Here is a 72089-nt window from a genome sequence, read left to right on the forward strand (position 1 = left end):
GAAGGGATGGAGGGAGCCAGAGGGAGATGGAGAGATAGTTGGAGAGAGAGTGAGCCAAGGGGAGTATCCAAAGGGAAACCCAGAACAATAGAGGTTTGTTATAGCTGAGTGGGTATTGACTATAGTCAGCATACCTGAGCCACCATGGTGATATACAGTGGGGAGAACAAGTATTTGATACACTGCCGATTTTGCAGGTTTTCCTACTTACAAAGCATGTAGAGGTCTGTAATTTTTATCATAGGTACACTTCAACTGTGAGAAAAATCCAGAAAATCACATTGTATGATTTTTAAGTAATTAATTTGCATTTTATTGCATGACATAAGTATTTGATACATCAGAAAAGCAGAACTTAATATTTGGTACAGAAACCTTTGTTTGCAATTACAGAGATCATACGTTTCCTGTAGGTCTTGACCAGGTTTGCACACACTGCAGCAGGGATTTTGGCCCACTCCTCCATACAGACCTTCTCCAGATCCTTCAGGTTTCGGGGCTGTCGCTGGGCAATACGGACTTTCAGCTCCCTCCAAAGATGTTCTATTGGGTTCCAGTCTGGAGACTGGCTAGGCCACTCCAGGACCTTGAGATGCTTCTTACGGAGCCACTCCTTAGTTGCCCTGGCTGTGTGATTCGGGTCGTTGTCATGCTGGAAGACCCAGCCACGACCCATCTTCAATGCTCTTACTGAGGGAAGGAGGTTGTTGGCCAAGATCTCGCGATACATGGCCCCATCCATCCTCCCCTCAATACGGTGCAGTCGTCCTGTCCCCTTTGCAGAAAAGCATCCCCAAAGAATGATGTTTCCACCTCCATGCTTCACGGTTGGGATGGTGTTCTTGGGGTTGTACTCATCCTTCTTCTTCCTCCAAACACGGCGAGTGGATTTAGACCAAAAAGCTGTATTTTTGTCTCATCAGACCACATGACCTTCTCCCATTCCTCCTCTGGATTATCCAGATGGTTATTGGCAAACTTCAGACGGGCCTGGACATGCGCTGGCTTGAGCAGGGGGACCTTGCGTGTGCTGCAGGATTTTAATCCATGACGGCGTAGTGTGTTACTAATGGTTTTCTTTGAGACTGTGGTCCCAGCTCTCTTCAGGTCATTGACCAGGTCCTGCCATGTAGTTATGGGCTGATCCCTCACCTTCCTCATGATCATTGATGCCCCACGAGGTGAGATCTTGCATGGAGCCCCAGACCGAGGGTGATTGACCGTCATCTTGAACTTCTTCCATTTTCTAATAATTGCGCCAACAGTTGTTGCCTTCTCACCAAGCTGCTTGCCTATTGTCCTGTAGCCCATCCCAGCCTTGTGCAGGTCTACAATTTTATCCCTGATGTCCTTACACAGCTCTCTGGTCTTGGCCATTGTGGAGAGGTTGGAGTCTGTTTGATTGAGTGTGTGGACAGGTGTCTTTTATACAGGTAACGAGTTCAAGATGAGTGGAGAACAGGAGGGCTTCTTAAAAAAAAAACTAACAGGTCTGTGAGAGCCGGAATTCTTACTGGTTGGTAGGTGATCAAATACTTATGTCATGCAATAAAATGCAAATTAATTACTTAAAAATCATACAATGTGATTTTCTGGATTTTTGTTTTAGATTCCGTCTCTCACAGTTGAAGTGTACCTATGATATAAATTACAGACCTCTACATGCTTTGTAAGTAGGAAAACCTGCAAAATCGGCAGTGTATCAAATACTTGTTCTCCCCACTGTACATGGGACCTCACAGTCTCTGACTTAGAGAAAAAGAGAGAGGTACACTACATGACCAAAAGTATGTAGACACTTGCTCATCGAACATCTCATTCCAAAATCATGGCCATTAATATGGAGTTGGTCCCCACATTGCTGCTATAACAGTCTCCCCTCTTCTGGGAAGTCTTTCCACTAGATGTTGGAACATTGCTGCGGGGACTTGCTTCCATTCAGCCACAACAGCATTGGTGAGGTCGGGCACTGATGTTGGGCGATTAGTCCTGGCTCGCAGTTTGCGTTCCAATTCATCCCAAAGGAGTTCAATGGGGTTGAGGTCAGGGCTTTGTGCAGGCCAGTCAAGTTCTTCCACACCAATCTTGACAAACCATTTCTGTATGGACCTCGCTTTGTGCACGGGGGCATTGTCATGCTGAAACAAGAAAGGGCCTTCCCCAAAATGTTGCCACAAAGTTGGAAGCACAGAATCGTCTAGAATGTCATTGTATGCTGTAGCGTTGATTTCACTTCACTGAAACTAAGGGGCCTAGCCCGAACCATGAAAAATAGCCCCAGAACATTATTCCTCCTCCACCAAACGTTACAGTTGGCACTATGCATTGGGGCAGGTAGCGTTCTCCTGGCATCCGCCAAACCCAGATTCGTCCATTGGATTGCCAAATGGTGAAGTGTGATTAATCACTCCAGAGAACGCGTTTCCACTGCTCCAGTCCAATGGCGGCGAGCTTTACACCACTCCAGCCGATGCTTGGCATTGTGCATGGTGGTCTTAGGCTTGTGTGAGGCTGCTCGGCCATGGAAACCCATTTCATGAAGCTCCTGACAAACAGTTATTGTGCTGACGTTGCTTCCAGAAGCAGTTTGGAACTCGTAGTAAGTGTTGTAACCGAGGACAGACAGGGCAGAAATTTGACAAACTGACTTGTTGGAAAGGTGGCATCCTATGACGGTGCCACGTTGAGGTCTTCAGTAAAGCCATTCTACTGCAAATGTTTGTCTATGGCGATTGCATGGCGTTGTGCTCGATTTTATACATCTGTCAGCAGCGGGTGTGGCTGAAGTAGCCGAATCCACTAATTTGAAGGGGTGTCCACATATTTTGTTGAGAACACAAGTGTCCAATGTGAGATTCACCACTTAACACAGTGGTGAATCTACACCACATTCTATTTAACACTCAGGACCCAAAGCGAACCAGGGGTCTAATCAAGTCCTCCACTTTTGATTGGGTTCCCTGCTAGTAATGAATGGGCAATCATCCAATCATCTGTACCTGGCCTGATTGTCATCGACAACCTTCTTGTCACCATGGTGATCTAATGACCCAGACATACTAGCCCTTTCTGTAATCCATCTATCTGACACCAGAGTGCTACAGTGGGTCTACTGTAACTCAGCCTGAGGGTGGAAGGAGATAGGAGAATGTTATTGGAATATGATATGGACATGTTACGTGTAGAATGACTATCAGGCATAGTTAAAGTTTTATAAGGGTGTGTGTGAGTGCGGCGTTGTGTTCCAAATCTGTATTGAAACCAACGGAGAGGATAGTACCCAAACTAAGCTTCTCCCCACGTCCTGTTCCCATTCTCAAACACACTCAGAATCCATATCTACATGGGAAACCAGACCAGCCCTGACCAAATGATAGTAATGCAGATATACATCAAATTCCTCAGGACAGTGGAGAGATCAAATCTCTGTACAGCTATTGGCCGATTGCAGTAACATAACCCAGCTTGCGCCTTTGCCATTTCTCTGTGACATTTTGCAGTGTGCTACATACTAGCATGCTGCTGGCCTCCATTGCATGGCAGGGCTTTGACCCGTGGCGGGAGGGAGGCGAGCTTACCGCCACGGCCCAGTCCATGGAGGTTTGGAAATTAGATGGTGTTGACGTTTTAGTGGCTGATGGTGGATGGCAGCTCTCGTCACAAACAGTAGGTTTCTCTATCATTGCATTACCACCACTCTGTTGGTTTGTGTGTTGTATTTGCATGGCTTAAAAATACAACAGACTTTATTGGCCTTTGGGGAGTGTCAGAGGTTTTCTTCAGAGATAGGCCTGACTGTTTATCTTTGGAGTGGGGACAACCACATTCAACATCCCATCACCTGGACGGTGCCCAGCTGGGTCGCTAATCCCCAGGGCCTAGACACACGCAGATATATACACATGCACACAAACAAACACACACATGCACGCGTGCGCGCACACACACACACACACACAGTCCCCAGCTCTAACAGGGCCTAGACACACGCATGCACGCACACACACACACTTCCCCAATTTGGTTAACATCCTCACCTGCTTTCCACTTGGATGAGCAGGAAGGAGACATCATGTTCATGGGCTATTTTTGCAATGCAAAGTCCTTAACTCTGTCCATGCAGACAGAAACAGTTATTTATATGGGCTCACGTGGTCATTGCTTTTCATCTCTACATGCTGTAAAAGCAAGGGCTAGCAGCCACCCCCGAGATTTACATTTACATTTTAGTCATTTAGCAGACGCTCTTATCCAGAGCGACTTACAGTTAGTGAGTGCATACATTCATTTTTTATTTATTCATACTGGCCCCCGTGGGAATCGAACCCACAACCAGATGATCAAGTTTCTCATTTTCCCATGCAATCAGGAATGTTAAACTGTCAAGAATGTTTTCGGGACAATGTAGATTCATTTATTGTGGTGTGTGGTAAACGTTAACAATCAAGCATCTAGCATGTGTGAGACTGAACAGGATTCGATTGTCTAACATGGGGGCTGTGAATCACAGTGTGAGTGGTGGCATGACTGACCACACGCTGTGGGCATCTGTCAATCGAAATACCATATCAGAGCAATGTGCATGCATGTCACATGTCCACCATGTGGATAGGAAGCATTGTTGAGATCACACTGGTTGGAATTCTGTGTTGAGCGCATGGCCACCCACTCTAGTCTTTGGACAAGTGCACTCAGTGCACTCAGAGGGGAGACTGCTCATTCGTAGAAGTTGTTGTAGGAGGCCCCTTGTTTCTCACTCCTCCATCGGGCTGTCTCCCTTCCAGTGCATCCTGGGGTACCAGCCGGCCCTGGCCCCATGGACCCCGAGTTAGACCAAAGCCCCTGCGGTGGACGAGTGGTTCCGTCCGCCGACAGAAGGAGCAGGCGAACTGCCACCGCAGTGAGGCTCCCATGTTCCATCCTGGTGATCATGTCTGGCTCTCCACCAGGAACCTCCCGCTCCGCCTGCCCTGCCGGAAGCTGAGCCCCCGGTTTGTGGGGCCTTTCAAAGTCCTCCAGAGGGTCAATGAGGTAATATACCATTTACAGCTCCCCACTGACTACCAGATCTCACCCTCTTTTCCCTCCTCAGGCCTTCATCACTTCCCTGATTACTTCCTCTTTATTTAGCCCTCTGTGTTCATCAGTCCTTCAGTGTTATTGATTTTCTCTCACGTTCAGTGTGCTTCCCATGTTTGTTATTTTGTATCTGTTCCGTATTACACTCACCTTCTGCCACTGCTTTCTGACTCCCGGCGTATACGTAACCATTCCTGATTAATTTAGGATTTTAGTCAAATCTGACAGACCAAATCTACAGACACATAGACACATCTTTCAGGAATCACAGTTTTGAGATACAGTGGGGGAAAAAAGTATTTAGTCAGCCACCAATTGTGCAAGTTCTCCCACTTAAAAAGATGAGAGAGGCCTGTAATTTTCATCATAGGTACACGTCAACTATGACAGACAAATTGAGAAAAGAAATCCAGAAAATCACATTGTAGGATTTTTTATGAATTTATTTGCAAATTATGGTGGAAAATAAGTATTTGGTCACCTACAAACAAGCAAGATTTCTGGCTCTCACAGACCTGTAACTTCTTCTTTAAGAGGCTCCTCTGTCCTCCACTCGTTACCTGTATTAATGGCACCTGTTTGAACTTGTTATCAGTATAAAAGACACCTGTCCACAACCTCAAACAGTCACACTCCAAACTCCACTATGGCCAAGACCAAAGAGCTGTCAAAGGACACCAGAAACAAAATTATAGACCTGCACCAGGCTGGGAAGACTGAATCTGCAATAGGTAAGCAGCTTGGTTTGAAGAAATCAACTGTGGGAGCAATTATTAGGAAATGGAAGACATACAAGACCACTGATAATCTCCCTCGATCTGGGGCTCCACGCAAGATCTCACCCCGTGGGGTCAAAATGATCACAAGAACGGTGAGCAAAAATCCCAGAACCACACAGGGGGACCTAGTGAATGACCTGCAGAGAGCTGGGACCAAAGTAACAAAGCCTACCATCATTAACACACTACGCCACCAGGGACTCAAATCCTGCAGTGCAGACGTGTCCCCCTGCTTAAGCCAGTACATGTCCAGGCCCGTCTGAAGTTTGCTAGAGTGCATTTGGATGATCCAGAAGAGGATTGGGAGAATGTCATATGGTCAGATGAAACCAAAATAGAACTTTTTGGTAAAAACTCAACTCGTCGTGTTTGGAGGACAAAGAATGCTCAGTTGCATCCAAAGAACACTATACCTACTGTGAAGCATGGGGGTGGAAACACAATGCTTTGGGGCTGTTTTTCTGCAAAGGGACCAGGACGACTCATCTGTGTAAAGGAAAGAATGAATGGGGCCATGTATCGTGAGATTTTGAGTGAAAACCTACTTCCATCAGCAAGGGCATTGAAGATGAAACGTGGCTTGGTCTTTCAGCATGACAATGATCCCAAACACACCGCCCGGGCAACGAAGGAGTGGCTTCGTAAGAAGCATTTCAAGGTCCTGGAGTGGCCTAGCCAGTCTCCAGATCTCAACCCCATAGAAAATCTTTGGAGGGAGTTGAAAGTCCGTGTTGCCCAGCGACAGCCCCAAAACATCACTGCTCTAGAGGTGATCTGCATGGAGGAATGGGCCAAAATACCAGCAACAGTGTGTGAAAACCTTGTGAAGACTTACAGAAAACGTTTGACCTGTGTCATTGCCAACAAAGGGTATATAACAAAGTATTGAGAAACTTTTGTTATTGACCAAATACTTATTTTCCACCATAATTTACAAATAAATTCATAAAAAATCCTACAATGTGATTTACTGGATTTTGTTTTCTCATTTTGTCTGTCATAGTTGACGTGTACCTATGATGAAAATTACAGGCCTCTCTCATCTTTTTAAGTGGGAGAACTTGCACAATTGGTGGCTGACTAAATACTTTTTTCCCCACTGTAAATATTCTTTAAAGTCAGAGGGCTATTGCAAGAAACTACATCATTTCATTTTTCAGTTAATAACCATTATTGCCAGTTTTTTTTAAATTTTAAAACACTTTTTTGGAGAGTTTGAAATTGGGATCCAGGCATAGAGCCGACATGGAAATGAATAGGTATTTATAAAAATTCAAAAAACAAATATTTTCACTTAAAATTCCCCTAAATGTAAATTTTTTCAACTATAAAAATAAAGTTTCCCTGCCGGAAAAGGATTGTCCCGACTTTCAAGAATCTGAGCTAATTTCCTGTAATTCTAAACATTTATTTCATGGCTTATGATGTGTTCATATGCTATCTAATATAAATAAGAATACACATTTTCGGGGGGTTGAGGGCCCCTAAGCTCATGGGCTCCCCCTGCCTTGCGGGGGCTGCGGGGTGTGTGCTACGCCAGTGCTTACCACTGATGTTTAATGCCCAGGTCCACAATACGTGTCTTCTGGATACAACATGATCTAATCTTTTTAAGTCATTCATTCAAACTCATATATTTGGAACCACCAGACAAACAGCATGTCATAAAGTGTCTTCAATGTTCAATGGATGTCAGTAACCCCCCCCCCCCCCCCCCCCAGCTTAGATTGTAATGGGATTATACAAGACTGAAGAACAAGTGTGTTGACAATTGATAGCTAGCTAGCTGATGAACATAATCATGCATCTTTTGAGACAGTTGTCATGCAGTCAGTGGTCTTGTCTCCTAATCGATTACAGCATTAACCCGATGTGTCTCTCCTCAGGCCAGTGGTGCCTGGTCCCCTCGCTGAGGCTGGACCCAGTGACGCCCCGCCTCCTCCTCTGGACATCGAGGGAGGTCCGGCATACTAGGTTCGTGAAGTCCTGGATTCGAGGCGTCGGGCGGGGTGTCTCCAGTACCTTATCGACTGGGAGGGGTACAGCCCAGAGGAGCGGTGCTGGGTTCCTGCGGTGGACATCCTGGACGCTTCGCGGACTCTTCACCGTCGGCGCCCTTACCAACCCGCACTGCGTCCTTGTGGTCGTCCCCGAGGCCGGTGTCATCCCGCTGCTGGTGCAGTGCGTCGGGGGGTACTGTCACGGATCCCCCCGGTACTGCTGCTCATTCTGTTCACCAGTTCCGGAGGTCTACATCACCGGCTTTCTAGGTGTCACTGACATGGATCATTACCACATCATTATCACTTTGCTTGAAAAAAGGAAAATAAATCAACAAATACCTACCATCTATCCCTACATTCATTAAAAACCCACCACTATTTAAAACTATCTAGTCCTACCTCAGGCCTACAGCCTGAAAGGACGGGACACACCACTCAACACAACCTGCAACACAACCTGACGTCAAATCTCTTACACCCAAATACTTCTCTGCAGCTGCCACCACAACCTCTATTTTCTGCAACTTACACTCCATCCCTGCAGTACAGTTGATAACCATTGCTATGAACGCTAAAAAGCCAATCTTACTGAAGCATATACAGTGCCTTCGGAAAGTATTCAGACCCCTTGACTTTTTCCACATTTTGTTACATTACAGCCTTCTAAAATGAATTAAATTAATGTTTTTCCTCATAAATCTACACACAATACACGAGAATGACCAAGCGAAAACAGGTTTTTAGATTTTTTTTGCAAATTTATAAAATATAAAAAACTAAAATACCTTATTTACATAGGTATTCAGACACTTTGCTATGAGAATCGAAATTGAGATCAGGTGCATCCTGTTTCCATTGATCATCCTTGAGATGTTTCTACAACTTGATTGGAGTCCACCTGTGGTAAATTCAATTGATTGGACATGATTTGGAAAAGCACACACCTGTCTATATAAGGTCCCACAGTTGACAGTGCATGTCAGAGCAAAAACCAAGCCATGAGGTCGAAGGATTGTCTGTAGAGCTCTGAGACAGGATTGTGTCGAGGCACAGATCTGGGGAAGGGTACAAAAAAATGTCTGCAGCATTAAAGGTCCCCAAGAACACAGTGGCCTCCATCATTCTTAAATGGAAGAAGTTCGGAACCACCAAGACTCTTCCTAGAGCTGGCCTGGCCAAACTGAGCAATCGGGGGAGAAGGGCCTTGGTCAGGGAGGTGACCAAGAACCCGATGGTCACTCTGACAGAGCTCCAGAGTTCCTCTGTGGAGATGGGAGAACCTTCCAGAAGGACAACCATCTCTGCAGCACTCCACCAATAAGGCCTTTATGGTAGAGTGGCCAGACGGATACCAGTCCTCAGTAAAAGGCACATGACAGCCAGCTTGGAGTTTGCCAAAAGGGACCTAAAGACTCTGAGACCATGAAAAACAAGATTCTCTGCTCTGATGAAACCAAGATTGAACTCTTTGGCCTGGATGCCAAGTGTCACGTCTGGAGGAAACCTGGCACCATCCCTACTGTGAAGCATGGTGGTGGCAGCATCATGCTGTTTGGATGTTTTTCAGCGGCATGGACTGTGAGACTAGTCAGGATCGATGGAAAGATGAATGGAGCAAAGTACAGAGAGATCCTTGATGAAAACCTGCTCCAGAACGCTTAGGACCTCAGACTGGGGCGAAGGTTCACCTTCCAACAGGACAATGACCCTAAGCACACAGCCAAGACAATGCAGGAGTGGCTTTGGGACAAGTCTCTGAATGTCCTTGAGTGGCCCAGCCAGAGCCTGGACTTGAACCCGATCAAACATCTCTGGAGAGACCTGAAAATAGCTGTGCAGCGACGCTCCCCATCCAACTTGATAGAGCTTGAGAGGATCTGCAGAGAAGAATGGGAGAAGCTCCCCAAATATAGGTGTGCCAAGCTTGTAGCGTCCTACCCAAGAAGACTCGAGGCTGCCAAAGGTGCATCAACAAAGTACTGAGTAAAGGGTCTGAATACTTATGTAAATGTGATATACATTTGCAAGAAATTCTAAAAACCTGTTTTTGCTAGTTCATTAGGGGGTATTGTGTGTAGATTGATGAGGAAAAAAAACAATTTAATCAATTTTAGAATAAGGCTTTAACGTAACAAAATGTGGAGAAAGTCATGGGGTCTGATTACTTTCCGGATGCACTGTTTTGTGATAGTGCGTTGTTTACTTAATCCAAGCGCAGCTGAAATGTGTTGCACCTCATTGTATCATTGTTCATGTCACTGGTTTTCCAATGACCTTTCTCATAGCTCTCAGAGAACATAGACTATAAGAGGTCAGATGCAAGACATGTTCTCAATAGCATGTTCTTAATAGCATGTTCTCAATAGGCTGAATTTCTCTTTCACGTAATGAAAAGGCAATTCAGCAACGCTTGGAGGACAGTGATAAAAGAGCTTCTTTATTGTCAAAAGTAAAACCAACGCGTTTCTTACCTTGGCCTTCGGGTATTACAGATGGTGATGAGCGTTTTATAAATGTATGTATAATGTTACATCATCACACCACCTTGGGGCCACCTGGTTGATGCATCGTCAGTGTGTCAGTGAAACTCTATACAATCATATGGATGGAAACATATATATAAACAGAGCATTAAAAATGTCACAATCTTGGTATCTGTGCCATCCGTGCAGGGTGATACCAGTGCTTGGTTGGTTAAGCCAGTATTTTTCTCCTTCTCCCCCATGGAAACATGGCAGCCTGGTTGAGTTTGTGGTGTTAAGTGCAAATGTGGTACTGTTTTGTTTATGATCCCTTTATGTTTGGTGTTGTAGTTTGTTTTCCAAACCATTGTTTGCTTATGGTTATTTCTACAATAAACATGCACAAATGTGTAGTTGAACATTACTACTGCCAGGGATACTCTGCTTTCTTTAGCATGTTCAAGAGAGAATACATTTGGATACATTAGTTTAGGCAATACTAGGTATCTCTTGTGGGCTAAATGCTATTGCCAGGCTGGAATGGACTTTTGTGATGGTCTCAGATTTGAGAATAAAAGCTGCCGGCAGAGTTAGACTCCATGCTGCTGCCCAGTGAGGCCTGGTCATTAATGACAGACTCATTAAATAGGCTTTCTATGTGATGAGGAGCAATTAGGACTGCAGACAGACTAGCCAGCTCTGAGTTGGCATTGTTACGCAGGGCTTTTTAATGAATGGTGATGACTCAACAGTTTCAGATAGTGACAGGTTTGGACGAAGGTTTGTGAGGCTCAAGGTAGAAGTTGATCTAGGATCAGATTTCCCTTCTCCCTTATCCTACCTAACCTTTTGGAGGATGAACAGATATCTTTGACCTACTCCTGAGTCCTGAGTGTGACGAGGTCCGTTTTGTGTCTGAGCCAGGTGTCCAAAAAGCCCAAATGTCTGAGTCACACGGAGGCGGCGGCCGTTCCTTATGTGGCTGCCACAGCCTGGTCTGCCCTGGTCAACACAGGAGGCCTTAACAAGGACAACTGTGCCAAGAAACAGCAAACATACAAACACATAAACACACAGACACACATCTCCTGCCACTTTGAGGTCAACTTGTCTCTTTCCCCCTCTAACCCCTGCAGTAGTCCCTATTCATCCCATATAATCCTCATGTCTTTGATCTTGTTGATTATTCCACTTGGTTATTTCATAAAAAGCCTGTCTGTATGAGACCAGTGGGTTATGAGCATGGGGAGGGAATTGTATTGTGGGCATAGTGGGCCTGTTGGAAATGGACTTCAGCAGTGGCTGGCATGGCATTGGACTTGGCACTCTGAAGCCACTGGTTCACAGACAATAGATAGAAGATTTTAACACGTTTTTGTGTTTGATTTGCTATAAAGTACTAAAGGGAATGTTTTTTTCTTTCTTATTTTTCACTCTGTCTACTTATCTGTGTTTTTAATCTGGTGTTTATCCGTCCTCACACAGCATTCTGATCCTAGGAGGTTCAGGAGGAGTCAGAACATTTTCCATACAGATGAACATACTGATGATGACGATCATGATATTCTCATACTGTAAATTCATGACTTCAATCTTAGGTATTCAAACCACATCGCCATGACATTTACATTACATTACATTTTAGTCATTTAGCAGACGCTCTTATCCAGAGCGACTTACAGTTAGTGAACACATATATACAGTATATATATTTTTTTTTTATACTGGCCCCCCGTGGGAATCGAACCCACAAACCTGGCGTTGCAAACGCCATGCTCTATCAACTGAGCTACATCCCTGCTGGCCATTCCCTCCCCTACCCTGGACGACGCTGGGCCAATTGTGCGCCGCCCATGAGTCTCCCGGTCGCGGCCGGCTGCGACAGAGCCTGGATTTGAACCAGGATCTCTAGTGGCACAGTTAGCACTGCAATGCAGTGCCTTAGACCACTGCGCTACATGGACATAATACAAACAATGGTGCAAAAGAAAGAGCCTTAATAACAAATAAACAATGACATATCAATTCTGTTCCATAAAAAACTGTTTATATTTGTGTCAGTAACATTATACGTGTTTCTGGGCTCGGGTGTCCTAGTGTGTCACCCCAACCCATCACTGTGACCTCAATCTGCACATCTATCTCACATTAGAGTGATTCAGAGCTGGTACATCTGCTCTCTCCTCTTATAAGAGATGATATGTGTACCGGCTGCACCCTCGCAAAGAGTGACTGTGGTGGTGTGTTTCAGAAGCTGAAGGCCTGGGGAGCCCATGTGACAGTAACCTGCTCCCAGAATGCCGAGCGGCTGGTGAGGGGGCTGGGGGCGGTGCACGTGGTGGACAACACAGCTGGGCCTGTTGAGGTGCCCCTGAGGGTGCGGGAAAAGTGAGCCCACACAAACACGCACACACACACGCAGACACACTTTAAAGGGATACTGCGAGATTCAGGCATTTAAGCCCTTGTTCTACTTACCCAGAGCAATGCTACTTGTAGACTTCCAGTCACTGCGCTAATGATAGTTAGCATTAGCTCGCGAAACGATCACTAACTTCCTTCATACTGCACGCAGAGACATACAAATGGTATCCACAAGTTCATCTGACTCTGGGTAAGTAGAACAAAGAATCTCGCAGCATCCCTTTAAAACCTCCGTGGTGGCATTTATCTGAATAGGATGAGGAGTGTTCCCCATGGGTCAGTTAACTGTAATCAAGGATTGGGCACCTCTCTCTCACAGCCACAGTAAACTCTCATTAGTGTGTGGGAAAATACGTCCCTCCAATTAATGAAATTATCTCTCTCTCCCGCTCTCTCTCTCTCTCCCTCTCTTTCTCTCTCTCCCCCCGTCCTAGGTTTGATCTAGTTCTGGATAATGTGGGTTGGGACACAAAGAGCTGGGCTCTGGGCCTGCTGAAGCAGTGGTGTGGCACCAAGTACGTAACCCTTGTAACGCCCTTCCTTCGGAACACCGACCTGCTGGGCATCGCTGATGGAATGCTCCAGACCGGGGTCTCCGTGGCATCCAAAGGACTCATGGTAACCATTGCAGCGTTTCTGTATTTCATTGAATGTATCCTTTGTTAATACAGGTTGACTACAGAACCATATAAAACCTCTACCATGAACATGTATAGTAAGCACTTACAAGACGTCTGAAATGTCCCCTTATAAGGCAAGACCTAATCTCACTCCCCTTGCTTGTCATCCCGCCCTGACAAAGTAACACCGACATCCTGTTGGCATTTGTGGTGTACAGACTGCAAAATGTGCAGTGCATTTGAGGTTTTGTGCGTGCCTATTTTCTCTCTTTTTCATACTCCCACCCACCACATCACCACACGATCCACAAGATGTACTCATAGCTGTATGTTTAAGTGAGTCTCATCGGGGAGAACCAGAGCTGTGCTGATTAAATTTATTACTGCTGAAATACTGTAGCAAGGATAGGTAGGACTTGAACACAAAATGTGTTCCTCAACTGCAGTGTATGATATACCATACTTTTTTATCCAATGTACAAAATACAATTTCAATTTTTTTCTACATAGGATCGAATCCAGGTGGTGGGTCATTAATGGTAGTCCAGTGCCATAAGGTAATCACTTTATCAGTACTGTAGTAGTTTCTAGTAATGGAAATGGAAAACCATTTACTCTGGGAAATAGCAACTTAAGATGAGGTGGATGTGTGTGAAGACATGGTTTGTCTGGGGGGAGCCCCATGGAAACATGCACTGTTCCTGTCCCCCACTATAGGTATAATGGCACTGTGGATCTGATCCATGGGGTTTGTCCCGTAGCAATGTTGACAGTAGAAAGAGACAGACCTTGGCTAGAATATAGAAGAGGTGGGGGGAGTAAAGTGTAAACACACCTTATCTATCTCACCCCCATACCGTCTATCACTTTTTGAACACGGACTTGTCTCCCCCTATTTCTCCCCTCTATTCCTCACCCTGTCTCTCTCCACTCACTCATATGATCTCTCATTTCCAAGACAAAGTGCAACCAGATCTGTAAACCATGTGTCTTTAGTGGCATCTCCTCTCCTCTCCCTGGCTTCTCCTCACCAGTAATGGAGCCCCCTGGGCCCTCTGTGCTGGGCCAACACTGCCATAAAATGATAAAAGGTTCTGGATAGGCTCTTCACCACTCAATAGCCTACATCCTGCTGTTGGTGAAAACATGCCCCCCAGGCTTTAGGGAAACAAAGCTGGCTCCATTGTTGTGGGAGCGTCGAGCTGATCTCGCAGCCAGCCCAGTATTAGTGGGCCTTGGGTAGTTTGGGTAGAGAGAAGGCCTCTGTCCCCAGAGAGAGCATGTTACAACGGGGTACAGTTAGCTTCTCAACCCCAACCCCTGGCCTAGCATATCCATGGAAACAGCCCTCAGGCAGGACTGACAGAGGCAGACGTAACAGATTTGGTTAATGTTTACATTTTTACCTTTGGTTTGGTGATTGGACACTTTGGAGGCATCTTTTGTTTTAATATTACTAATACAGCTACGGAATGTTGACCTTGTGTGACAGGTGTCAAAATGAGTTTCGAAGGAATAGAGGCTATCCTATTCACATACAGTGGCTCTCAACAAGATGTCTTTCTCCTTCCAACCATTGAAACTCTGTTAACTGTGTGCGTCATAGGTTTGTATGTGGCCACAGAGCAGAGATTTGGGCACTGGTAGAATAAATAATTGAGCAGCAGTGAAAGCAGAAGCTCAAAGTGGAAAATAATGGATGGCGGATGTAGTCTGTGAGTACAGACAGGAAATGACACACCTTATCAGTTCCAACATTTCTTTCTTCGCAAACTCTTAGTGTTCATAGTGCACACACAGTGTACGCAGAGGTCTGAAAGTTAGGGGAAAAAACTAGAGCGCCGACAACTGGTCTTCCAGTTGAAATGTCCTCATTACAATCTTATTATCTTCCCCAAGGCTTTATGTTGAGTAACGTTCCCCTGGATCACGCCCTCCAGAGACACGACCCACAAACCTTAGCACTCAGCCGTCTCCTTTTTGCTTTTGGAATGGAGCTGGGAATCCCATCTCGATGCTGGGAAACACAATGAATAATGAAAGAGGGGTGTTTCACTTTGGCCCTTAGACTTAGGCAGTCCTCTTTTGGTTAGAATGTCACCTCATTAAAAACCAAAACTGTGTGCGTTTGCGGATGTGTGCATGCGTGTTTGTGTGTATGGTGTCTGTGACAGAAGGTAGGAGGTACAGCCAGGGAGGCCATTGTGTCTGTGTGGGTCGGTGTCTTGCCTTGTGTGTGCCTACACTGCCTCACAATGGTATAGTGAGTGATCGACTGCAAAAATAAAACCAATGCATTTGTAATGACTATAGAATTATAAACCACGTATACCACATGCAACGAAGGAAAATGTAATCAGAGATTCAGACCGAGATGGCCATCTACATATGAATGTTTCTATTTTACAGACCCATAGTTAGGAGTGAGTTATAAACTGGTAATAAACTCTGACCTAATTATGGACAGTTTGAATGAGATATGGTATACAGTACATCTTAGACACCAATCTTTACTTAAGCATCTGCACTTTAGTCTGTGTAAGGGTGGACAACAACACCAACATAAATGTCTTTGTTTTATTTGAGCATACAAAACACCAACATCAATGTCTTTATTTTATTTGAGCGTAACAAAGCACCAATGAATCATGAGTCTGGCACGTATACTGCATGTGGTTTCCTGTTTAACCTTGTTCATCTCTCTTCTTCTCCTTGTGATTATATCGCTGGGGGAAGTTTGCGCCCAATGGACCCGCCCTTGATGACATCTGCGAGATGGTGGTTAACGTGCACTTTCTCTGTTGAGCCACCAGCTATTTTCCCTTTTATAACTGTAGTCAAGCTGAATAACAGGAGCTGAAAGCATCCTGACTGAATGGTTAGTGGTACAATACTAAACTATACAACCATCCAAGAAATGTTGAATACAGATTAATACTTACTAGCAATGGCTAACTTTTTAAAATCTGAATCGAACAAAGATACAATTTAGTGTTTCTCTCCTGTCTAATTTTTTGTGTATTTTATAGACTTGTTTTAGTACTGATGAATCATGATTGAATCATGATAAAGACAATCACAATATGCCTCTTCCTGGCACCAGCAAATGAACAGAATTTAACCATGTTCCTTACATGGCAGTTTTGTCCTTGCCAAAACACTTTCTGCCAAATAAGGTATTTTACAGCAACAAGGAAGTTGATTTGTAAAAATGCTAATGAGTAAACACTGAAATGAAACTAAATGCTGAAACTTTATTCACAGAATTAATTTCAAATTACTGTACAAATTATGTGAATTATTTATAGTCCATTAAATTAGGGGTTCCCAAACTTTTTCACTCAGGCCCCCCTTCCAGCATTCGGGAACATCCCGCGTAATCTTGCAGGTTTAAATCTTATTTCCTGCAATTCTATACATTTTGCCATGGGACGGAGACCTGTTTTGCTTGTTGCCACTTTAAAGCAAATTTCCTGCAATTCTACACATTTTGCCATGTCTTATGTGTTCATGTGATATTTAAGTGACTCAAACATTACAACAAAATCAATGGGCAAAAAAACCTAGCAAAAATGTTTTGTTGACATGGGCTAGTTGTTCTGGACATTTCTGACATGTTATAAATAGCTCTCTAAGGTATGCAATGACTAACAGGACAAGAGGAAAACTGATGCTGCACTACCCAATTTCGAAATTGCACCTTGTGCATTCTACTGTTACAACTTTCACGTTTTTAAGTTGAAGCCGCACTGGGTTCCTTAAAAATGCCTTCCGTGCTACTCCTGCCGACCCGTCGGGGGCTCCACTGCATTAAATCATATCCCTGTTTGATGACGACGGCCTCCTGTGGCTGAAGCTTCAGTGTTTCCAGGGAGATTGAGCCCAGGTGGTCCAGCCCCGAGCTGGTCACAAACCGTCCAACAGGTGCAGGCTGGAAGTCCAGGCTTGTTTCAGGCTCTGGGCCACAGGCCACAGGTTCAACACAACCAGGAAGTGAACACAGCCCCAGGAGCGTAGAAAGGCCAGCACCGGGGGCGAGGATTGGGATGGGTAGGAGGTGGAGAAGGAGAGGGGGACGGAGGAAGTATTGAAAGGGAGGAAGGTGAAGATGCTGAAAAGGAGGACTTCCTCTCTGGATCGGGAGTGACTGAGGGAGTGGAAGAAATCCAAGATGGAGGATTGTGACTGAGGGAGTGGAAGAAATCCAAGATGGAGGATTTGAGTTTTCCCTTTTCCCCCTGGGGATCCCCCTGTCCATTGGTCTGGTCTGCATCATGTGCCCTGCTCTCTACAGACATCCTCTGTAAATTGATGATTTCTTTGCCGTATTTGACAACAGGGGTTCCAGGTAATGTCATCACCAGAACCATGGGTACCCTCTGCAGCCCCCATGATGCTTCACCACTGCCCACCATCAGACTCGTCCAAATGTCTCCCTGGAGTGTTTGCAGGGGTCTCTCCACGGCAACGACCACTTCCTATCCGGACATGACATGATTCGCGTGCAGCAGCAGTGACCTCTAACTACCAATGAGCTGTTGAGTGAGGTGCTGGAGCCATTCAAGGCAGGTAGAGACTCTCCTATCTGTCTCATCATCACAATACTCTCATCATCCTCTGAGCTGAACTCCTGGACCACAACTCTCCACTCTTTCAGATTCTGCTCTGAATACACAGGGTCAATGTCACAGATTCCAAACCCTGCCACCTCCTGCTCCAACCAGTATCGGAGGGCATACTGTATTGACCCAGAGAGGCCAGAGGGAACCTCTGTGTCGTTGCGTTCAGGGTCCTGTGGTTTGAGCAGGTCTAGGTTACAAAGGTCCAACACAACTCTGAGGCCTGCTGCCTGGTTCTCCATGAGAAGCCATTGGATCTGAGCCACTGTCACCACTCCCTCGTCCATCTCTATGTACCGACGCCCCTCCAGAATCAGAGCCCACACCCGAGGGACTTCAGGCAGGGCATGCTGATACCCCCTGGTCCCTCGTTCTCTGTGTCCAGGAATGAGGCTAGCTGCAGGCGGTAGAATAGTGTCCTCTGCCACCAGAGAAGAAGTGGTGGAACTGGCCGAGGGATCCATGCCTGTCCTATGATGACGATAGTGGCACCCAGCATGGCCAGCCAACCCAGTCAGAAGAGCAGCACCAGGCTGGAACACACCCTCCTCCACCCTGGTCCCCCAGTTACAAGCCTCAGTTCCTCCTTGGACATGGGCTGCAATTTGGACGGCACTGGTTCAGTCTTCAGCATCAACAGAGGGAGGGACTCAGAACCACCCAATGGCCTGGCTCCTGCACTGAGCGCTATGCTGCCATAACCAGGGAGGGATGAAGGATGTTGGTTTGGTGAGGAGAGCAATTTAGTGCAACTAATTTGACATGTTACAGTTTAGTCATTTAGCAGACGCTCTTATCCAGAGCGACTTACAGTTAGTGAGTGCATACATTTTCATACTGGCCCTCCGTGGGAATCAAACCCACAACCCTGCGGTTGCAAGCGCCATGCTCTACCAGCTGAGCTACACGGGGCTACAACTCCCAATATAGAAGTTCTCTCAAAGGGGGAAGTAAATTAATCAGCTAAATTTGACCCGTTTCTCAATCCCTATGGGTGTTCTGGCTTGGAAAAGGCTTACTTACTACTTCTCCTACTTCACAATCTCTTAAACCCAATTTATTCGCTTTTTGGCTTTGATTTTAAAGTTATAAAACTGAACAAATAATGTTTTCTCACTGCCATTTTATTCTGCAGCATAAAAGCACACATCAAGACGAGAAGTTCAAACAGAGATAGTAGAATCAAATGAGGTGGACTAGTTGGCCATGATAGTATGAATTGCCAAGTACGGAATCTAGCCAAGACACAGGGATTAACATCCCTACTCTAGGAGAATGTGCCATGGGATCCTCAGTGACCAGCGTCAAGACCATGTTGTCTATCATCTGAAAGAGAAAACCAATAAATGTGATTTGGACAAATGTGTAACATTCATAACTGTCTAGAAAACTCAACATTGAATAATAATACCCCTAAAGGCCTACAGTAATGTTTAAAATTCATAAAGGGGTTCACATTTTTTTATATCAAGTCAGTTTCGGTCATTGATAAAGATACTTTTTCTCGCATCCACATCCCTCTTTGCCAATGTCATCAAGGTATTTTCTGGCCTTCTGCACAGCAATGCAAAGTAGAGATGATTTTCTGCCAAATACAGTTATCAAGGTTCTGACTGATTGTCCATGTTTTTACAGTATAACAAGATGGCTGCTCACCTGTATAATTTAAATAAGTAAGAGGAGCTTCTACACATATACTGCTTTTTAAAAATGAATTTGCTATAAAACAAAATGATGTAGTGATTAAAGCTACAATAAACAGAATTTAAGTCAATTCCTTGTAAGGCAGGCATTTAATGCTAATGCTTGTTATCAGTCCTAATCTGAATTTAACCACATTCCTAATATGGCCGTTTTGGCATTGCCTAGACACTCTATGCAAAACGACAAGGCATGGGCCTAGGCTGGCCTACTTCATGTGCCACAAGAAAACGTGTTTGAATAGTTTTCAATGTTGCTGTAGTGTTGTATAATAAAAAAACAGAAATACAGTGTTTTTAACCATTTTATTCTGCTCAGATAAACCATGGATAGATACAAATCATGAAGAGAAGTTAAACAGCGATAGTCAATTCACACCAAAAGAGATGGATTATAGATGGCTATGACAGTAAGGCTGCGTTTAGACAGGCAGCCCAATTCTGAAAAATATCTGATGTGAAAAGATCTGATGTGATTGGTCAATTAGTGGAAAAAATATCAGAATTGGGCTGTATGTCTAATCACAGCCTAAGAGATGCCGGTTGGGCATTTGGCCAAGACACAGGGGTTAACACCCCTTACTAGCCCCTAGTCCCTAATTTTTTAAAACATTTTTAGTCATTTAGCAGACGCTCTTATCCAGAGCGACTTACAGGAGCAATTAGGGTTAAGTGCCTTGCTCAAGGGCACAGACTTTTCACCTAGTCGGCTCAGGGATTAGAACCAGCAACCTTTCGGTTACTGGCACAACGCTCTTACCCACTAAGATACCTGCCGCCCTACTAATCTTGTTGAATGTTCCATGGGATCCTCAGTGGCCATTGTCAATACTCTGGCCAGTATCATTTACCATTTACAGCATCTGAAAGAGAAAGCAACCAGTAGATTTGGTTTGGAAAAATACTCAACACCAACATTTATAGCTGTATGTAAAACATTGAAAATTACTGCCCCTACTGTATTTTACAGGAATACAGTAATTGGAATGTGTTTGAAATTCATAATGGGACACCATTTTTGCATTGTAAGTACCACCAGAACCAAGGAACAAAATCAGTATCACCAGAACCAAGGAAGGTTTCTGCACCCTCTCCCCACTAATGACAAATAAATATAGAGATGCAGATCTCTCTTGTATTCCATCTGGAATTACCAGAAAAATAAAATAAGCTGAACCTCGACAAGACGGAGCTGCTCTTCCTCCCGGGGAAGGACTGCCCGTTCCATGATCTCGCCATCACGGTTGACAACTCCGTTGTGTCCTCCTCCCAGAGTGCAAAGAGCCTTGGCGTGACTCTGGACAACATCCTGTCGTTCTCCGCTAACATCAAGGCGGTGACCCGATCCTGTAGGTTCATGCTCTACAACATTCGGAGAGTACGACCCTGCCTTACACAGGAAGCGGCACAGGTCCTAATCCAGGCACTTGTCATCTCCCGTCTGGATTACTGCAACTCGCTGTTGGCTGGGCTCCCTGCCTGTGCCATTAAACCCCTACAACTCATCCAGAATGCCGCAGCCCGTCTGGTGTTCAACCTTCCCAAGTTCTCTCACGTCACCCCGCTCCTCCGCACACTCCACTGGCTTCCAGTTGAAGCTCGCATCTGCTACAAGACCATGGTGCTTGCCTACGGAGCTGTGAGGGGAACGGCACCTCCGTACCTTCAGGCTCTGATCAGTCCCTACATCCAAACGAGGGCATTGCGTTCATCCACCTCTGGCCTGCTGGCCCCCCTACCTCTGCGGAAGCACAGTTCCTGCTCAGCCCAGTCAAAACTGTTCGCTGCTCTGGCACCCCAATGGTGGAACAAGCTCCCTCACGACGCCAGGACAGCGGAGTCACTCACCACCTTCCGGAGACACTTGAAACCCCACCTCTTTAAGGAATACCTGGGATAGGATAAAGTAATCCTTCTACCCCCCCCCCCCCCCCCCAAAAAAAAAAAAAACATATTGTAAAGCGGTTATCCCACTGGCTATAAGGTGAATGCACCAATTTTTAAGTCGCTCTGGATAAGAGCGTCTGCTAAATGACGTAAATGTAATGTAATTTCCTTCAATATAGCACAGTTCTCAAGTTTTTACAGTTTACAAAAACAGTTTAATTTACGCATATACTGCCTTTTAGGAATTAATTTTATTCAGAAGACTTACAAGCAATGCCTAAAACAGCCACTAGCAAGAAGATCATCAGGATGTTCATAGTCTTTTACTCTCATTCTCTGTTTAGAAGAATGAAACAAAGCTGAATTGCAAATGTATTTTCCTATCTTTATGTGTTGTCCTTTATAACCTTATTTTTGTACCATCCCTATTCAGCGGTGGAGATGATTACGGTCCAATTGAATGAAAGAGGCTGAACTGAACAGTCAATGAACAATATTGAACCACATTCCTAAAATGGCAGTTTGGGCATTCCCCACCAACTTCTGCCAAAAGCCTCTCACACTGGCATATTAGTGTGAGTCAATTAATATGATTACGTCAATTAGTCAGTCGGACACACACATGCGCGTACAGTCACACACAGACACACACACACACAGACAGAGACACACAGACACACACTGACAGTAGGTAAGTAGGCCATATTCTTATCTAACACCTCCTACAGTGAAGCAGCTTGGTGATACTTGATCATCTCTGGGAGTGTTGACACAAAAGGGTGAGTGAGACGTCCAAAAGACCTGGATGGGTTTTTGCCTAAGGGGGATGTGACACACCGTGCCAGCAGGTCAGTGGGCACCCACTGTATTTGTAAAGCTGAAGACAACAATGATATTATTACAGTTCATATGGTTGGCAAAAGGTGTCATATTGCGGCATATTGCGGCTAGGGTGGAATGACATTGGTCAATAGTGGCACATTATATTGGTCAATAGTGGGCTTTTTATGACCCCCTTGTCCAAGTGGAGGAAGTTCATCAGTAAGCTTCAGCCATTTCAATTGTCTGAAGCCACACACACACACCTCTTCTACTCTCTCAGTCAGACAGGCAGTGAGGCAGGCTAGGTTTGATTTGGTATGGTCAGTCAGTGACGGACAGACCAGATGATGAACCGCTGTCTCGGGCTGTGCTGACCAGCCAGGCTGGAATGCCAGTGTAATCCTGGTGCTAGGACCCTAATCCAGTCCCTTTATTCAGGCCCTTTGTCTGTGGCCCTGTCGGGGCCCCCGGGTCCGCTCCCCAGCCTGGAAGCAGAACAGATTCCTGTCTGCCTGGGCATTATGGAAGCGTTCCACCATGACATCATGGCTCCATTTTGTTCTGATGAAACAGCAACAGCTAGCCTGGTCACCAGATTCTCTGTTGGTTGCTATACCATACTGTTTGTACGTTTTGCATGACAACAAACACAACAGGATGCAAATGTGTATGTTGAGTGGGAGGACATAGGCCTTACTTCATTACAATGTTAGGTTAGAGAAAGACTATGCAGTATACTGTATCAATGACGTAATCTTCTCTTTAGTGATCTGTTTCCTTTCCACGTTTTCAAATACACGATACTACGTACGATGAGAGCAGCTTTGACAGTTCAGGTGAGGCTGACCAGGGTGTTGTTGTGTACGGTGTTGGTGTGCATCATAGGTTGCGGTCTGCGAAGGATGTCAGAACATCCAGTTTCTCCAATCCACAACGAGGTACACATCAGGTCATTCTGTGTAGAAGAGGAACTAGAAACCGGTGTGCTGGTCTAATCATCACCACAGCCATTTATCAATGTATGCTACTGTGTTGACAGATAAACACCATATCTCACCTCATCTTTTTCTATTATCTATTATTCATTAATTTTTTGGAAGATGGCCTGGATTCATTCAACGGTGTGTTGCAGCCCTGCGCACTACACTACAGACAATTTTGCCTTTAAAAGACAATCTCCCCAACATTTGCATGTTGCGGATGTCGGCTCAAGCATAAATTATCTTTAAAAGTCAAGTGCAATGCGCTTATTGACAACAAGCCTTTGATTAATCCCGACCGTTGACCCTTCACAGAGCTCTAAAGTCAGGTTCTGGTTTTTTTTACTCCCTGTGACTTCCTGTTCCTGGTGGAGGAGGAGTTTACCTTCTCCCAGGTGCCTCAGGCCATGCTGAAGAAAGAGAAGGATCACGCTCAGAGGAAAACTGTGGTCAAAATCAGCAGCGGAGAGGACTCATCCGACGAACCACTGGACGACTCCACTGCCGCTAAGTGTTTCCTAAAAACGCAGGGGAAAAACACCTACCAATGCCACTCCTACAAATGCGAAGGTTTTCCTTAGGCCTCCATCTTGAGGCATTTCTGAGAGACAACCAGACTTGTGGGCATAGAGCGTGGCCTGATATGGAAATGCTGGGTGTGTTTCAGTCAGATAATTTTGATGACTGCATTTAGGATTGTCTGTGCTAAGGTTATGAGTGTGTATCTGTCTGAGTATAGAGCTGTTGTATTTGATGTGTTAAGGAAGTTGAAGATAATTCAAGTCCTCGACTTTGGAAGTGTCATTGAGATGCCTCAACAACATACCACAAATCAAGAAAAGAAAAAACATTTATTTTTTATAGATCGTAACAGCATTTTGTTGACATTACATTTAAGACAGTGGTTAGCACGATATTGCAGCACAGTGTTGAAATGGATCTTTAATCATTTGACATATGACATATATATACCTGCTGCAGCTAATGTTCTGTGCAGTGATGTGTGTAGTAAAGTATAAATACATACAGACAAGAAAAGTACTTATGAAACATTAAAAAACATATTGGTAACACTTTACTTGACTTTACTTGACACCTAGCGTCATAACACGTTATGCCACTGTCATAACCATGTCATAATATATATATCATAACTGACATAACATAATATGGTCATAACATATTGCATTATTTTTTGGCTGGTTATGACACCTACATAAGAGTGTCAAAACCCACAGTTTCCTTTCGTTTGAAAGTTTGTTTCTTAAGTCCTTTGTTGTTGTAATGAATACTTTGCAGTCATTTAAAAAAAATCTTATTTGAAATAACTTGTAGAAAATAAACTTCATGACACTGTTATAAAGCATTTTGACCATCCTGTGTCACTTTACTTGGACTAAGAAAATGCACTTTATGAAACAGTCAAGAAGCATTATGACCATCCTGTGTCACTTTACTTGGACTAAGAAAATACACTTTATGACACTGTTAAGAAGCATTATTACCATCATAATCATATAAGCCAGATAGGCCTATCACGTACATGCCCTTATGTCAGTCATCAGTCACAAAGAGGGTGTCTTGTCCTGCTCCTGAAATCTGCTCCTGCATTCATCCCAGTCATCAGAAACAGAGCATTGGGGTAGCTGCATGTCTGACATAAATGTGTGTGCAATTACAATGATAATTTAATATGGTCAATTAAACTGTTGACAAGTAGGCTATGGTGTAATGGAATGTTTTGTCTTGTGTGGTAGGTTTTGTGGTATTTCACACTCTTATATAGGTGTCATAACCAGCCATAAAATAACTACCATGGTAGGTTTTATGGGTTTTGACACTCTTATGTAGGTGTTATAACATATTATGACATGGTTATGACCGTGTCATAACGTGTTATGATGCTGGGTGTAAAGTGTTAACAACATATCTACACAAAACGTATAATTTCGAGAATTCAAGGAGTGTTCATCTATGACATTAAGAATGTGTGACTTCATAGAATAACCCTTGTGTGAAAAAATATACATTTCAGTAATTGACTGGTGAAGCACACTTAACTAATTGTAAAGGCTATGAATATAGTAGAGACACAAACGTATTCCATTTTAGTCATTTATCAGATGCTCTTATCTGGAGCAACTTACAGGTGCAATTAGGTTTAAGTGCCTTGCTCAAGGGCACATCGACATTTTTCACCTAGTCGGCTCGGGTATTCGAACCAGCAACCTTTCAGTTAATGGCCCAATGCTCTTAGCTGCTAGGCTACCTGCCGCCCTTGCTCTATAGATAGTTCTGTAGCCGCATGTTGTTTGGTTTCTTTCTCTTTGCAGTGACTTGGAAATGTGTAGGTTACTAGTTTATAGATGTGTTTCACAAAGACAGTCTAATATGGATGCGCACAAGCTCAACACATTTTGCAGAATATCTCGAGGCCCACTGCAGACTAGAATCACAGAGCATTAAGGCCCATTGAGGAACTTCATAAAGAAATAAGAGTATGGGTCCCACGGTGGAGCTGCATCACAGAGCTCTGAGTCCCATGGCTTTATGATGCAAGAAAGGTCTAACACCCTTGGCTTAGCTGCACCAGAGGAATCTGAGGCCCACAGCAGAACTGCACCAGAAGTTCTGAAGCCCAAGTCAGAGTTGCTGTTGAAGGGCCTATTGACACTATATTACAGGATCTCCAAAGACCATCTTTGGTTGTGTTTTCTCTCATCAAATGTGTTGAGAATCACTTGAGTTTTGTCATAACTTTGTCCACCTGTGAGTAGAAGACATTATACAGTTTAGTGTAGGCTATCTATTCAATGGCACGGCAACAGATGGGTAATGCAAATAACTAACTAAACACTTCCTAAACCTACCACCAGATGGAGCCAGATAACAGGGACTGAGCTGAACGTCAGAGCTCCTATACTCTTTTTTATTTTATTTTACCTTTATTTAACTAGGCAAATCAGTTAAGAATAAATTCTTATTTACAATGACGGCCTACACCGGCCAAACCCGGACGACGCTGGGCCAATTGTGCGCCGCCCTATGGGACTCCCAATCACGGCCGGTTATGATACAACCTGGAATCGAACCAGGGGGTCTGTAGTGACGCCTCAAGCACTGAGATGCAGTGCCTTAGACCACTGCGCCACTCGGGAGCTGGTATGCTGGTATGCTGATCAAAAATATAAACGCAACATGTAAAGTGTTGGTCCCACTAAAAGATCCCAGACATTTTCCATACGCAAAAAAACGTATTTCTCTCAAATGTTGTGCACAAATTTGTTTACATCCCTGTTAGTGAGAATTTCTCCTTTGCCAAGATAATCCATCCACCTGACAGTTGTGGCATATCAAGAAGCTGATTAAATGGCATGATCATTACACAGGTGCACCTTGTGCTGGGGACAATAAAAGGCCACTCTAAAATGAGCAGTTTTTTCACTCAAGACAATGCCACAGATGTCTCAAGTTTTGAGGGAGCATGCAATTGGCATGCTGACTGCAGGAATGTCCACCAGAGCTGTTGCCATATAATTGAATGTTAATTTCTCTACCATAACCCGCCTCCAATGTCGTTTTAGAGAATTTGGCAGTACATCCAACCGGCCTCACAACCGCAGACCACGTGTAACCACCCCAGCCCAGGACCTCCACATCCAGCTTCTTTACCTGTGGGATCGTGAAAGACCAGCCACCCGGACAGCTGACGAAACTGAGGAGTATTTCTGTCTGTAATAAAGCCCTTTTGTGGGGACTCATTCTGATTGGCTGGGCCTGGCTCCCAAGTGGGTAGACCTATGCCCTCCCAGGCCCACCCATGGCTGCGCCCCTGCCCAGTCATGTGGATTCCATACATTTGGGCCTAATGAATTTATTTCTATTGACTGATTGCCTTATATGATCTGTAGCTCAGTAAAATCATTGAAATTGTTGCATGTTGCATTCATATTTTTGTTCAGTATAGATGCTAGCTGAGAGAGCGAGAGCAGGAGAGCTGATCTGACCTTTAACCTCCAGCACCAGATCAGGTTTGAGGTGGCATCGGACCAGGCCATCTGGGGTAATGTTCCACAGCTGGTTGTCTTTCCCTGGCTCTGGAGGAGACACACACAGCCTGCTGCCCGCCATGACAACGCTCCCCGTGATCTGCAGGCAACAGTCCTCCACCAGCTGTAGAGACAGGGAATAGGTGTTCAGATGTTGGTGGATTCTGTATTGAATACAAACCTATAAGCATGGTACAGATAATTGAAATGTTATATGTGAGACAAACGACAATTGTACTGGGATATGCTCAACACGTGACATGAAACTATGTTGAAATAATGAGGAAGCCAGTTCTGGAACGCTTGAAGGTGGTGATGATGGAATGAATAAGGATGTCTGTGGAGTTAATGAGTGGAAATGATGATCTAGTGCAAAATCTTGAGCCCATGCAGTACCTTGCAGTGTAGGACTCCATCATGGTAGATCCAGACCTGGTCCACTCCCCCAGTCTCCTCCAGGGCCTGGACCCGCAGCAGTTTGATGTCATCCAGAGGCCCTGACAGGGACATCACGTAGCCTGTCTCTCTGCTCCGCAGACGGAAGTACACCTGCTTCTGTAGAGGGCAACAACACGGATAATATGATCTTGTCTAGACTAGGCTAGATAAGTTATTCTCACCCAAAAGTGGTCATTATGAGTCATAAGGCCAAATAGTAACTTGCTGTGCCTGCATATCATTTCCCCCCCCAAGAAAATAACTTGCATTGATGACTGAATGAGATTTGTGCAGAAGTTGAGTTGTACACACAGATGTTAGGATGCAGTCCACTGATGTCTAAATTTGAACATTAGTCATGAAGATTAGGCTATTTTGTATGTGTCCGATATGGGGGCTTTTTCTGACCTGAGTAAAGTGAGCGTAAATGGAATGCAATTCCTTTTTTATGCACTTTTCTCCATATGCGTATTCTGACCTTGAACTTAAGCATGAGAATAGCATGCTATTCATCCGCTATTCGTCCAGGGTGGAGATCAAATAAATGAAGGCGTGGCGGAAGTGTATCAACAGATACGCAGTATTCTGACATTGACTTAATTCCCTAACAAATCCACCACCTTTACAGTTGAAGTCTGAAGTTTACATACACCTTAGCCAAATACATTTAAACTCAGTTTTTAACAATTCCTGACATTTAATCCCAGTAAACATTCCCTGTCTCAGGTCAGTTAGGATCACCACTTTATTTTAAGAATGTGAAATGTCAGAATAATAGTAGAGAGAATGATTTATTTCAGCTTTTATTTATTTCATCACATTCCCAGTGGGTCAGAAGTTTACATACACTCAATTAGTATTCGGTAGCATTGCCTTTAAATTGTTTAACTTGGGTCAAACGTTTCGGGTAGCCTTCCACAAGCTTCCCACAATAAGTTGGATGAATTTTGGCCCATTCCTCCTGACAGAGCTGGTGTAACTGAGTCAGGTTTGTAGGCCTCCTTGCTCACACACACTTTTTCAGTTCTGCCCACAAAGTTACTATAGGATTGAGGTCAGGGCTTTGTGATGGCCAATACCTTGACTTTGTTGTCCTTAAGCCATTTTACCACAACTTTGGAAGTATGCTTGGGGTCATTGTCCATTTGGAAGACCCATTTGCGACCAAGCTTTAACTTCCAGACTGATGTCTTGAGATGTTGCTTCAATATATCCACATAATTTTCCTTCCTCATGATGCCATCTATTTTGTGAAGTGCACCAGTCCTTCCTGCAGCAAAGCACCTCCACAGCATGATGCTGCCACCCCTGTGCTTCACGGTTGGGATGGTGTTATTTGGCTTGCAAGAAACCCCCTTTTCCTCCAAACATAACGATGGTCATTATGGCCAAACAGTTCTATTTTTGTTTCATCAGACCAGAGGACATTTCTCAAAAAAGTATGATCTTTGTCCCCATGTGTAGTTACAAACCGTAGTCTGGCTTTTTTATGGCGGTTTTGGAGCAGTGGCTTCTTCCTTGCTGAGCGGCCTTTCACATTATGTCAATATAGGACTCGTTTTACTGTGGATATAGATACTTTTGTACCTGTTTCCTCCAGCATCTTCACAAGGTCCTTTGCTGTTGCTCTGGGATTGATTTGCACTTTTCGCACCAAAGTACGTTCATCTCTAGGAGACAGAACGCGTCTCCTTCCTGAGCGGTATGACGGCTGCGTGGTCCCATGGTGTTTACACTTGCGTACTATTGTTTGTACAGATGAACGTGGTACCTTCAGGCATTTGGAAATTGCTCCCAAGGATGAACCACACTTGTGGAGGTCTACAATTTTTTTTTCTGAGATCTTGGCTGATTTCCTTTGATTTTCCCATGATGTCAAGCAAGAGGCACTGAGTTTGAAGGTAGGCCTTGAAATACATTCACAGGTACACCTCCAATTGACTCAAATTATGTCAATTAGCCTATCAGAAGCTTCTAAAGCCATTACATAATTTTCTGGAATTTTCCAAGCTGTTTAAAGGCACAGTCAACTTAGTGTATGTAAACTTCTGACCCACTGGAATTGTGATACAGTGAATTATAAGTGAAATAATATGTCTGTAAACAATTGTTTGAAAAATTACTTGTGTTATGCACAAAGTAGATGTCCTAACCGTCTTGCCAAAACTATAGTTTGCTAACAAGACATTTGTGGAGTGGTTGAAACCCAAGTATTAATGAATCCTACCTAAGTGTATGTAAACTTCCAACTTCAACTGTACGTGTAAAGGAAACCATGAATAAGGTCAAGCGAACCTACCGGTTGCAAGTGGAAAAATCATTCATTTTATTTTTTCCGATAGAAATAACACTCCATTCACTGTAATTTACAACTTGATAAGAGCTATTGATAAGAGCTAGGTATATGATTAATCCGTTTGGATAAGGGAATTTTAAATATGAATGACACTTGTTTTAGATCTATTTTACCTTATAATCGCTGGAGACACGTGAAACTAGTCATATGGCAGCAATCTGAAGTATGCAACTATCCCACAGTAAAGCTTATGAATTGATGTGCCATTATGCAGAATGTAAATTGTACAGCCTTTTAACTGGCAGGGATGAGCACTCTCCTATTTCTATCATGTTAAATATTAGCCACTATCAGTATCGACTGTCAGTAGGCTTAATAACCACAAATATTAAACTGCCAATTTACCGTTCCCTTCAGTTGGTATATATTGTCATTACATTTAATTACATAATTTAGTTTACTTTAATTTGCTTCCTCTGAGGATCATTAGTAACAGTTGATAATATATAAAAAAGACATGTAGGCTAATCAAATCATTATGGAGCAGAGCGCAGACCAAGCCGTAACAGTTTGAACCCGACACGTTGCGCAATACTTGGCCGTGTCGTCACACAGTTCCATGGTATAGCCTACTATTGTACACTATTCTCCCTATTATAATTATATGTACGCTAGTCTTCCAACATTACCATAGGTTGAAGAACAATGTTTTTTTATGTAATACCTTGCTAAAACCAAGTATAGAGTTTATTTGTTATAATTCATTGGTATTAGATTTAAAAGGTGATCGAATAGCTCCTGATTTGTAATGTCATTAATGCATTTCTTTTGAAGCAATGTTTATAAAAAATGTACAAGTGAATAGGTTGGTTTACTTTTAAGTTTAAGTTTCCCACGTATCTCGTTAAAGTTTTGACCAATGAGGTAACTTGTTAAGTTGTGGCCAATGGGAGAGTGGACTGGTTGCTGGGAAAGAAAAAGAGAGGGAAAGGTTGAAAGAAGGGAGAGGAGAGACGTTAGTGGGGTTGGTGAAGGAAAAAAGACCAAAGGAAACGATAAAGAGAGAACAAAACCATACCTACAGAGTTTTTTTAAGGGAAATCCTGATTTTATTTATATAAGAGAGTGTTTATTATTTCGTTAAGAAAGACCTAGTAGAGACTGAAGCTGCCGTCGCATTGTGGAGACATTCGACATCCTAGAGGTTAGCCTAGCATCGTGCAAGACTTGGAGAGAATTGCTTGTGACGATCAACGAGTTCGGGTTTCCAACGGATGTCTGGTGCTGCTACCGAGTACTGGCTGCATTGATAGCTGTGTTCGCTGTGGATCTTGTGAGGACACCTGCACGGAACTACTATATTTTGCTGAGGCATTATCTACAAGTAGTGAGTAACTACAAATGTGTGGTGGACTTCGGGACTTTATGTATGTCGTAATTTTTTTTATGAGCTCCAACGCGCGCCCAGGGTTTAAGCAAGCTTGCAAATAATTTGGACATGGGTTGTGGAAAAATCATTGGGGTTTATTATTTTTATTTCTTTTGATGTGATACATTGAACATTTGATTAATATAGATCTTGAACCTTATGTCTGTTGTATTGGTGGAGTCATTTACTGTTTCAGTTTCATTTAATGCATGGGAAAGCATATCCTTATAATAATAACCAAGTCTATAATCATTCTATCTGAAGTTAATACCCTATTTGTCATTCACCCTAGCAAGTTTACAATAGGGATTCTTATTGGAGATGTCCTTCTCACCTAATATCCCATGCTGTTCAGATATTCTAAATAAGGTAATATTGTGAGAGTCAAATTCGAGCCTGGTGAGAGGGTTACATTTATTTTGTGCGTAAATGCTCCCCAAACCTGTTTTTTTATGATGAATAAATGCTTTCCTAACCACAGGAGGTTGGTGGGAGAACAGGCTCGTGGTAATGGCTGGAGCGGAATATTGGAATGGTAGCAAATGCTTGATTTCCATGTGTTTGATGCCATTCCATTCGCTCCGTTCCAGCCATTATTATGAGCCGTCCTCCCCTTAGCAGCCTCCACTGTTCCTAACCCTAAATAATCTATTTTAAATCTAACAATTGGTGCTGAAATGGAGCAGAATATGCATATATTTAGATGGCTTTCTTTCATTCATTGACCCTAATATTTTGAACCCATTCTCTCGATATATTGTAGTGAACCTGTTGACAAAATTCTAACTAAAAGATACACCGTATTTAAAGGGATGTCTTAAGATAAATGTACTGAAAACTCTACTGAATGAAAACTCTCAGATAAAATCTGTTGGCCAGCATGTCCCGCCTCCATACCTGCAATAGTGGTCGCAGGGATCCGATTCGCGGCCAGCTGCTGAACTTGCACCAATCACCCAGTTTGCTGGGCGGAAGCAGGATCTGACGGCCGCGGTGATTACTCCCCTCATACAGCACCCACCTGTAGGTCAGGAATTATCAATCACACACAGTCAGTTGTTCTACTTACACAAACCTCAAACACACCTTAAATGTAAACAATCCACCTTCCTACAGCATTTCTGTTTACAATAACCCAGCAAAACTGGTTGATGGATTAATAGGTGCTTAGACCGTGCTTCATCAACCAATTTGAATAGTAGGTGCAACTCTTGCTTTACAATGTTCTGTTTTATTGCCGAATAAAAACGGTCAAATCTATTCAGGTGTGACTTACATTCCTCCGTCGATCACCAGGGAGCGTATGCATCCGTCCACCCCAGCCAGCTGCAGGTTCACCACCCCTCCCGTCAGCACCACCCTACGGCCTCTACAGCCAACCTTACTGAACAACGTTATGGACGGGAAGGAGAACTCCTGGAGAGACAAGGGGGAAGGAGTGTGTGAGATTATTCATCATTATGGTATTGTAGGTACAGGATATCTCCAAGATATGCAGTCACTTCACACAGACATGACTTAGATTTACAAATACGGTACGCATGCATGCCATGCCAACACACATAACTGCAGGATCTCCTCTGTACTCAACATGGCTGATGGTCTGTACGGAGCGGATGGTAGAGTCAGGACCCAGACAGCCCATAGACTCAGTGTTGGGGTAGTCTCCCTCCTCCAGGACATAAGTGTGCTCTGTGAACTGGGATCCTTCATACGCCACCCAGCTGGAACACAGCACAGAGGCACACAGTCAACTACAGCTCTCTCCAGTACTAAGTCCACTTTGAGTGTAATATACAACTAACGTTTTAACATTTTCTTCGTCAACAGATATAAAATATTTTGCCAGAGGAAAGCCCAACATTTCTGTATACTAAATGTCACTCTATAACAAGTAGAATGAACATGCTGTGTTTAAAGTTGATGTTGTGCTCACCTCCCAGCCAGTACTCTACAGGAGCCAGGGAAGAAGTTTTCCTCCAGGGCTACCACACTGTCCTCCAGTACCACCACTCTGCCCTGGAACCCAGGCTCTGAGAACAGCTGGAGCTAAGGTGCATACACAGGAGATAAACATGACCTACAACTACAGTGGATTACAGGTAGGCTACTCTTCATGCAAATTGATGGTATAATCACATTCATACACTATAGACTATGTTAAGATAGTTAATATTATTTGTTTATCGCTATCAGAACTTACCTTGAACTTGCATGATCCACCCAGGATATCCTGAAAATAATAAAGGAATTATGGATAAACCAGTTCAAAGTTTCTTCACTAACCTCATAACTTATCAGAGTCATGAAAGTATACTCTAAGTATGATCAAGTATGATACTACAAAGGTGGTACTACTGTGATTATTATTGTACAATAGTCTTTCCCTAGTCCACCCATGGACTGTGCGTAAATATGTTCTGTTTACCTGGAAGACTGGCTGCAGTGAGGATATCTGGAGGTTCTGTCCTCCCCAGTCCTCTGGGCTTCCGTAGAGGCCTTTCTCTAGAATGTAAAGTTCTCCGGAGAACCCAGGGTTCTCGAAGGCAACCCACCTGTTTAGAACACACACACACACACACACAACAGGTAAATTAATACTTAGGACACTCCATAATAACATTTTACAATACAACATGTTGTAAATAGCATCATTCCCACCCGTATGTCATAAACTTTAAACAGGAGGTCTGAATATGATTATTATAATTTTACTCTAGTTTCCAATCCTGTAATATTAGATGTTTATAACTTAAAATCACTAGCTCTAACTCCATTTTATCACTAACTAAACAATGAGCTCTGGCATTTTGAAAGGCCATAAAACAATTAGCCAGGTAAACTACACAGTAAACAGTAGAAGGTTATAAAGAGATTATGTAAAGGCTATCCCTATTCAGTGGAGTTCATTTTGAACTATATAAGCTTTAGGCGTATGCTCTACATAACCAGTTTGGAAAGATACATAAAAATGAACGCTGTTCATTCTAACACAGAGACTTTTGTGATAGCTTGTGAACCACTGAGACAACTGACTCTCTATATATAAAAGAGATAGCCAATGAACTTCTAAGTGATTAAATTCAGGTATAATAATAATATGCCATTTAGCAGACGCTTTTATCCAAAGCGACTTACAGTCATGTGTGCATACATTTTTACGTATGGGTGGTCCCGGGGTTCGAACCCACTACCCTGGCGTTACAAGCGCCATGCTCTACCAATTGAGCTACAGAGAACCAGGTATGTCTGGAACACGGCAACTCCCTTTCTTTACTGAAACATGTACAAAGCTTATACAGTTTGAATTGTGACTCCAGGACTGTGCCTTTAGAATCTAATCTCCTCTCTAAGAATATATAGCCCTAGAGAATGATCTCATTTTCCCACCTATTGTCTAACCTTCAGTATCACTTTACTAAGCGTGACATTAACACCCGTCTTTCGCGTTTGTGCCTGTGTGTGCATGTGTGTGTGTGTGTTAATTAAAAGCTTGCAAACAGAGGAAAGAGGATAGAAGTGGCCCACCTATATATCTATAGCAGAGCAAGCCCAAGTCCTGGTGCAGTTGTGACACACTGAGTTATTTCAATAGATGCAGTAGCCTGCTACATAGGACCGTCAGGGAAGTTGACTTACACTCCATCCTGGACATTGATGGACTGTGTCTTGGGGCCGAAGCCGGTGCCCTCCATGTTAGTGACAGGCCCTAGCAGGTCTACGTTGACCCCTCTCTCCCCAAATTCCCTCTCACTGAACAACTTCACATGGGGAGACAGGAAATCCTACAGCACAGGGAATGTGAAAAAAAAACACCCAAATGATCTCTATTTACAAAGACCAAACTTGACAAGCTATACCATTAACTGACTTTATTTTGTCTAGGTACTTCAATCATCACAAACATTCTATATATTCTACCATGGCTCTGAATAGATGAGAGTTCCAGTACTTACAGTGCGGACAGGGCGTAGTGACAGGAGCTGGTCTCCATAGCCTCCCCACTCCCTCCAGTCAGGATACTCCCCCTCCTCCAGGAGATACTGGTGACCTTCAAACTCTGGCTCATCATAGCCAACCCAGCTACAGGGACAATCAGGAACACAAAGGGTGATAGAGGGTAAATCGCAGAATAAATTGTTTATTCGGCAAATACAGCGGTACGCAGCAATGCGTAAAACTCTACAGTGCGGTATAACGGCGCATTGGAGAAAACAAAGCACACGGGTGAATATCCCGGCGATTACAATACGTAAAGCTCCACCGAGCTATCGTCACCTCCACAATAAACAATCACTCACAAAGACATGGGGGGCAGAGGGAATACTTATACAAGGACTGATGAGGGGATATGAACCAGGTGTGTGTAAAAACAAGACAAAACAAATGGAATGATGAGAAGAGGAGCGGCAGTGGCTAGAAGGCCGTGACGCCGAACGCCGAAGCCTGCCCGAACAAGGACAGTCGTCCACCGCAGGAGCTTCGGTCTGGCTCTGATGCCACGGTGCCAGAACTGGCTGATACCCTAAAACAACATTAAAATGGAGATAGGTTAGTGGAGGAGTGGCGGAGAGAGTTCTGGGCATATTCGGCCCATGGCAAGAACACCGACCACTCCCCCAGCCGGTCCTGGCAGTAGGACCTCAGGAACCTACCAACATCCTGATTCACCCGTTCCACCTGCCCATTAGACTCGGGGTGAAACCCAGAGGTCAGGCTGACCGAGACCCCCAGACGTTCCATGAATGCCTTCTAGACCCTACACGTAAACTGGGGACCCCGGTCAGACACTATGTCCTCTGGCACCCCGTAGTGCCGGATGACGTGAGTAAACAGGGCCTCTGCAGTTTGCAGGGCCGTGGGGAGACCGGGCAGAGGAAGGAGGCGGCAGGCTTTAGAAAAGCGGTCCACAATGACCAGGATTGTGGTGTTACCCTGAGAGAGGGGAAGATCAGTTAGGAAGTCAATTGATAAGTGGGACCATGGCCGTTGTGGAACTGGTAAGGGATGTAACTTACCCGCTGGAAAGTGCCTAGGTGCCTTACTCTGGACGCACACCGGGCAGGAGGAGACATACAGTACTTCCCGGTCAGACAGTGCACTGTACGGCCAATGCCTGGGTGACCAGAGGAGGGGCACGTGTGTGCCCAATAGATAAGACGATCACAGACAATAGACGGCACGTACCGCAGCCCAGCTGGGCACTGAGGTGGAGATGGCTCTGTGCGTAACTATGTCCGTTCTATGTCCGCATCCACCACCCACACTACCGGCGCCACAATGCAGGAGGCCGGGAGTATGGGGGTGTTGTCTATGGGCCTCTCCTTTGTGTCTTACAGCCGTGACAGTGCGTCTGCCTTCACGTTCTTTGTGCCTGGTATGTAGGACAGCATGAAATCAAACTGGGTGAAGAACAAGGCCCACCTGGCCTGGCGAGGGTTCAGCCTCCTCGCTGCCTGGATGTACTCCAGGTTACGGTGGTCAGTCCAGACGATGAAAGGGTGTTTGCCCCTCGAGCCAGTGCCTCCACGCGGTCAGGGCTCTGACAACAGCCAACAGCTCCCGATCACCAACAGCCAACAGCTCCGCCTGGCTGAGCTTCTTAGAGAAGAAGACACAGGGGCGGAGCTTGGGTGGCGTGCCCGAGCGTTGGGATAGGACAGCGCCTCCACTACGAACGGCAATGATGGATCGGGATGGGCCAGTACCGGGGCTGAGGTGAACAGAGCCCTCAGGTTACAGACAGCCCTGTCAGCCTCAGCAGACCAGCGGAGCCGGGACGATCACCCTTCAACAGAGAGGTGATGGGAGCTGCAACCTTGCCAAAGCCCCGGATAAACCTCAGATAGTAATTGGCAAAGCTAATGAAGCGCTGCACCTCTTTTACCGTGGTTGGAGTCTGCCAATTACGCAAGGCTGAAATGCTGTTTCCCTCCATCTCCACACCTGAGGTGGTGATGTGGTATCCTAAGAAGAAGACGGACTGTTGGAAGAACAGACACCAGAATGTCATCGATGTAGACCACCACACCACGACCAAGCATGTCCCGAAACACCTCGTTCACAAAGGAAGACTGATGGAGCATTCATCAACCCCTACGGCATCACCAGGTATTCATAATGCCCCGTGGTTGTGCTAAATGCGGTCTTCCACTCGTCCCCTCCCTAACAAAACCTGACCCTAATGGTCGACTGTCAAGTACTTTGATGGGCAATGGAATGGATAGGGGAACCAATGTAATACATTCTAACGGGGTGGTCGCGAGAGTGTATGAAAAACATATGAAAAATGTATGCACTCACTAACTGTAAGTCGCTCTGGATAAGAGCGTCTGCTAAATGACAAAAATGTAAAATGTAAATAGACTATTAGCTAAAGACCTGTCCATAAAGTTTCCAGCTGCACCTGAATCGACCATCGCCTCACACTGGGGAACTACCGTGTAATCAGGGAAGTTGACGTGGATGGTGAAGTGCGCAGCAGAGGGCTCTGAACGAGTGTGGGTTTGCACTACCTGGGGTGACGCGAGAGTGCCCTGCCTGCCACCTCCAGATCCAGAAGAACTCTGACGACAGAGTTTAGCAGAATGTCCTCTCTTGCCACAAGAGTGACACTGGATCTGTCATCCTCCGTTCTCCCGGATCGCTGCACCACCCAGCTCCATCGCAACCCGGTCCGGGTTCAAGGGTATTGAAACGTCCCTTCCAGGACATCCTCTAGAAGCCAGCAGGTTGTCCAGCCGGATGGCCATGTCCACCAGTTGGTGGAAGGTCAACGTGGTATCCTGGCAGGCTAGCTCCCTTCGGACGTCCTCACGCATGCTGCACCGGAAGCGGTCGATGATGGCCCGCTCGTTCCACCCAGACCCAGCTGCTAGAGTTCTAAACTCCAGGGCAAAGTCTTGCCCGGTCCTCGTCCCCTGCCTCAGATGGACCAGATGCTCGCCCGCCTCTCCTCCTTCAGGGGGATGATCGAAGACTGCCTGGAAGAGGCAAGCGAACTCCCCGTAGTTGTCCAACGCGTCTCCTCCTTCACTCCAGACCGCGTTGGCCCACTCCAGGGCTTTCCCCGAGAGGCAGGAGATGAGGGAGGACACCTTCTCCCGATCCGATGGAGCCGGGCTGATGTTGGTAAAATAGAGGTCTAGCTGCAGGAGGAAACCCTGGCAGCGGGCCGCTGCCCGTCGTATTCCCTCGGTCGAGCCAAGTGAATACCTCTGGGCGCTGGGGTGTGGGTGGCTGGATCCGGTCGCTCAGCTGGTTCCGAAGGGTCAGGTCTTCTCCAAACCGGCTAACATGTGGGAATGCTCCCGGACCCGCTCAACGACTCCAGGCATATTTCCTGCTCCTGCTGACTCCATGCTGTTGGGTGCGTGATTCTGTAGCGGGTGATTTGGGCGGACTCAGGCGCAGGAGGGTAAATCACAGAATAAATGGTTTATTCGGAAAATAGAGCGGTACGCAGCAATGCGTAAAACTCTACAGTGCAGTATAACGGAGCACTGGAGAAAACAAAGCACACGGGTGAATATCCCGGCGAATACAATATGTAAAGCTCCACCGAGCTATCGTCACCTCCACAATAAACAATCACACACAAAGACATGGGGGGCAGAGGGAATACTTATAGAAGGACTGGTGAGGGGATATGAACCAAGTGTGTGTAAAAACAAGACAAAACAAATGGAATGATGAGATGAGGCGCGGCAGTGTCTAAAAGGCCGGTGACGACAAACGCCGAAGCCTGCCCGAACAAGGAGAGGAGGCAGCTTCGGAAGAAGTTGTGACAGACCCAGCTACAGGGGCAATCAGAAACACAGAGGGCTCTATTTGCGCTAGTGTCAAACGCACGTTAGTTTGCAATTTCGTCATGTAAAAAGCGGGGCACTGGCATTTTCCAGCCCTAACGCCAGGTTTGGCAATTTACCGGTCTTATATCAGCTCGCTTGCTCTCAGATGGGCGGGTGGAAATATTTGAGGTGTGTCCTTAAAAACATGATCCAAAGTGCTAATTTCAGGCAGTGCTGATGGGGAAATTTAAGACCAACCAAAAGCTGGTTTTAGCGGTAACGCAGGTGGTTATGGCATGAATCTTGACAGCAGAAATGCAGCCTAGCCAGCCATGATGCACACTGCTCATATGCGTATGGAACAAGAGTAGCCCAATGTGCTTTTGGTGCCTGTATAATTCGTATTTAGAAATTAATTTGTATTCTTTGATTAAAAAACAAGCATAGCCTCCCCCTCCTCTCAATAAAGGCTTTTTTTTGTCTGCCCAATGCAATTGCAAATTAATCAAGACTGTCAATAAAGGGTTTGGCTCCTGAGACCACTTGGAAATAAATCTTCATTCCCAAAGCTTTAGTAAAATATCAAGTTTGAGATGAGTTAAACAGTGAGCTGACCTTCCCTTTTTATCTACAGTCGTGGTCAAACGTTTTGAGAATGACACAAGTATTGGTCTTCACAAAGTCCGCTGCTTCAGTGTTATGAGATATTTTTGTCAGATGTTACTATGGTATACTGAAGAATAATTACAAGCATTCCATAAGTGTCAAAGGCTTTTATTGACAATTACATTAAGTTTATGCAAAGAGTCAATATTTGCAGTGTTGACCCTACTTTTTCAAGACCTCCGCAATCCACCCTGGCATGCTGTCAATTAACTTCTGGGCCACATCCTGATTGATGGCAGCCCATTCTTGCATAATCAATGCTTGGAGTTTGTCAGAATTTGTGGGTTCTTGTTTGTCCACCCGCCTCTTGAGGATCGACCACAAGTTCTCAATGGGATTAAGGACACAAAATGTCGATGTTTTGTTCCCCGAGCCACTTAGTTATCACGTTTGCCTTATGGAAAGGTGCTCCATCATGCTGGAAAAGGCATTGGTCGTCACCAAACTGTTCTTGGATGGTTGGGAGAAGTTGCTCTCGGAGGATGTGTTGGTACCATTCTTTATTCATGGCTGTGTTCTTAGATAGAATTGTGAGTGAGCCCACTCCCTTGGCTGAGAAGCAACCCCACACATGAATGGTCTCAGGATGCTTTACTGTTGGCATGACACAGGACTGATGGTAGCGCTCACCTTGTCTTCTCCGGACAAGGTGTTTTCCGGATGCCCCAAACAATCGGAAAGGGGATTCATCAGAGAAAATTACTTTACCCCAGTCCTCAGCAGTCCAATCCCTGTACCTTTTGCAGAATATCAGTCTGTTCCTGATGTTTTTCCTGGAGAGAAGTGGCTTCTTTGCTGCCCTTCTTGACACCAGGCCATCCTCCAAAAGTCTTCGCCTCACTGTGCGTGCAGATGCACTCACACCTGCCTGCTGCTATTCCTGAGCAAGCTCTGCACTGGTGGTGCCCCGATCTCGCAGCTGAATCAACTTTAGGAGACAGTCCTGGCGCTTGCTGGACTTTCTTGGGCGCCCTGATGCCTTCTTCACAACAATTGAACCTCTCTCCTTGAAGTTCTTGATGATCCGATAAATGGTTGATTTAGGTACAATCTTACTAGCAGCAATATCCTTGCCTGTGAAGCCCTTTTTGTGCAAAGCAATGATGACGGCACGTGTTTCCTTGCAGGTAACCATGGTTAACAGAGGAAGAACAATGATTTCAAGCACACCCTCCTTTTAAAGCTTCCAGTCTGTTATTCTAACTCAATCAGCATGACAGAGTGATCTCCAGCCTTGTCCTCGTCAACACTCTCACCTGTGTTAACGAGAGAATCACTGACATGATGGCAGCTGGTCCTTTTGTGGCAGGGCTGAAATGCAGTGGAAAAGTTTTTTGGGGAATAAGTTCATTTTCATGGCAAAGAGGGACTTTGCAATTAATTGCAATTCATCTGATCACTCTTCATGACTTTCTGGAGTATATGCAAATTGCCATAATCAAAACTGAGGCAGCAGACTTTGTGAAAAATTGTATTTGTGTCATTCTCAAAACTTTTGACCACGACTGTATGCATTGTAAGCAGGCCCACATTATTTTAACCATGCAGGTTCCGTTTTGGACATGCGCAAAACCCCCTCCATGATGTAGGCTACGTGTCCATGCCCATCATGAAACGAGAGATGAGAACCTCTGTGAATACCAGTGAACCTCGTATTTAGAAGTTATCTGTAACCGGTAAAAATGTATTGTTTTCCGTTTCATATGTTCAAAACCCAAGCCTTCCCTTAGGCCTACTATAACGAAGGCTGGTTCAACAGCAATCTGTCTTCTTTATCCTAGAGATTTTATGACATCATTACATTTGACATTTATTTATTGTTGTTGTAAAAAAAAATTGGGTTGCTTGTTTTTCGTTTACATTTATTACAACCAAACTTATTTGAATGATTCACCTTTCCCGGTTTTCTGGTGACAATGTCCGTGGCGCGCATGCAATGCAAATTCTGGAGATGTGTGAATGCGATCTGATCTCTAAAATGGTTCAGATTATGTTAATAAAACATAGGCCTATTTGGAAGCAGTAAAACGGTGAGTGGACATTCACCCTTTCTATTTATTTAGGATCTTTGCCCAGCTACTGTGAAAAGTTTGGATGAGCCATAAAACCCTCCATAGTCGGCATTGTTTTAATATTATATGCCCACGGGGAGAAATGTTGGTGCCTGTAAGTGTGACATAGCCCAATTAAAACAGGTTGTTGTTTAATTTAGAATTTGATTCTAATGATTTGTTCTCTTTTTAGGCCTTATCAATAATTTATTTAATCTTGCTTATTGACAATGTTTAGCATGTCCATGCTCAGCCATAATGCAATTTACAGTAGGCCTAGCCCCTACATCAGTGTGAATGCTATTGAAGCCATGCGATTACTTAGAACAATGTGGACTGCAAATGGGTTCAAGTTAACGTATTTAGCAAAGATAGGTCTACATTTTGTTATTTCGTTTCTGTAAGCCATTTAACAAACTATAACGGATTAACATTGGAATTGGAGTTGATTCCAAGGCAATACATAAAATACTGTAAGTACACAACTTGAAGCAACCACATTTTTCGCCATGTAGCGCGTTCTGATTGCCAAGTGAGGGGCCAAGCCTTGACACACCCACAACTTGTTTATTCATCAAAACCCAGCCCTTTCGTGCCAACATCAGCAAGTGCGCCGATAATTGTGATAGTGAAAATAGCAAAAATATTTGACACACCCCTGAACCTATAGCGCTACCGCCTGCGCTTAGATTTACCATTGCGTTAGGTTTGTTAAAGTAGAGCCCATAGGGTGATGTTAGAATAGATCTGACCAAATACAGTATCAAATTAATAGACCGTTAATCTGTGTTATGGCAGGTTAATATGGGCAGAGGAGGAGTCATTTCATTACAATACTATCCCCTACTGTATGTCAGCTGAGATCAACCACAAGTACTTACAGTCCACGAAGGATCTTGATGGATCCCACAGAACACAATGTCTTCCTTCTGACTGGATTAACTTCTGCCTCCTCCTCCTCCTCCTCCTCCTCCTCCCCCCCCTCTTCCTCCTCTCTGAAGTTGTACACATCATTGTCAATCTCCACACACTCGCCCTCGAAGCACGGCCTCTCGTACACCAGAGCCTGAAGGGGAGAGAAGGGGTTAAAGTTGAGGCTGATGTGCTGAGGTGGGCAGAGTGCTCTTGTCCATACCTGTCCCCATCCAAGGGCTACATGCTCCTCATACCACAGATTCCACCCCCCCTAGGCCCCGTGCCTCTGCCTGTCTGTCTGACAGTGCAATATTAAGCCCAGAGGGCTAGGTGGTACTTTTCTTAAACCATCAATCAATTGTGCATTTTAATGGTTAAACAAATGTTCAGCAGATATTGAGCCAAACAACTACATTATCAGCCCCTTGAAACCCATGAAATGCGCTTGCATATTTCTACATTTTAGCCCTCATCCGGACAGCCAGAATGTCCTAAAGAAACAGCTCTACTGGCAACCACAGCACATTCTGCTGACTGCTGGGTTAGACAGAAAGAGAGCATGCAGGGACAACACACTTTTGTGCTATGTGCCCATAGAGCTACCGGGGCACACATAGTTCTCTCACTAGTCACTAGCCAATCCACCTGCAACAACAGGCCTGTAGGTCTGTTTCACAATGAACAGATGTTATTAGGGCGGCAGGTAGCTTAGTGGGTAAGAGCGTTGTGCCAGTAACCGAAAGGTCGCTGGTTCTAATCCCCGAGCAGACTAGGTGAAAAATCTGTCGATGTGCCCTTAAGCAAGGCACTTAACCCTAATTGCTCATGTAAGTCGCTCTGGATAAGAGCGTCTGCTAAATGACTAAAATGTAAATTTAGGATGACAGCTGTGCTATAATAATATGCCATCACAGCTAGTCTTCAGCCATGTCACCAGAAAAAAAGCCAAGCGTTTGGATATTATGAGGTTTTGTGGTAAGAGGTGCTTGCGGTTGTTAAAAGTTTCCACTGTCATTCACAGACTGTATGTTGTTTTTTATCCTTAAACACTGATGTAAATATGAATGGTCATGGGAATAGCTATACAACTGAATAATTCAAAGAGGGGAAGCATACCTTTACTTCATTAGGATGCTCCACCTTTATCCCACCCTGTAAGAGACGGAAAACCACACAGGCCTTTAACATCATAGAGATAAAACAGTAGAATATACAGTCAGGGGAAAGTGTTTTTAAAAAGATAAGTAAGAATGACATAATAATCCGGTACCATTTTGAGGGTTTTCAGCGATCCGATGAAGGGCTGAGGGAATGCCCAGGCTTCTGGACAGGGATACTCTCCCACCTCCAACACCGTTAGGAGACCCCCAAACCCTGGGTCACCATACACCAGCCAGCTATGGGATGACGACAAGGGCCACACACACACACAAAGATTAGACACTTGTACAAGACACTAAATCACACCCTTGTTCTTCAGCTGTCATGTAAATATTTACTTTAAAACACATCCAAATACGATTTCAGGGCGTTAGCACTATGATTCTCGAACACACCTAAGAAGACAGACATGAGCAGATTCACTAAACTATGTCTAAAATGAACCCTTAGAAAAAAAGGTGCTATCTAGAACCTAAAAGGCTGTTCCCATAGGATAAACCTTTGAAGAACCCTTTTTGGTTCCAGGTAGAACCCCTTTGGGTTCCATTTAGAACCCTTTCCACAAAGGGTACATGGAACTCAAAAGGGTTCTACCTGGAACCAAAAAGGGTTCTCCTATGGGGACAGTCGAAGAACCCTTTTTTTCTAAGAGTGTAGCAACACCAATGTACTGTTACAAAAAACAACAATGTGTGTGTGACTGAGATAACATCTCCTAACAGCAGATTATGTCATTCCAACAAGCCTATGCAGGCCATTCCAATGAGGAAAGTGAAGAAAGACCAGCCTCCATGACAAGAATTGCTAACAATAACGCATGCACACTATAGTGAGTGAAAATGCTAAATTATAGTTTGCATACTGTGTCATCCATTTCAACACGCTTTTGAACAATAGCAAACCTGCTGGGGTGAGTATAGTATATTGAATTGAATTGAAATGAATAATGAAGCAAATTCTGGACTAAGATTTGAATCTACAATGAAGGTAGAACTTACACTCCAGAGTGGACCTTGATGGAGCCGGTGTTCTGTATGTTCCCGTAAGAGCAGATCTCGATGGTGTCGTCACAGAATGATGTCATTCCCCCCAGACCATTCACCTCAGTGAACAGGTCAATCCGAGGTAGACTGTAGTCCCTCACTGCCAGGCGGATAGATCCGATGACCATGGGTGAGGTTGGCACAGGCAGACCAATCTGATCCAGTGCCCCTGGTGTCACCTCCTCTGCCCACACGTTGACCAGCTCCATGGGCCCCTCCTCCAGGGCGATGGTCCGCCCCTGGAACCCTGGCTTCTCATACAGCAGCCAGCTACATGGACAGGACGTGATGACACAATGAGAGGCATGTTCCTAACAGTCCAAAAATGTTGAGTTGCTGTCATGCTTCTTTAACATGAGACATGAATCAATTAATACTGTCATACAGGATTGTGACAAGTTAACAATGGAAGATTTGTATGAAATAAAGCATTTATTGATGGAATACAGAGTGAGGGAATGAGGAATGAAGTTTGTCCCCGACAAACGGTTGTCACTAGTTACCACAGCCACAAAGTCATTGCCTATTTCTTAAAATATGACCTAACCTTAACCACAATACTAACCTTATGCCTTACCTTAAATTAAGACCAAAAAGCAACAACCCAGAAATTATTATATAGACCATTTTTACTTTGTGGCTGTGGTAACTAGTGACAATCCCGACAAACAGTCTTACCATCCCCTGATGACCCTGACTGAGATGACAGGAGACAGCTTCATCATGGAGGCATCCTCCACATCCCCAAACACCTCGTAGGCCTCTCCTCCAAACTGAGCCTGCTCATGGAGCACTATCTACAACAGGATGTAGAGATTTACAGTAAGTATATCTCATGGTCATTACAACATGTGACACTTGGTGATTGTATCATGGTCTCTTGCAATTTCTGATACAATAGACTGAGTTGAATACTCAAAAGTATTTGAGAATAAATAATGTAGAACTCCCCAACACACAACTACTTGTAGACCTTGCATCATATCGTGTTACTATAAAACACTGGATGGTGGAGACAGTATTTTGTTTTGAATGTAAGGTCAATCATACCTTCCCAGGCCGTTTGTGGAACCCTCTCGCTTCTGGAATCTGAAAAGGAAAAGAAAGCATGCTGTCTTTCATTTTCTTCTGAGGGACTGGGGGTGGAAAAGCAGAAGTATCCTGTGTATTTCCTGTACTCCCGGCAGAACTCTAGACTGCCTACAGATAAAAATAACTCAACAAAAGACTACCAGTTATACATTTTTCAGCTTAAGAACATCAATAGTTAGCAGCTTACATGCTATGTATTGTACATTAGTGTATAAGAACAAACCAACATTGGTCTACAAACCTACTGCTTGCTGGGCAGAAAGTAAAATGGCAATCATGGCTCATGTAAACAAAACAACGTGAGAGAAGTAGGCCTATTTGCATGTTTATGTGTCTGGTCTGAGCATTAAAATGTATGTGCAAAATGGAGTCATTCTGGCAAAGGCGTATATAAACGTTTATTTTGAAGAATGCCTCTTCTTCTTGTCTTGACTTGCAAACAATTCATGACTTGTTTCTAAGAGCTATAAACGTCTAGGACTTATTGCATTTCAACATTCCAAAAGACAAAGCTGGACCAGAGGTGATTTAGTGGCGTGTTGCCATGGAGATACTTTAGATGCCTGTACAAAGTGAACAGGTTCTGAAGTATCTGCCCAGCCCATAAAACAACGCCCTGCAGGTCAAAACTAATTTAGTTGTAAAAGTGAATCCTCTGTTTCCAGGAGTAAAGCAGTACTGAGAGAATATGAGAGACTCAATATGTCTCAATCATGTACTTCTAGTCTCTATAGAAAAAAAAGCATTTCTAAATCTAGTACAAAGTACCTGTCTATAGAGAATTTAGATGGATAAATAAAATAACATAGATACATACAGTGCAGTAATGATGCAAAACCCCAAACTGTCAGTTGGCTTCATGCAGTCTTGTCTGAGACTCTTACCTTAGGGTTGGCTGCAGGAAGACCAATCAGAGGGGCCTGTGTGATGTGGTTGGTGGCTGGATGAAGTCCTAAGGTAAGTCCCTTTAGTCCAGTACCCTGACCTAGGCCCATTACAGGGCTAGCCATTGTACTCTGTGTAGCGCTACTCTGTGAAGATCCTTTATCTTTCCTGAGATATTGCTCCAGGGTATCTGGCAGCTTTAGCTCAGTGAACGAGGGGAGAGGAGGTGGTGAGGAGGGACTGATTATTGACTCACCAGCTGCAACCACACCCATACGCAGGCCCGGATTCATACCTCTCCCACCCGCCCTTTCTGGCACTGTGCCCTGGGTGGTAGGAGAGGGAGGAGCACCATTAGAGACTGAGGAGGAAGGATCCCCTTTGTCCCTTCTGGAAGTCCTGGGGGAGCTCAACAGGTTGGAGAGTAGGGACGACCTTCCTAGCCGCGACGTGATCTGCCCGGTTTCTTCCCAGAGCTCCTCTTTCTTCTCTACTTCCCTCTTCAACTCTACCTTCATTTCCACCTCGCCATCTTTCCCGTCTGTTTGACATCCTGGTTTTCTCCGGGCTCTAGATGGAGACTGGAGGGCTTTGAAGAGAAGGCTGTCCTCTGCATTAGCCCGTCTTGTCTGTGTCTTCTCCTCCCTGTCTGAGGCCTGTTTCTTCATCAACATGGCCGGGGTTTCTTTATCCTTCACCCTCTTTTTCAGGCCAAACTGGAAGCCATCAGCGTCAAAAGGGTTCTCGAAGCGGTCCTCCTTGATGGCGGGCAGGGCAAAGGGGGGCGAGGAGTTCTTGGCATGGTCGTGGTGCCTCTTGGGAGCCAGGGGAAAGGGGGTGCCCAGTTCCTTAATGCTCCTGATGAAGTCCTCCACGTTGTCAGTCTCAGCCAGACTCTCATCCTCGCAGGCTGAACAGTCCAGCCTCCTCTTGGTCTCCCTCTTCTGCTCCCGTTTGGAGCCGCGCTCCACATTCAGCCAGCTGGATGGAGATTCCTGTTTCAGATGGAGCGGTTTAGGGGGAGAGGGGAGCTTCAGAGAAGTTGGCGGCTGAAGAGGCAGCTCAGCCTTGGAGGTTGCTTTTGTAGTTTTAGGGGGTTCTTTGAGGACTAAGACCTTCTTCTCCTGAGCTTTTGTGCTTATGGTTTTTGAGTCCTGTTTTGTGTCTAATATCTTAGTGGCTCCTTCGCTGGGTCTTTCTTCTTGTTTTGTCACTTTCTCCTTCTGAGCTTTTGTAGTTATGGTCTTTGATTCCTGTTTTACCTCCATCTTAGTAACTGTGCTCTTAGATGCTGCCTCACCCGGTTTGTCCTCTTTGTATTCTTTGTGTGGCCCGCTATGTGCATCTGCCAAATTCTGTGTCAGTGAAGGAAGCTCTTTGTTCAGTTGGACCTCACCATTTTCAATTGGTTTCTGAACAATCGCAGCCTCTGTTATAACGTCGGTGACCTTCACTTGCTCTCCCCCTTTCTGTACTTCAGTCTCTTTCCCAGACACTATGGATATATCAGAAACTATGCCATTACCAATGGGTACTATATCTGGGGTTTGAACATTAGCTAGTTTCTTAGATTTTTCCTCCAAGCCAATGAGAGTTGGCTGTTTTGCCGTATCTTGACTCTCTCCACTTTCAACCACAGTGGAGGCGTTTTTGGGTGAGCTGTCCTTTGCTACATCCAGGCCGTGTTCCACAGGCTGATTCGTATTGGATATCCCTTCTCTAGCACTAAGTAAGAGCTTCTCTGAAGCTATAGAAGCATTTTCATTATGCTCATCACTTTTCTGATTAGCTTGGGTCTCAGTGTCAATATGAATGCGATCAGTCAACTCAGTCTTGTTGGATGTATATATTACTTCCTCATGGGTAGGTCTGCCTGAGGCAGACACAATGGGGCTTGGTTCAGGTGGGCGTTTCTCCAGGACTACACCTGGGCTCACAGGACCCATCTGCTGCAGTGGTGTATCGGTTAAGGCTTCCACATAGTTGCAGTCACTCTCTGTCTCGGATGAGAGATCTGGGGATGGTTTGGTTTGTTGTTCCTGTGTAATACAGGTAGTTTTGACCGATAGAGATTTATTTTTTGCATTTTCCGATTTTGCATCCAGTTTTGTTTCAGGTGTACTACTACTGCTCCTGTCCTCACTCTGCTTCTTAAGTCCAAGGGAGGCAGGTTTCTCTGGCTTGGTTGGTACCAGTGAGGGAGGGGTGGGTGTGTCCCCATCGTCACAGGGAGTGCTCTTATTGGAGGCCTGTTGGGGCAGATGTTTTTGCAAAGGGCAAGGCAGCTTTCTTCCTGTTGGTGATAATATAGTTATTCAGACAGTTAGTATAGAGGTTTGTTGGTTAGTTTTCACAATGCATTGCAAAATGAGAGCTCTCCCTCTCTCTAAAATATGTGACATTTACAATACCTCTTGTCCATCAAAGAAATTCAACCATTGGATAATTCTGAAACATTACCACTACTAAACACATAGCTAAAACGTGTTAGCTAGACAGATGCTATAAATAAGCAGACAGAATCTTATCAATATCCCATGTTCAAAATGCATGTCACGTTTGTCTTACCCTTCTCAGGTTCAGGGGTCAGTCTCTCATCTGGGGGCCTTTCCTCTGGGCTGGGCAGCTCCTGCTGCTTTGGGCTGGTTGGTGTGGAAGGCCTACTATTGACACCTGATGCTCTCTCAGTGTTATCTTTTTTTTTACTGCCTGTGTCGATGGTTTGGGGTTTGCCATCTTTCATCTTTCTGACCGGAGACAATGAGTTGTCAGGGGATTTGGGTAACCTGCTCTTTGGTATCATGCTGCTGTTGGTGCTGTCTGGGCATGTTGGAGCCTGCTTTTTGACATCTTTGGGTTCACTTGTTTTGGCTGTGGCAGTGGGGTTGTCCTCAAGGTCTTTCTCCAGCCCATTGACCAGGTTTACCTTATCTGAATTCTCTTTGCTCTTTTCTTTGCTGGACTTCACAGGTGACAAGACTGGTACTTTAGTAGGTGACACCTCTTCTGACTTAACAGGCCCTGGAGTTTGTTTCCCCCCTGAACCCACTTCCTTCACCTCCTCAGCGATAGGCTTTTTGTCTGTTTTAATCATTAAATGTTTAGGTTTAGGTATCTTCTGTGGTTTGGAACGAGACACAGGAGGAGACAGAGCCACTGAAACATCAACCACTGAGGTTGTGACTGGTGACAGTGGGGGTTTTAATGCAGCTTCTGTCTGTGACTTTTTGGGGATTCTCGACTTGGGGCTGTCGGTGACCTCTGTTTTTCCTGCGGTGGGTTGATCCTTTAATTTAGGTGACATAACCTCTGTCCTTTGTGATGGAGTCCCACTAGAAATCCCTGCCTTGCCACCATCTTTGAGACCCTTTCCCTTAGCCATGCCCAGGACAGCTTTGGACTTGGGTCCAACCGGAGGAGGTGGGTTCTTTGACCGACTGGCTACATTTCCTACTTTGTCCCCTGGTTTAGACTGGGAGACCTGGGTTGTCCCTGGTTTAGACTGGGAGACCTGGGTTGTCCCTGGTTTAGACTGGGAGACCTGGGTTGTCCCCTGACATCGAACCCTTGAACTCCCTGTGTTGGGCTGTATTTTACATCCTGGCATGGTTGTGGTTGGAGAGGCCTCATCCAGCTCTGGGGTTGGGGTCGTTGGGGAACTGTCTACAGCCTTGGGGTCATGGTGTCTTCGATCAGAGTCTGTACCCTCAGTTATCTCTCCAGCAGTGATGACATAGTCATTGTTTGGTTCCTTGAGGTCTACATTCACTTTTTTGAGGCTTGGCAGGCTGTTTAGAGAAGAGAGAAAAATAGTGATTAACTTTGAGGACAGGAGGGTAAAATAAATTAGTGTGCAGAACAAACCTGTCACCACAAACAGGTGTTGTTGTTTAACTGCATTGATATGCTACTTAATTTATACCAACCACTATAAAACCAAATAAACACATTATTCAGATAAGGAAAAACAGCCATTAGCAATACATGCAAAGTGAAACTGAAATAAATATTTCTGCTCTGAGTAGCTTGACCAAACAGATTGTGAAAAACTGCTCTCACTTAAAACTTCCAGCAATGGAGAACATCCCCTCAAGTATCAGTAGAACAATTAATCCATCAAGAGTCTTGTATGAATTCCAAGCATTTTCTAATTCGCTTCCATTAAGCTATATGTTTTAATCTAAAAACAGGCTATATCACATTCATATGATACAACAAAAAACATGCCTTGTGGCATTACTACATCTGAAAGATATGTGGATATCAGAATGGTGTGCCTTACTTTTATCAGCATTGTACTGAGTCTATTCATTAAACCCTTTAGTCAAACAAATTGACTAGTTACTTCTGCCATGAGTCATCATTCAGGATGGCCTACAGTAGTCCTATCAGTAATCATGTAGTCCAAGTAAAGTATTTGTAATGTAGGTGACATTTTCAGCTGTACCAAGAACTGCTGTTATTGTGCTCCTCTGGTAGAGTTTTTCTCTCTCTCTCTCTCTCTCTCTCTCTCTCTCTCTCTCTCTCTCTCTCTCTCTGAACATTTGAAATAAAGACACTTACAGTTTCACCTCCGACTTCTGAGGAATCTTTGAAGCCAAGTCTATGATGTCATTGTTTTCCAGCTCTGTCTTTGTCTGCTCGTCCCCATCAAAACTGGCCTTAGGGCTCACATACACCTTCTTAGGGAAAAGCTTCTCACTTTGAGACAGTTTCACACTCCTGCGCTTTTCCTCTTTGCTCAGGGCCATTTGGTCCTCTAGAGGGGTGCTGCTCTCTGAGTCTGTGCCTGGACTGTTTGACTCTGGCTGGGCTGTGTTTGTTGTTTTGGACTCCCTGAAGGCTGGTGCTGTGGATACAGCCAGCTCTGGATTTGGCTCTCTGCCACCGGCTGCTGCTGCTGATACTGCTGCAGTATCAGGGTACTCCACAGGGGCCACAGTCACAGGTATGGCCATGACTGGATGCGAGTCTGCACTCTCCCTCTCCCCCTCCTCTTCTCTCAGGTGTGTTTCCACCCACAAGGCTTTGTGTAGCTTCACAGGTGAGTCCTGCGTCGTCCCCTCCTCTCCCCCAGGTAACGTGGTCTGTGTGGGGGGAGCTGTTTCAGCCGAGCTGCTGCTGGTGGATTTCAGAGCCCTCCTCCTGTTCTTCTTTCCCATGGCTGTGCTGTCCTCCCCCTCTGGCTGGGGATCTGAGGAGGATGGGGTGCAGGACTGAGAGCCTACAGTCACTCCCACCAGGTAACTCCCCTTCCCTCCAACATATGTTTTCAGGGAGGTCTTTTTAGACTCTGTGACCAGAGAGCTGACGTCAGTCTTAAGGTGAGATTGGGAGAGCTCAAACGACCTGAGGGTGGTTTGGACCACTTGGCTGCCCCCTCCCGACCCTTCGCCTTCTTTCACAGTGGTTTGTTCCAGATGTACCTGCAGCCTCCTGCTCACCTCTCCTACTACGTCCTCAGTGGGGCTGAGCTCTGGGACTTGGTCTGCTCTGGTGGAGGACGGGTTTGTGGGAGTCAGATTCCAATAATTCCTGTCTGCCTCTCCGTCTGACTCTGCCTCGGCCCGGCTCACCCTGCACACCTGCACTTCCCTCACGCTGCCACGGCCACTGCTGTCGCTGCCTGCAAACAGCAGGTCCCCTCGGTCCACCACCACCAGAGAGGCTAGGCTGGAGGTACTAGGGCTGGAGCTGGTACTGAACACCGATCCCTCCGCCTGGAGCTCCGGCAAACTTCCCCGCACTGGCCCAGCTCCAGCTTCAACTACCTCACCCTCTCTCCGGGTAGTGGTGGGGGTCCTTAGCCAGTCTTCCTCTGGTGGTTGGTGGGGGGAGAGAGGAGAACCAGGGGACTGGGGGGAGACGGGAGAGCCAGGACCTAGCCAGGATCCATCCTCTGAGTCTGCTGAGAGTGAACCGCTCTGGCTCTTCTTCTTCTTTATGGAAAATAAACTGCCGATGCGGTTCAACACTCTGTCTGAGCTCTGGGAAGAGACAGATAAAACCCCCCAGAAAGATAAATACCCAGATGGAGAACAGACACACCTGTTGCTTTTGGCACAGCTAAACAAATAACCACAGAGGTTAGTTCCCATCACGCTTTTTTTCTGTCCTTGATATAAAGCAGGGTTCTCCAACCCTATTCCTGGAGAGCCACCGTCCAGTAGGTTTTCGCTCCAACCCTAATCTAGTGCACCTGATTGTAATAATTAGCTGGTTGATAACCTGAATCCGGTTAGTTACAATTGGGGTTGGAGCGAAAACCTACAGGGGGGGTAGCGCTCCAGGAACAGGTTTGGAGAGCCCTGATATAAAGTGTGCTCAATGATGTAGTACATTTACATAGAATACATTAATTCTCAGATGAATGCATTAACCTTAAATCCTTAACATCTTCAACTATTACCTCTAAGATTAGATAAAGATTTGGTCACACTTTATTTGGATAGTTCATCTCTAGATGTTCTACAGATGGTCATACTATCAACAAATTATCTGTTGATAAGCAACTGACTATCTGTTGCTAAGCAACTGCTTGCTAAGGTTATGGTTAGGACAAGGTTTATATTTAGGGTAAGGGTTAAGGTTAGGGTTAGGATAAGGGTTAGTGTTAGGGTTACAATTTGTAGATAGTTTGTTGAAATGTTACTGATAGTCTGTAGAGCATTCTTGTCAAAATCAAACCGGCCAAGCTGAATGGTATAGATCAGTGTTTCCCAACTCCGGTCCTCAAGTACCCCCCAACAGCACACATTTGTGTTGTAGCCCCGAACAAAACCACCTGATTCAACTTGTCAAGGACTTGATGATTAGTTGACAAGTAGAATCAGGTGTGCTTGTCCAGAGTTGGGAAACACTGGTGTAGATATTACTTCAACTACCTCAACTAGCCGTTGCCCCCGCACATTGACTCTGCACCGGTACCCCCCTGTATATATAGCCTCCCTACTGTTATTTTATTTTACTTCTGCTCTTTTTTTCTCAACACTTTTTTTTTGTTTTATTCTACTTTTTTTATTAAAAATAAATGCACTGTTGGTTAAGGGCTGTAAGTAAGCATTTCACTGTAATGTCTGCACCTGTTGTATTCGGCGCATGTGGCCAATACAATTTGATTTGATTTGATTTGAGATGTCTCTCTGGTAACAGCCAGGTAGGAAAATTATCAGGCTGCTACAGCACCTGGGCAATGACCATAGAGATCCTTTCAAAGTAATATTCTAATTGTAATTCTATGGTATTGACAACATTAGGCAGATATAACATTACAGGAACATTTCTGTAATGCCCACAAGTCAGTAACCACAGGTATTGAATCCTACTGCGGATAGGTCAAATGAGAGCAAACAAGGAATGTGAGGGTCACCAAATAATACTAGTTTTCTACAAGATCTATACAGTATCATTGGATTACATATCATACCTAGAAGCAAATACAACAATGTACTGTATGTCCATGTCTCTCTATCATAAGAATTCACCCCCTTGGATTTTTTCCCCTTTTTGTTGTGTTACAAAGTGGTATTGAAATAGATTTTATTGTGATTTTTTTTTGTCATTGATCTACACAAAATACTCTATAATGTCAAAGTGAAAAGAAAATTCTACAAATGTTTACATATTAATAAAATTAACTAATATAGTAATTTCACCCCCTTTGTTTAGGCAAGCCTAAATTAATTCAGGAGTAACATTTGGATTAACAAATCACATAAATTACATGGACTATGTATGAAGTAAATGTATGAAGTATGAAAATGTATGCACTCACTAAATGTAAGTCGCTCTGGATAAGAGCGTCTGCTAAATGACTAAAAATGTAAAAAAGTAATAGGGGTTGACATGATTTTTGAATGACTACCCCTTCCTCTGTCCCCGATACATACAACATCTGTAAGGTCCCTCATTCTAGGGGTTCTATTTTTGGCTGGCGTTAAGGGGGTGCTAATGTCAAATGCACATTAGTTTGCAATTTCGTCATGTAAAAACTGCCGCACTGTCATTTTCCAACCCTAACTCCAGGTTCAGCAATTTACCTGTAACATCAGCATGCAGCTCTGATGGGAGGGGTTGGAAATTTTTTAGGTATGTCCTTAAAAACATGATCCAAAGTGCTAATATCAGGCAGCACTGGTAGGGATATTTAAGACCAACCAAAAGCTGGTTTTAGCGGTAACGCAGTTGGTTATGGCATGAATTCTGACAGCGAAATGCAGCCTATCCAGCCATGACGCACACTGCCCATTTGCGCTTGGAACAAGAGTAGCTTAATGTGCTTTGGTGTCTGTGTACTTCGTATTTAGAAAAAACTAAGTGGTCTGATTTTTTCACGACATTCTGTCATTTAATTTATTTTCATTGATTTATTTAGCCAGGATAGTCTACTCAGTAACACTTGACACTGTTTTCCAGGAAGTCCAGGGTTTCATAGAATCAATAAAAACATACTTCACATAAAGGCTGTCTAAACAAAAACACAGTACACACAGTAGTATCCATACACAGTAGCACAGGACACTGTCTGTTTCCTACTATAGGACAGTCTGGAACAGGATATAGAACATCCTAACTAAAGATAATACACACAAACACTTAAAATGAAACCGCTACATACCATTTTAGCGACACTTGCTGGAATTGAGCCTGTAGATTTCCTTTCTTTACAGTCCCGGCACAATAACCATATCCTGCACCACTTGCAAATCGGGTGCAAAAAGTGAATGTTTATCAGCTTCTAACTTCCTGCTAAGCTGCTTGGTTGAAGATAACAATCTACAATAACTAAGCTGGGATAAAAGGCAATGCCGCCAAATACAACATTGTGGAAAACAATGTGATAAGTGAACTGTCTACCTTCACAGACAGACAGAGAGACAGTGTGTGTGTGTGATATCCGTGTGTATCTGTATCTGTCTAGCCCAGAGTAGACTTGTAATACAAAAAAATTAAGTACATCGCTTCAGGTCTTCATTATTCCACTTCTATCACAGGTGCAGCATAAAGGCTATTGCGAAAGAGCTTTCACATAAAAAACAACCACATGAACTAATGATCCAATGAGAATGTGTGGACATGGATGTCTGCTAACAACTCCACCCTTCTTTCCTCAATCAAACTGGGACAAGTCAATAGCCCCTGGGACGTCTTTATCAATATAATAATACAGTGGACAAGAGAGCTACTTTCAGTTGGAATGAGACAAAGAAATACTGTAAAACATATATTGTGGTTGTACGTAACACAATATGTACATTTGCGTATTTGCAAATCATTGCATGATTCAGTTGTGTACAGTATGAATGGTTCGACCAACTCTGACACACGAAAGGATGCACATTTTTGCCCTTTCATGCCTTTAACTGGCGTGAGTTGAATTATTTGCTGTTGTTGTTTCATATGGACCTTCCTTTCATCTTTCCTTCAGTAGTTGAAACAGTTTAACAGAGAAGACTCTGGATCTCAACAGGACTTTCACCTATTAAAAATCCTGTTGAAACAGAGCTGATTGTTCTTTTGTTTCCAAATGGTCTCAGACCGTTCAGGAAACACGACAGGTACAGGCACAGACTTTGTGAAAGTTGGACTGATGTCAATAGAACAGAGAGTGGGGCCTCCCGAGTGACGCAGCGGTCTAAGGCACTGAATCGCAGTGCTAGAGGCGTCACTACAGACCTGGGTTTGATCCCGGACTGTATCACAACCGGCCGTGATCAGGAGTCCCATAGGGCGGCGCACAATTGGCCCAGCGTCGTCCGGGTTAGGGGAGGGTTTGGCCGGGGGGACTTTACTTGGCTCATCGCGCTCTACCCACTCCTTGCAGGCTGACCTCAGTCGTCAGTTGAACAGTGTTTCCTCCGACACATTGGTGCAGCTGGCTTCCAGGTTAAGCAGGCGGGTGTTAAGAAGCGTGGTTTGGCGGGTCATGTTTCGGAGCACACATGACTCGACCTTCGCCTCCCGAGCCCGTTGGGGAGTTGCAGCGATGAGACAAGATTGAAATTGGGGAGAAAAAGGGGGTAAAAAAATATGTAAAATATATAAAACAACAATATAGAGTGAATCCTACCCCATTAATAACTGTAATATACAGTGTACATGTTGGACAACAAGTTGGACAAGTAGGTGTCAATGGAGATTATAAACTGAGTGGTTCCAGCCCTGAATGCTGATTGGCTGACAGCCGTGGTATATCAGACCATATACCACGGGTATGACAAAATATTTATTTTTACTGCTCTAATTACGTTGGTAACCAGTTTATAATAGCAATAAGGCACCTCGGGGTTTGTGGTATATGGCCAATATACCACGGCTAAGGGCTGTATCCAGGCACTCTGCATTGTGTCGTGCTTAAGAACAGCCCTTAGCCGTGGTATATTGGCTATATATATATATCACACCCCCTCGGGCCTTATTGCTTAAATAACACAGGAAGAAATTCAATCCTAAAATATCATTTCTACCATGCCATCTCACCTATGATATCAATGATGTTATGTAATATAGGTGTAGGATTCTAATTTGATCACTCTTTTGGTGCTGAGAATTTTCCTGCACCACAGGAAATGCAGATGAGCTTCATCATTTATATGCATTCACTATAAACCCAAACTAGCACACGGTTATATTAACAGTATTGCACTTTTAATGTAGCCTCATTTTGGCTAGCAAATAGCCTAACCACCGATCAAGCAACATTATGGACTAAACGTTAAAAACCTGGATTATTTTGCTGTGAAAATATAGGTCAAATTAAAGATCCTGCATCTGTAGGTGGGCATATATTTTACCCTCCAACCCTAATGATTTGTATACAATTTGAAGGGGCTGCTGATAAATGTGTCTTACATTTATCTTAATTTCCCAAGGCATTGTACAAATTCTCATATAGATCGGTATTCAAAACCCAAATATTGCATAATACAAAGCCATAAACTGACTCAAACTTTTATTGAGGGGTATGTATGAAGAATTTGAACAGCTGACATAAATGTTTATGTACATATCGCAGTGCATGTTGGGATAGCACTTCGCCCTGAAGCCTGCAGCCTTGCTGCCTCAGTTGAAGTGTCTATCAAACCGTCTAATTAGCACCTACATTCTCAAAAATGTTCACTCCCTCAGTTTTGGGACACTTGAACGTGTAAATGGAGGGCCGAGGAGTGAGGAGTGAGGGAGGGACTGGTTTGGGATTTACCTTAAATTTCTTCCAGCCAGGGCCCTACAAAGTGAGTCAATACTGCCCTCCTCTGCACACCATCTATATGACTGCACAGCCAGGCTCAGTGCAAGCAGTAGTACAGGGTACAGGGAGGGAAAAAAGTATTTGATCCCCTGCTGATTTTGTACGTTTGCCCACTGACAAAGAAATGATCAGTCTATAATTTTAATGGTAGGTTTATTTGAACAGTGAGAGACAGAATAACAACAAAAAAATCCAGAAGAACGCATGTCAAAAATGTTATAAATTGATTTGCATTTCAATGAGGGAAATAAGTATTTGATCCTCTCTCAATCAGAAAGATTTCTGGCTCCCAGGTGTCTTTTATACAGGTAACGAGCTGAGATTAGGAGCACACTCTTAAAGGGAGTGCTCCTAATCTCACCTTGTTACCTGTATAAAAGACACCTGTCCACAGAAGCAATCAATCAATCAGATTCCAAACTCTCCACCATGGCCAAGACCAAAGAGCTCTCCAAGGATGTCAGGGACAAGATTGTAGACCTACACAAGGCTGGAATGGGCTACAAGACCATCGCCAAGCAGCTTGGTGAGAAGGTGACAACAGTTGGTGCGATTATTCGTAAATGGAAGAAACAAAATAAATGTTAATCTCCCTCGGCCTGGGGCTCCATGCAAGATCTCACCTCGTGGAGTTGCAATGATCATGAGAACGGTGAGGAATCAGCCCAGAACTACACGGGAGGATCTTGTCAATGATCTCAAGGCAGCTGGGACCATAGTCACCAAGAAAACAATTGGTAACACACTACGCCGTGAAAGACTGAAATCCTGCAGTGCCCGCAAGGTCCCCCTGCTCAAGAAAGCACATATACAGGCCCATCTGAAGTTTGCCAATGAACATCTGAATGATTCAGAGGAGAACTGGGTGAAAGTGTTGTGGTCAGATGAGACCAAAATGGAGTTCTTTGGCATCAACTCAACTCGCTGTGTTTGGAGGAGGAGGAATGCTGCCTATGACCCCAAGAACACCATCCCCACCGTCAAACATGGAGGTGGAAACATTATGCTTTGGGGGTGTTTTTCTGCTAAGGGGACAGGACAACTTCACCGCATCAAAGGGACGATGGACGGCGCCATGTACCGTCAAATCTTGGGTGAGAACCTCCTTCCCTCAGCCAGGGCATTGAAAATGGGTCGTGGATGGGTATTCCAGCATGACAATGACTCAAAACACACGGCCAAGGCAACAAAGGAGTGGCTCAAGAAGAAGCACATTAAGGTCCTGGAGTGGCCTAGCCAGTCTCCAGACCTTAATCCAATAGAAAATCTGTGGAGGGATCTGAAGGTTCGAGTTGCCAAACGTCAGGCTCAAAACCTTAATGACTTGGAGAAGATCTGCAAAGAGGAGTGGGACAAAATCCCTCCTTAGATGTGTGCAAACCTGGTGGCCAACTTCAAGAAACGTTTGACCTCTGTGATTGCCAACAAGGGTTTTGCCACCAAGTACTAAATCATGTTTTGCAGAGGGGTCAAATACTTATTTCCCTCATTAAAATGCAAATCAATTTATAAAATTTTTTACATGTGTTTTTCTGGATTTTTTTGTTGTTATTCTGTCTCTCACTGTTCAAATAAACCTACCATTAAAATTATAGACTGATCATGTCTTTGTCAGTGGGCAAACGTACAAAATCAGCAGGGGATCAAATACTTTTTTCCCTCACTGTATGCCATTACTCAATTCATATACAGTAGCACACAGAAAGATAGCAAACACACTTCAGTCAAAATGACCCCTTTCTGACACAAAAAGCAGTAGGCCTAAATTGATGAAACCAATCTATCGATTCTATACACTACAGTACAGTACAGTGGCGGTCAGTGCCGTTTCAGATAAGGGAGGATGATTATTTTTCAATGAGCAAGTCCTTATTTCTATTACAGCATATTGGATGACTGTCATTTATATTCCATTCAACCAGCTCAATGTAACATCAATAGGTTTAGGCTACTACATGATACACATTTTATCTATACCCAACATGAGGTTGCTACAACCTAGACTATGAATGAGAGTTTACAAAGTAGGTGCACACCGGTCAAGAGACAAATTTGATGTGACAGACAGTGACATTCAATACCGCCTTGCACACTCCTGCCTGCATCTAGCTGATATTGGGTGTAGTCATTAGTCCAACAGTTGCAAACAATAGTTTTTATTGGATAATTCAGGTATGTTTATCCCCGTTTTGTTCCGTTTACTTCTGTTTAAGAAACGTTTTAACAGAATCTGAGGAATGAACACACCCCTAATCACGCGTAAACACAATTCACAGTTTCATAGCAGCCACGTTGTATTCCTTCTCGCATCTACATTATGCACTCTACTACTTTCACCTCTTCCCTTCGCTTGTGGACTTCAATGCACAATACATCAGCTGTATGTGACCAGGCGAAAATAACTTTCCAAGCCAAACCGCTACACACAGCCTACATCGTTGTCACCATATTAGCTAAAGTAACATCATAGTCAGCATAGCTAATAGAACTAACGCATTAGTAAACCCGCTACAATCATGCAGTCAGTAAGCAGTTACACCGGCGGGCCCCGGTGGCAATAAATTAGTAAAACCAAAAGCTTACCTTGACTTGGAAGAGTTCCAGTGTTGTGTTGGATAGTCATAACCAGCTAGATAACATAGCATCCCTCTATTTGAGCAGGGTGTTTCAGTAGGCTAAACTAGCTAGCTGCATTTGCTAGCTAAGTAATTGAAACTGAAAAAAAATGACAATCTCTCTCTCTATTTCTCCCTTGCTTCTCCTTCATTTAGGAATAAATGAATTTGTTCAAAACTTTTCTACTATTTTATTTCTCTCTCTTTGAGTCAACTGCTCACCACATGTTATGCACTGCAGTGCTAGCTAGCTGTAGCTTATGCTTTCAGTACTAGATTAATTATCTGATCCTTTGATTGGGTGGACAACATGTCAGTTCATGCTTGGAGAGCTCTGATAGGTTGGAGGACATCTGCCGGAAGTTGTCATAATTACTGTGTAAGTCTATGGAAGGGGGTGAGAACCATGAGCCTCCTACGTTTTGTATTGAAGTCAATGTACTCAGAGGAGGACGGAAGCTAGCTGTCCTCTGGCTCCACCATGGTGCTACCCTACAGAGTGCTGTTGAGGCTAATGTAGACCTTATTTGCAAAATAGTGTGTTTTAATCAATTATTTGGTGACGTAATTATATTTAGTATAGTTTTATCTAAAAAGAATAACTTTTTTAATGTTTTAAAACATTTATTTGTATGAATTTCACTGAGGAGGATCGTCCTCCCCTTCCTCCTCTGAGGAGCCTCCACTGGTACAGTATGATAAGCATATAAATAATATTATTCAAGCTGTAAGGCTTTGAATGTTTGGTCAAACTGGTGTTTTGCAGGTACTATTTAATGAAGCTGCCAGTTGAGGACCTGTGAGGCATCTGTTTCTCAAAGTAGAGACACTAATGTATTTGTCCTCTTGCTCAGGGCCTCCCACTCCTCTTTCTATTCTGGTTAGAGCCAGTTTGCGCTGTTCTGTGAAGGGAGTAGTACACAGCTGTCACGAATTCGGCCGAGACTGCTCCTCCTCCTTGCTCGGGCAGGCTTCGGCGTTCGTCGTCCTCGGAGTACTAGCTACCACCGTTGGATGTTTCGATGTTTGTTTGGTTTGGTCTGTCTGTTGCACCTGTGTCCGTTTGTGTCTAATAATGTGACCTATAAGTTTCCTGCTTTGTGTACGTGAGATTGTGTGTTATTGTCCGCCTGTCCGTTGGTGCTGTGTATTTTGCTCTTCTCTATTTTGTTTATTTACGCACAGTTTGCGTAATCGCTCGCCTCCGTTTTGTTGAGGCCCGTTTTGGTATTGTCGTGTTTCTGTCCAGTAAAGTCTGTTGGACTAAGCTCCTGTGTCCTGCGCCTGACTCCACACCACATCCACATCAGCCATTGACAACAGCGTTGTACAAGACCTTCCGTTTCTTGTCAATTCCTTGCATGGAATAGCCTTCATTTCTCAGAACAAGAATAGACTGACAAGTTTCAGAATAAAGTTATTTGTTTCTGGCCATTTTGATCGTGTAATCGAACCCACAATTGCAGATGCTCCAGATACCCAACTAGTCTCAAGAAGGCCAGTTTTATTGCTTATTTAATCAGCACAACAGTTTTCAGCTGTGCTATCATAATTGCAAAAGGGTTTTCTAATGATCAATTAGCCTTTTAAAATGATAAACTTGGATTAGCAAACACAACGTACCATTGGAACACAGGACTGATGGTTGCTGATAATGGGCCTCTGTACGCCTAAGTAGATATTCCATTAAAAATCAGCCGTTTCCAGCTACAATAGCCATTTACAGCATTAACAATGTCTACACTGTATTTCTGATCAATTTGATGTTATTTTAATGGAATACATTTAGCTTTTCTTTCAAAAACAAGGAAATATCTAAGTGACCCCAAACTTTTGAACGGTAGTGTACATGTCAGCACATACACACAAGTAGCTCACATGGGGGAGAGGCATTGTGCCATGAGGTGTTGCTTTATTTGTTTTTTTTAAACCAGGTTTGCTGTTCACTTGCGCTATATAAGATGGAAGTGAGTTCCATGCACTCATGGCTCTGTATAATAGTGTATGTTTCCTTGAATTTGTTCTGGACCTTGGGACTGTGAAAAGACCCCTAGTGACATGTCTGGTGGGGTAAGTGTGTGTGTCAGTGCTGTGTGTTTGGAATTTGGAATGTCCAACATATCAATGTTTCTTATAAAAACAAGAAGTGACACAATCAATCAATTTGTCTTTCTGCCCATAATTTCATTTAAAGTACTCCAAAGTAAAGAATTATAATCTTGGCTTCATAATACAGTTTCTTCTTCTTTTTGTTGAGTTTAGTTGCATAATTTCTCAATGTGCAGTAAGTCAGACAGTCAGATGTGCAGCCAGACTTCTTAGCCACTCGTTTCGCCCCATCTCTTTCAACCATACAGTTTTACAATTCCTCATCAATCCATGGAGCCTTAACAGTTCTAATAGTCAGTTTCTTAACAGGTGCATGTTTATCAATAATTGAAAGAAGCAATTTCATAAATTCATCAAGTGCAGCATCTGGATGCTCCTTCTTAATCACATCAGACCAACAAATATTTTTAACATCATCCACATAAGAGTCACAGCAAAGTATTTTGTATGATCTCTTATACACTATTTTAGCCCAGTTTTTGGAACTTTGGTTTTCCTGGATATAGCCACTATATTGTGATCAATGCATCCAATGGGTACGGATACAGCTTTAGAACAAAGTCCTACAGTATTAGTAAAAATGTGATCAATACATGTGGATGATCTTGTTCCTGTAGTGTTTGTAAACACCCTGGTACATTTACATTTACATTTTAGTCATTTAGCAGACGCTCTTATCCAGAGCGACTTACAGTCAGTGAATACATATTTTTTTATACTGGCCCCCTGTGGGAATCGAACCCACAACCCTGGCATTGCAAATGCCATGCTCTATCAACTGAGCTACATCCCTGCCGGCCATTCCCTCCCCTACCCTGGACGACGCTGGGCCAATTGTGCGCCGCCCATGAGTCTCCCGGTCGCGGCCGGCTGCGACAGAGCCTGGATTCGAACCAGGATCTCTAGTGGCACAGTTTGCACTGCGATGCAGTGCCTTAGACCACTGCGCCACTCAGGAGAGTGGCGCAGTGGGTTGATTAATAACCTGAACCAGATTACAGGCACTGGTTACAGTGAGAAGCTTCCTCTTGAGCAGACAGCTTGATGAAAACCAGTCAATATTCAGGTCCCCAAGAAAGTAGACCTCTCTGTTCAATAACACTTGACATAAGATCTTCTCTAAGCATTACAGGGATATGGCTCTGAATATATACAGCAGTCCTTCTCAAATAGTGGGGCGCGCCCCCCCGGGGAACATGTTTTTTATATATGTGTGCAAATATGACGAAGCGTATGTAGCGCTTGGCTTCACTGTGACTACGGTGGGAGACGAGGAAAGACCGGTATGTTTACTGTTTCTACAAATGTTGGCAGCGGACAGCATGAAGCCAAATAAATTAAGGCGTCACTTAAAGACATTACACCCCAATCACGCTGATAAGCCGCTTGAGTTTTTTCAGCGAAAACGGGCAGAATATTGCCAACAATCGTCCCGCTTTGTGAATGCTACTTCAGTAAACCAGCGAGCACTGTTAGCATCATATAAGGTGGCGTACCAAATTGCTCAGTGCAACAAAAAAACACTCCATAGCAGAGGAGCTGATACTGCCTGCAGCATTAGACATGGTCTCTGTCATGCTGGATGTGCTGCAAAAATAAAAACTATCCCTCTGTCCAATGACACCGTCGCCAGACGTATAAATGACATTGCTAACGATCTTAAAGAACAGCTGGTAGATAAACTCAAAGACAAACGTTTCACTTACAGTTCGATGAAGCAACTGACAGCAACAAAGACTGTTTGTTTATCGCTTATGTACGTTTTGACATGACAATTTTTTGTAAATATGTCAGAGACAGAGCCACAGCTGAAGAGATATTCAAAATGCTGGACTGCTTCCTGACTGAGAATGGGCTAAAGTGGGAGAACTGCATTGGTGTTTGCAGTGATGGTGCAGTGCTGAAAAAACAAACAAAAAAACTATAAAATACAGCTTAACAATTTGCTTTCCATTTTTTTTTCTCACCTCTTTTACTCCCCATATCACACCTTGCAGCTGCTGCTGCCGCTTGCAGGTAAATTCCCCATTATATCTCACAGAAGGATGACCCAAACTTCAGATCAAACTTGTCTGCCTTCAACAGTTAACAAAACCTGTGCAAGACCGAACTAGACGAGCAGGAACTAGACACCTCACTGGTTTACCTGTACAATCTGCCACAGGGGAAAATATCCACTCTGCTCTAACGTTTAAAATGACATGAATATATCAAAACACATTCTGTCTACAAACACACGTGACCATAAAGGATTATCTGAGTTTAACTTGAGAAACATGTCTGGTCTGGTGGTGTTTTGTTACAGTGTTAGCTATAGTGTTACCTGGAACTACCATAGAGTTGTTATGCATTGTAGGTCTGACTGAAATACATGATTACCCTGGAGTCGGGATCAGGGACGGCCTGTTCAATAGGGCGATATGGGCGACGCACTGCCAAACGGGAAAAGGAAGGGATTTTTTTTCTAATCAATTATATCACGGCAACAGTAGTTATCAGTGTTGTAATCTGATCCGACTGCCACTAAATGTCAAATCAGGCTAAAGTCGTGCTTCAAATGGCCCCGCCCGTTTTTGGGGCGATTTCAGTCAGGTTGAAAATCGCCCAGAAGTCTCTCATAGCCTGTCATGTAAAATCTATTTTTTTCAAATTTCAAAGCTTTCAATACATTCTCTATGGGTGTCTGTGGGCTTGCACTTACGCGCTTTCGTCATACGTGACGTAACCATGAACGTAACTAAGAAAATAGCGGCTAGCAGCGTCTCTGTTGCGACCTGCAGTGTGGCGTTATCTTATGTTTTTAATTTGTACACTTAGTGGCGTTATTTTATGTTTTTAATTTGTACACTTAGTTTACAAACATTCTGCCAACCATGGATTTCCAGTGGTGGGTTTTGGACTGATCTTGTTGATCGTGTACATACCCGCTACGAACGGACTAAATAATGAAAACGTTGCTGGCAGCGGAATCCAATACAGCTGGGAGACTTGGCTGGATGACAGAGTCCCGGACAGAGAAGTGGAGCCGGCCGGCTTCACCCTGGTCAGAGCGGACCGCGATCTGACAGTCACAGGGAAAATCGATCCTGGTAAGAGAGCGACTCTGTACCCCCGAGCCCCGACATTGAACTGCTTTCTGTGTCACTGCGACCTTACTATCTGCCCCGTGAGTTCCCCCAATTGTTTGTTACCGTTGTGTACTGTTGATAATCACAAGTTTACTGGAGAACTGAGACCAAGTAGAGACTTTGGACAGGGTGGATATGGTATAATAAAGGCAGTTTATTCAGAGGTAAAGATATCTGGAATCGCGTGCACGGACTCGTTCGTCAAACTCTTAGGGAGCTATCTGAAGAGAGCCCCGAAAACATTGTGTGCAGACATTTTATACAATAAATGATGTAGGTTGAATCTAGTAGTTCTGATCTTCTGATTGGTCCTGATGAGTTGGGCGAGGTCCCCTCCACTGTTGCATTGGCTCTGAGTCGGGTTCTCTGTCTTCAAATGTTCAGCCTAAAGAGAGGGGATTTTTGTGTGTGTGTGTGTGTGTGTTTAACAGTGATGATGTGTGTGTGTGTGTGTGTTATCAGTGATGATGTGTGTGTGTGTGTGTGTGTGTGTGTGTGTCCTCAGAGCAAGAACTCGTGAGTTGGAAGAACTGAGAGACCTATGGCGTGGGTGTTGTCCTTGGCCACCTGCTGACAAGGCTGACAAGATAGGACTCTTTTGTCCATTGTTATAGGATAGGAACAGCATTGATTGAAAACAAACGCCCAACACAAAATGGGTCATGCACAAGATTTTAGTCAGACCAAGCTATAACATTATATATTTACTACGACAGTACATTCAACCAAAAGCTAATATAACAAAGGCATCAGAGATTATTTATAATCTGTCACAGAAACTGGAATCCATCTCCCCAGATCAGTCAATAAATGCTTCTGGTATTGACTTATATGCTGCCCCTGTCTTCATGTTGTTGCTGGACATATCTTTTTTAAAATGTGTGTAGGTCACCTAAATCATCAGAAAAATTGCCCCTCCTGAGAATTTTTTCAGGAGCCGCCACTGGTCGGGATTGTAATCTACGTAAATACTTGAGGAGCTCACTTTATCTTTACAAAAGTACAAATATGAGAGTGCAGATGGAGAATTACACCCTAACTGCATATTACCTAGACTGGTCCCAGATCTCTTTGTACTATCTTGCCAACTCCTTGTGACTCATTGTCTGGCATGAAAATTCCATTAAGAGTTGGCAAGATAGCGCACCCAGCCCAATCATTTCAGCTAGGCATATATCTGTTGAAATCCAGTAGCCAATCCTAACTACATTGCTAACATACACGCACAACAATTAGCTATTGTTACGCTGTGCAGCTCATGGTGCAATCACACATTATTTGATAAAGTACACTGTAAAGGGGTTGCCATGAAATTGACAGTAATTTACAGACAGCTCAGTGTCAAGTAAAATTATGTATTTCATATTACAGTACACCTACTGTAATATACATATGGTATCAAAGCAAGTACTGTGTGTAATGACACACAGTACAATACCGTAAAATGTACTGTTTCAGGCCTATTCTGTCAAAACGTAAATGCTACCATGATTGGAATGAATGGATGGATGAATGAAATTCATTGAGGGGAGGGGTTTGTGTTTCACAGTATTTTACTGTAATTACAAAGGATTGGTGCAAGCAGCTTGGCTGCTAGGTAAAGCGTTTACATATTACAGCATATTAATGAATATATGGTGTTTTATATCACTTGCACTTCTAGAGGCCTTAACAAAGGCTTCCAAACTGGCAGCAACTACAAGGCAAAACAGACCAAAAGGACGTGGCAAATTGCTCAACCATTTAAAGGTTGAAGACTTGCTGCTATGCAATCTGTCCCCTATGTATTTTAAATTGATGGGGCACTATAACCACATAGGAGTTAAATTGGTACAGCACTCTCACTAACGGGTGCAACAAATATAGCCTCAATAGTGATCCAATTGACATTTTAGTCATTCAATATATGTTAATGAGCCAGAAACAACAATACGATGCACCCACTAGTGGTCAAAAGGTTTTTGGTGCTCCAAAGATACCGTACGGTACTGTATTCTGTGGGGTGGAATACAAGGGGCCAAGGTTGTGGTCTACAAGCACAGTTTAGACTGCTCCTACAGTCTCGCTTCTGTACTGCAGTTTAACTGACACACGGCACAGAAAGACAATTTCCATAGATGGCCACATAGAGAAGTCAGATTAAACATTCCTAATAAGACACTTTAGTCATCACCTATGTGCACAAAACATCCACTGAATTATAAAAATTGTCACCGAGGCCGATTTCCTTTCCATCAAATCAAATCAAATTTTATTGGTCACATGCGCCGAATACAACAGGTGCAGACATTACAGTGAAATGCTTACTTACAGCCCTTAACCAACAGTGCATTTATTTTTAACAAAAAAAAGTAAAAATAAAACAACAAAAAAAGTGTTGAGAAAAAAAGAGCAGAAGTAAAAAAAAGTAACAGTAGGGAGGATATATATATAGGGGGGTACCGTTGCAGAGTCAATGTGCGGGGGCACCGGCTAGTTGAGGTAGTTGAGGTAATATGTACATGTGGGTAGAGTTAAAGTGACTATGCATAAATAATTAACAGAGTAGCAGCAGCGTAAAAAGGATGGGGTGGGGGGGCAGTGCAAATAGTCCGGGTAGCCATGATTAGCTGTTCAGGAGTCTTATGGCTTGGGGGTAGAAGCTGTTGAGAAGTCTTTTGGACCTAGACTTGGCACTCCGGTACCGCTTGCCGTGCGGTAGCAGAGAGAACAGTCTATGACTAGGGTGGCTGGAGTCTTTGACAATTTTGAGGGCCTTCCTCTGACACCGCCTGGTATAGAGGTCCTGGATGGCAGGAAGCTTGGCCCCAGTGATGTACTGGGCCATCACTCACAGCTGAAGATAACATTTTATATTCATCCAATGTCTGCCATGTTTTGGATGACGTGATGACATCGTCACTGCTCGCACTGCCCCCTGTGTGCACTGAATGCTAGTGCGCAAGCGAAGTTGGGCTGGGTAAACAGGATGAAACCCGGATATAGACAGTCCATGAATCGGTGTATGTGAACGTGAGTAGATTACGTTGAAAATAACGGTCGGACGTCTTGGACGCAGTCTCCAGTTCTTTATACCTCAGTGGTGGAATAACAGCACCATTTGAAACACAGCAATTATTTCCCCGCCCACCACATTTTCCCACAATGCACCATAATTTACAGTATACTGCAGTAAAATGTGAGAATTTTACTGTTGATAACACCCAAAATTACTGTATAAATTACAGTTTTCCGTTTCAGTGTAGCCAGTTCTGATATTGCTTAAGATATAAGACAAAGACAGTGGCATAAGGATTAGGCCATCAGTCAGTTGAGGATCTGGGATAAACCTAATCTATTCTTAATCACATCTCTGATTGTACATAACTTATTTCTCAGTAAAATCCCCAATAATTGATTATAGAGGGCTTTTAGGGTAGCAAATCATACCGTTGAAATCAGTCTATATATTGATTTGTTGTCAGAAGTATAACTCTCCCTGAGATGAGGTGCCTGTATCATAGCCTAAATGCTGGCCTGCATTTGAATTCCAAGTAGGTGCTGACAGGTATCAATGCAGGTAGGCTGCAGGGTAAGACACGAATGGATGGCATGAAGCATTGGGGGCAAATTAGGATAGGTAGGCCCATTCATTTTGTGTCTTACCTTTAACCACATAATCTAGGCTACCTATAGTGCCTTCAGAGAGTATTCACACCCCTTGACTTTTTCCACATTTTGTTGTGACAGCCTGCATTTAAAATGGATTACATACTGATATGATGTTTTTTATAGTGTAATGATGTCATGTCATAGTATCGTGGGGAACAGGTTAGAGTTACTAGATAAGTGGTTAGGAGACAGACAGTCTACATTCCATTATGTCAAAGGAGATTACTGATGTTTAGGGTAATACCAACAGAGAAAGGGAGTGCTATGATGGTTGCCAGATGTATGTGAAAGGGAGTATAACAAGAGTATAAATGAGGTTAGATTTGTATGTGTGGGCAGTTCAACTGACGAAGGGCAAAGCCATGTCCGTTTGTTAGATGAACCCACGAGCACGTGATCCAATAAATACTTGGTATAAAATCTCCACATAATGTCTAAGTAAATTCTTACATCTTGAACTTCTCAATACCAGAAACTCATCATAACAGATTGCCGTCTTCACGAACAGGATGCAGTCTACAGCTCAACTAACAGGTAAGCAGACTTTAATGTTTTGGGATTATGTCAAAATCTGCTTATCTGTGGTAAAGCTGAACTGTAACGAACGTTTAAAATTCAATATTTTTAAAGGGGGACGATGAGTTGTATTGAGTTATGTAATGAGATGTAAGGAGTTAATTACATTTGACGATAATAGGGTGCTATGATTCTAAACAGGGTTTGGTCTGAGTAAAGGACCAAACATAAAACAGAAGTAGTAGAGTGGGTTTTAACAACATTGGGTGTAGGCTCTTTTATTATGATAAGTTAGATTCGTGTCCTAAAGTAAGGTAGATGGGTTATGTCAGTCCCGTGACGACAGGATAGACATTAGAAAGATGCGAGGTTCGAGTCCTCAGCGATAAACGTCTTTGGTAGACGAACGTAGAAAGATGCGAGGTTCGAGTTCTCAGCGATAAATGTCCTTGGTAGACATGATGAGATTATACAGTGTACGACATCACAAATGTTTAAGGACATTAAGGATATGGTTTGAGGCCATGTATGTAGGCCTACGGTTGAAGGTTACAGTCCTTAGTGCAGCGTTGTGAGGTTCGAGTCCCCAAAAGAGCAGAAATAAAGGTTTGAGTCCTTTATTGTGATGTTTAACTCATAATGGTTTAAAAAAACATTATAAATGAGTGGGTTTGAGGCCCTTTTTGAATTAATATTTTGATGAATTACTCAAAATGGCCAGGAGTTGGAGCCAATGCAATGTAACATATTGAATAATAGCACCAAAATGGCAGAAATAGGCAAACAACATGTTAATACAGATGGGGATTTTATTTAAGTATTTAATTACTAATGATTGCATGAACTAATAAGTAATTAATGACCAGCTTAGTAGAGCGATATCTGGAAAAACAGTCACCAGTAAACGTAAAGCAGAGCTTCATTTAAACTCGAAGCGAGATACAGGAAGTGATACATTTATTACAGGCAAATCAGCAGTTAAGAATAAGTATTTTGTAAAAGTAATGTCAAGTTAAGTAATTGAACGGGACAAAATGGGCGATATTATGAACAAAGTGCAGTAGGTAATTTGAATCTGAAGGGTAAAAAATAAGTTGAGTATAATAATTTGATATAAGTTTGGATAAGAAGTTACGATATATAACTTAATTCATAGAATAATCAAGGAGTGGTATGGATATTGACGTTATTTTAGAGAGCAATTTAGGCTTTATTTTCTGGACAGGCAGAGCAGTGTCCGGGAAATTACAGTCTATTTATTTAAATTTTTTTGGTTCCGCTGGGAAAATGTTTGTAGAGATTTGTGTCGGTTAAGAATGGTTAAAAACACTACGAAGGGATTATTTGATGTGAGTATCTAGAAGTTTCTAACGTTCTATAATAGGAGTTGTGATGATTTGGAAATGGTAATGACAAAAATCATAATTAGAGTGCCATGTCTGTATTAAACATGCTCACCCAAACGTAGACATACGTAATGGGTGGGAAAGTAATTAATATGGGTTTTCTAAGTTTATACCGTTGTTGGATCATGTGATAGTGGAATAAACTGACCATAAGTAATGTTGTTTTAGACGTAATGTATAATATAGTACAAAGCCAATATAGGGTTCAATTGAACTAATTATTTAC

At 43.9% G+C, this 72089-nt stretch overlaps 2 protein-coding genes across 2 annotated transcripts; one reads left to right on the forward strand and one right to left on the reverse strand.

The window, feature by feature from the left end:
• Window positions 1–3516: 3516 nt before the first annotated feature.
• Window positions 3517–23956, forward strand: LOC311145327 (reticulon-4-interacting protein 1 homolog, mitochondrial-like; the record flags this gene model as incomplete). The annotated part of the gene is made up of 9 exons (XM_084181558.1): window positions 3517–3600; window positions 10147–10172; window positions 10534–10633; window positions 11248–11372; window positions 11809–11857; window positions 12575–12711; window positions 13182–13385; window positions 16088–16145; window positions 23705–23956. 9 exons carry the CDS (start codon window positions 3517–3519, stop codon window positions 23954–23956), a joined length of 1035 nt encoding a protein of 344 aa, XP_084037684.1.
• A 198-nt stretch (window positions 23957–24154) lies between these two features.
• LOC311145328 (uncharacterized protein) lies at window positions 24155–56192 on the reverse strand. Its single transcript, XM_084181559.1, has 21 exons — window positions 55808–56192; window positions 51754–53177; window positions 49759–50978; window positions 47190–49483; window positions 46264–46302; window positions 45892–46010; window positions 45169–45483; window positions 44280–44406; window positions 44126–44161; window positions 42976–43160; window positions 35544–35670; window positions 35227–35372; window positions 34016–34142; window positions 33791–33820; window positions 33524–33636; window positions 33179–33311; window positions 32864–33003; window positions 32485–32608; window positions 27821–27979; window positions 27383–27548; window positions 24155–26142 (listed from the first exon to the last, which is right to left on the reverse strand). The coding sequence occupies exons 1-21, from the start codon at window positions 55808–55810 to the stop codon at window positions 26054–26056; spliced, it is 7116 nt and encodes a 2371-aa protein (XP_084037685.1). The 5' UTR covers window positions 55811–56192; the 3' UTR covers window positions 24155–26053.
• Between the last annotated feature and the right edge of the window lie 15897 nt (window positions 56193–72089).

The sequence above is a fragment of the Coregonus lavaretus genome, assembly GCF_964263955.1.
Source record: "Coregonus lavaretus genome assembly, chromosome: 18".
In the NCBI taxonomy this organism is placed as follows: domain Eukaryota; kingdom Metazoa; phylum Chordata; class Actinopteri; order Salmoniformes; family Salmonidae; genus Coregonus; species Coregonus lavaretus.

Coding starts and splice junctions, on each gene's coding strand:
- LOC311145328 (XM_084181559.1), bottom strand. Junction 44,407..45,168: donor ATCAAGGTCCACTCTGGAGT/GTAAGTTCTACC, acceptor GTCATCCCATAG/CTGGCTGGTGTATGGTGACC. Junction 43,161..44,125: donor AGCATCCTAATGAAGTAAAG/GTATGCTTCCCC, acceptor TCTCCCCTTCAG/GCTCTGGTGTACGAGAGGCC.